Below are 58,712 nucleotides of genomic sequence, written 5' to 3' on the forward strand. Positions count from 1 at the left end.
CAAATCCATGTGAGTCCAGAATTATCCGTGTTTGAAAAATAAAGAGACACTGCTATATAAAGAAATTTTTTTGAAGGAATTATGTGAATTTCGTACTGAAGACAATTAAAATATAAGCAAGACTCAAATAAACCCCTATAATGGCACAACTGTCCCTTTAACCTGAAAGTATTCTTTTAAACATAGCTTTAAACTTGTGCAAGTGCCTTCTGTTGAATAGTGATTAGTTGTTTGTAAATAATAACTGGTTTCTTTTCAACAACCCTAATCAATAAGTATCTGTATACCACATTTGCAAAATCACTTGAACACTATCACATTATTTTTAAATGAACCATCTTTTTAATCATCCTGTGATGTTTATCAATTTGTGTACTAGACCACACAGTGTACTGTTGGAAACTGTTATAAAAATATATTCATTAAATCAACAAAACAAACTAAGATGTTTTTATAAAATCATGGTATTTGTAATGAATTAGGCCTATCACTAAATTGGCACTTTATAATTGAAAAATAAATTAGTGCATCAATATATCACATGTATATCTGAATTGGATTGTTTGTCTGCTAGACGATAAGATGCGATGCAAATACTCCACAAGGTAAGAAACATTCCTTGCCCAGCGATTCCAAGAGTGGACTAGTTGTCCACTGTAATATTCTCCCTTCCTCGTTGTATTACTGATATTACCTATCAACTGGAAAACATAAAAATAATAGTTAACTGGTTCTACATTATGACCAATTCAGAAGCCTTTCTAACATTCTGAGATAAGTATGAAAGGAAAACTATTTCCAGTCATATTTCTTATGGCACGCATAAAGTCTGTCAAACCTATGATTTTTAATAGTCCATTTAAAATTACGACACTTCATTCAATTCCAATTGTTTTGTAAAGATATCTTTATTAGAGCCCAATTTACCACAACTAGTATGTTCTGTATCTTTTAATAATCTTTTTATTTTAGTTACAAGTTGATATCTAACACTTGATGAAAAAAGATGGTCTTTTAATGCAGTGTATACAGCTTTAAATGCTGGTTGTTTTTCATTGAAGAATATCCTTCTGCTGCCATGTAACAACTTGACGCCATCTTCTTCTGACTTCTTACAAACACTCATATACATACAGTGATCAGCACGATAATTATATTCACATGACAAAATAAAAATTTGATGAGGAAAATAATGAAAATAAATATTAATGAGATCTTGGTCGCCCCATGTTAATTTTAGATGATACTCATCGTAATATCTTTTCACAGACGATAAAAATTGAGATTGTCTTAATCGTGTTAAATTCATCAACATGACACCAGAGTTAACCCCAACAACACCGTAATATGGATGACGTGCAAAACGATTATACCATCCAGTAGCTAAATCTTCACTTTCTAAAGTAAAACCTGCTAGTTGTGTTGAATTAAATAAGGTAAAATGATGATAAAGTTGGTCAATAGATGAAATAAATAAAACATCACTATCTACATATATCAGTGAATCAACATCAGTTAAAATTTGAGGAACAAACAGACGTTGAGAGGCACATGGTTTAAATAATTCTTTCCACTTCTGGCCATTACCATCATTTGGAAACTGTAAATCATATATAAAGTAATCGATTTGCGAGCGGAATTTATGCGGCCAAAACTCTAAATGATCTTTAAAATTCTGTTGCAATTCTTTTTCAGCAAAAATATGAAAAACTAAAGGAGTTGAGGTGAGTATTACAGCTGATTTTAAAAGGACCGATATCTCTGGAAATCGATCACCACATGCAACAACACATAAATGAATTGCATTCTTTTTATATTTATGTCCTGGAATTACTTTGAGTTTTGATGCTTCACCATCTTTAGAATTTTCATGTATTTCCTTGGACAGATCAGGACCATAATTCTTTGCACCTCTTTCTTCTTTGACTTTGTCCTTCAACTGTAGAATCACATCATCAACTTGTCCATTATCTTTATTTCCAACAAAATATATGACAATAGCTACCAACACTATTACTGTCACTCCAAACTTAAAGAGCATCTTACATTTCCGTGAAAACTTCATCAGAAAGATTTTTTTCCTCAGGAGATTTGAAAATATATGACCCCTGAAAAGAGAAAATTATCCACAAAATTACAAGGATTTCCTAATGCCATTACCAATTCTACAAAATTATAAACAATCAGAACCTATGTACCCTACTTCAATTCTAACTCACAAAGACTCATTTATTGCCTATTTCCATATTTGACTTTGAGAACAAATTGTGACATTGTCAACATTAGCTAGAGCCTAGTAATCAACTTAAAGCTGTAAAGTGGGAATCTTGAAGTGAGGAAGTTGCTAATAAGGTTATTTAGAATTATAAGAAATATAATTATATAAGTCAACCAAACTTTAGTTTAACAACAGGCCTATAACAATAATATATTAACTGGTCATAATTGGGGTACACAGTGAAACAATCAAAAAATTTATATTGTTATTTGGACATTTTTTTTTTGAGGAGGTGGCGAGTAAGCAAGTGGATAACAAATCAGTTGTACTAGTTTAACGAAGTGATTTCTTCTCAAGTCATTTCGACCAATGCCCAATTCGTCCACAATTCACAGCTTACTTGAACAAATTCGACTTTAGTCAGTTTAGGTATAACAGTGCGAATATTTTTCTAGTGTTTGTGCACGGTTTTGATTTTGTGTGCATAATTCGAGTAGTTACACACTTTTATTTGTCAAAAGAAAATATGCAATGCACATCATAATCCGAAACTCGGTTTTTCTGTCGGAGCTTCTTCTGGGACCATCGGCCAAGACATTGGGATAGTACGGAGTAATTCTTTGTTAACGATTATTTCATAAATGAAACATCGGCCAAGACATTGGGAAAGACAAATATTTCAGGCGTTTTTTTAATGACATTCAACGCATTGGAAACGTTTTTAAACCTGTTTCAATATGTCTAATCACCTTTCTTGTTAATCTACCAATTGATGAATGTAAAGAATTTTAGTATTTCATACCACAGGGTTATAGGCAGTGGGCGGTACACGGGGTTCCCCAGAAAAATAGTTTGTACACCCAAATTCATCGTGCTCATACCACACCCCCATTCGTCATACTGAGACCATGTCCAAACCCGTATTCGTGATACGATGACCCAAATTGTACCCCTAGTTTATTTTTAAGAATTTGAGGAATACGAATTGTATACGTTTTGCATCATTTTGGCAAGAATTCACCAGATCGTAACCCCTCTGCCCCCCACCTTTTAGCTCCGCCATTGTGCCAGAAGCCTACTACTGATTCCAGATGGCCTGAGATGAGGGCTTAGTTCTCACTTAATCTCCCCCCACCCCCTTCACTTAAAACGCTACAGGTGACGATATATTGAATAGAATCTTCAGGACATCGATAACATACATGCATATTACATGTACAGAACATTTACCACGAGATATAGGTGAGTGGCCATGTATGATTAGATTCATATGCGTACTGCTTTTTTTTTATCGGGAATGGATTAAGATAATGTGTTTAATCAGATAAGATAGTACGGAGTAATTCTTTGTTAACGATTATTTCATAAATGAACACCATGATCAAGTAGGTTAGTGTGGCATATAATATGGTGATTTTATTGGTGTCCTAATGAACTATTTTTTTTTTCTTAGCTTAAACTAAAATACTTTCATGTCATGCCATGTCTGAAAATATGGACACATTAAGCATCTTAAAGCTTAAACCACATTAGAAACCACAAGCCCAGATTAAGTTTTAACTTCAAAACTTAACCTGTGAACCGTAGCAGCTGCTAACATTAATATAGGCCTTTTCTAAATTTACATAGCCTGGGTCCTGAACACAATGCTTTGCTTTAGCCGTGAACACTATTTAGGTAACCGTAAACTAATATATAGACACAGCTTTATGGAACAACAATCACTGGTTAAAGTTTTATGCAACGTTTCGACGTGTTTCCCCCGTCGTCCTCAGGCACATGTAAACTAATAGCTGAAACAAGACACAAGGCACGGCATTATAAAGGCACGGTGATTACTGATGAAAATTGAACATACTGCCCATTTAAAAACTGTAAATAATATATTAGAAATAATATACCGGTAATAGATCTGCGATCTGCATACAACTGAATAATTTATCATATATTGGCTACGGTTCGTGGAATATAATGCGCCCAATTTAAGATATGTTTTAATCACTGTGCTTAAATGACATTATACCGAATATGATTGTGCCTATAAAAAGTGAATATGTGATTAATGGACGATGTGCCTATATCAGTAATCGCTGTGCCCAATGAACGTGTGCCTAAAAGAAGTGTGCCTAAAGTACCGTGTCTAACTTACTTGTGGTTATTGGGCTATCTGTGCCCATTTGACTGCTTACCATTGGCTGCTTAGCCTACCATTGGCTGCACATATCTCATTTAATCATATTCTGACCTCAGAAACTACCAAACCAACTGCCATGCAAAGTTACAAAAGCGGGGTGCAAAGTGATAATAGACAAGCATCTATGTCTGGTGTAGCCATTAAAATAATTGGTGTCTCACTATTACCGTGCCACAACCTTGGGTACGATGTTTTCGCAATGATTAAATATTGCATGTACATCAGCTGTAAATTCACCCAAAAAACAATTTCAACTTATTATTAAGGGTGGGGGTAATTTATTCGCTGCAATTATCAAATTTCTTTTCAGGTTTGAAGATGTTACAGAAATCTATTATTTTGGATTATCATTCACAGGTAGGCCTAAGCTTGTGGAAGGTTATTTTTTTTTTAAAAATAGATCAAAAAGATTAATTAATTATCTGTTCATCTGAAACTGACTGACGTACTGACGTGTGACGGAGAAACAATTGATACCGTAATATGAATGGTAAAGTTACACAAAGTAAAACTAAGCCTATCTGTTCAGACTTTGATGATGAATTGATAGATGAGTTCCATTATCAACAGTAACAGTGATTTGTTGAAGGGCCAAATTTTATGTTTCATGCTGTTGGTAATGTCATCTTATGGCCTCATAGCACGTTGTTGATCCGTGGGCCTATTCTGGTAATGCAGTTTGCAGATGGATGGTCTTGTTTGGTTTGTCCTCTTCGGGTCATATATGGTATCTATCGGTGTTATGGTTCTCGATCATGTCAGCCCATTCCTGATTGGTCCTAGATGATGCTACTACAGAATTCTTCGAAAGAGTATTCTACAGATACAATGTAGAACGTTAATATCAGTAAATATTACATTAATGACGTCGTCATTAGGCCTGTAATTTTGCTGTAATATTTGGGTAATATCACTAAAACTAATCAGCAATAATGACGTTATTTGTGGTGTTAAACGTGATAAATTAACGTCTGGCTAATTAAATGCTATAAACGTCGTACATCGTTGCTGACTAGCCTTGTGTGATAAACGCAATGATCTAGATAAATAACGTATAGATCAGTGGATAAACGTCGTAGGCCTACGCGTTGCTGACAAGATTGTAGGCCTAGAAGCCCTAAATAATAAACGCCGTACATAATGATCTCCGTGTCCAGAGGTCAATAAGTGCAGAATGTTAATATAGGCCTCGTTTCCGGTTTCTGTTCGTGTCACATTTTCTTAACTGTTCTACTTGTTTCAATGACTAAATTAAAGGCCTAACGTGTAGGCCTAATATTAGTAATAACCAAATAATAGGACTCAACGACATTTAAATGTAGGCAATTCCAACAAGATTTTGAAGGCTATTATTAGGCTATCTAGCTCTAGTCTAGGCCTAGGCTTAAAATGAAGTAGACCTAGCTAGGCTAATAATGGACCAAATAAATAGGAATCTTGAAAAATAGTTTGTTTACGTCTAAAGAATCTAGGTGAAGGTTGAAAGTAAACTTTTATTTTGAATGACACGGTGGCGTTATTGAAAACCCCTCCTATATAAATTGTACACAAAGTAACTAGACCTAACCAAGTCAAACCAGTTAGAACTGCTTCTCTCCAAATATCAACAGTGTACGAGATCTAGTTATAAACGCTATAATATTGAAAGCAGGCGGTCGATGAGGACGTATTCGTGTTACTGACTGAGATATATCTTGTTTACATATTCTGTCTAGTGGTTGGATAACTATACACCTCACATTTTGGATTTGAAGTCCAACTTTTTCGATATTTAACTTTTTTACTAGAATATCAAATTTAAATTTGTGACTATGGATGTCCACGGGCTCCCCGTGAGGCATTAAAATATTGCTCTCAACGGTCTTCACGGGGATTGATATTATATTTCCACTGATCTCATTTTGGAATTTTTATAACTGTTATATAATTTACCATGGAAAGCACTGTCTTGGTAAGTATCTATGACTTTGAATGGGTCATTATCGTTTAGCCTATTCAATATAAAAATAAGTCCCTGTGTTTGTTCTAGTTCAGGTCAAACTCAAAGTACTTGGATTGCATCAGACACTGGCATGGTTGATCTAGGCCTACTAAATAAAAATTCACAAAAACTTATATAATAGGACTTTTTAGGGTAATAATTATTTTACAGTGAGTTATAGTTGGCTAGTATGTTATAATCCCATTAAATCCATTGTGGTTAAACAGAGAATATAGATTATATCTGTAGTTGTGGATAGTGCCTTGTACTTGTGACCTCGTGGTAGCCATTTCCAATAACCCATCCCATTTTCTGTTCTCCTTCAATGTCAAATTTGATATTGTTTTTATTGTAGTCACCAATATTGAAGTCATTTTTAGCTGGAAGTTTTAGTGGAACATGTTCCACACTTTTATTTCAACCACTTGATCTGGTAAAAACAAGAATCCAGACATCAGTTACCCATGGGTAAGTTAAATAAGATAGTCCTGATAACTTTTGCTTCTGCTGACAAGGAACAATGAAAATACTTCAAGGAATTGCGACTAATTTTGTTTGAGGAATAGTTCAAGGGTTCCAGGTACTATGCTATTACATAATTTAATGCAGTGTGTCTATTGACTATACCAATACCAGATTTATTTTACACTCAATAGTTAAGATTGTCACAATCTTGCAATCCATATGATAATCTATTTTTTTTGACAGAAATCATGTAGGAATGGTTCAAGTATTTACTAATGTGGTTAAAGATGAGAAATTAACTGGTCTATGGCGAGGGGTTCTACCTGTAAGTAAAGTAATTTGACTTACATGAATAATACATTTAGTTTTTTCAGCATATACACTAAAAGTTTTTGTATTTTAATGTTCAATGGTACTGTATAGGGCACATTGTCTTAAAACAGTGAATCCACACATAATACATTTTTATATTGATATAGATATCTCAATATATGTCAGTAATTATTATAATATAAAATTATCTTCTTCTTTCAGTCCATTACAAGATGTGTACCTGGTGTTGGGATATATTTCTCTACTCTTCATTACATGAGGACAAAAGTTGGGTATGTAATCAGTAACTACATTGTATTTCTCTGTATTATTGGTATTATGACCCACCTGTTTCCAGTAACTCAATAAGGAGTATTGAGAAAAATTTGTTGCTGTTTATATAATAATGGTTTGATCTACTGATAGCAATTTTTAAAAGTGACATCAATGGAATCTAAGTAACTTTGAACAATAACATTTATTTAACCTCATTTTTTAGGAGTGCAGATCCTCATCCTTTGGAATCATTGGCACTAGGTGGTACAGCTAGATGTGTTGCTGGAGTTGCAGTTCTACCGTTTACTGTGGTTAAAACTCGCTTTGAAAGTGGTCTGTATGCATACAGAAGCATGTACCAAGCCTTAGTTGGTATTTATACTGTTGAAGGATTGAGAGGTTTGTTTTTACTTCAGCATTATTTTAATCATCGATTCTTTAATGTTAGTATCTCTGAATTGTGAAACTATAAACAAAAATTTGGTGTACTTAAAATTATGAAAATGTTCTGCATTGAAAGATTTTACAAGTCAGATAATGAGAATTTGAAGATTTTCAACTAAAAAAATACCTGTATGAGCAAAGGACATTTAAAGTTGATTTATGTCATCTTATTGATTTGATTCATGATGTGCATTATTTTCTCTCTTAGGTTTATATAGTGGTTTAGCACCGACATTATTGAGAGATGCCCCATTCTCTGGCCTATACTTGATGTTTTACACACAAATAAAGAAATATATACCAGAAGGTGAGGATTTTATATGTTTTTTCTGTAGTAGTTTCTATTTTGACTCACAATCTGCAATCAAATGGGTGACTTTAAATACTAAGCAAGCAAATATCATTTACATTAAAAAAAGCTGAAAGCAATTTATTTTAAACAAATAATCACATGAAATATAATTAATTAAATGGCATTCATATTACAATCTATCAATTGTCTTAAAGGAATATAAATTTCTAAATATTTACTTGGATAGCTAATAGAGCTTTAACTGTTATCTGTATTCTACGTTCTGTTTGTCTACAAGCTAACAAACATGGAGCAGTAGATATCTGAAATTGAGCAAGTATTTAGACATCTATGTTCCTTTAAGTTTCCAAAAAAGCTTACCTATCTTCTAATAATTTTAATATTATTATATAAATATATAATCAGCTATCTTAAAATTAAATAAGCTTATATTAATTTTGTCTTCAAATAGCAAATATTTTTTTCTGTTAAGCTCACAAACTGAAATTTTGAAGTTCGTTTTTTTTGGTTCTTAGCCTATTTCCCATGAAGTTTGAAGTATTGTTAATCTTATGTGGCTTCTCTCAAATGTTGGTACTAGACACCTAGGGCATATATCTGGAAGGTTTGTAAGAGGTAACAATTTATTGGTTTGCCCCATCTGTCTCATCTTTTTATCAATATTCAGTTAATTTGAACCAAGCACATTTTATCGAACAAATTGGCATAAGGATAATATTGTATCTTGTTAAAAGTATTGTATATGAAAAGTAATGTATAGGTAATATCTGTGTATCTTTAAGTCAATATTTTATAAACTGCAAATGTTCGTCTGAACAATTCCAACTTATCTCTTTATTAATGTTTATTAAAGGGATTCGGTACTTGGTATTTGTAAATTTAATTTATTGTAAATCAGGTTTTATTTTTAACTAATAGAAACTTGTATTTTTAAATGAAAATATTGTTTGGTCTTGTATGGTCAATTTTGACTTTGATTTCTATTCAATTAACAACATTTGAAAATGAGCTCTATCAGCTGCCTAAACCAAATATTTGAGAACCTTATCCCTTTAATCTAAGAGAAAAGTTGAAGTCTGAAAAAAAAATTTTGAACCATAAATGCTGTTTTCTAGTGGTAGATTTTTTCTTGCCTATACATGCAGCGAAAAAAATTACAAAATGATTATCAATTGGGAAGAAATATTTTTTGTTGTCAATGATGTAAGGAGAGCGAAAAACATCATCATTAATCTCAATTGACTATTGAAATAAAATTCACTGAGAGCTTTTATATTATTAACAGAACATATTGCTTCATATGCTGTAAATCTTTCCATAGAAAACAACGTTTACAGGTTACAAGTATTGTTGTCATGTTAATTCGATGAAATGTCTCATGTTAAGAGTCAACCATTTTCACCTCGGATGTTTAAATTGTCAAGAGCAATACTTTTACTATCAAAGAATATAATCAATAAAAAGATATAATATAGATAATTAAATGGTATAATATATCACATTGTACTAGTGATTACAGTGCAAATATCTGGTCACCAAATGAACTTTATAAGACAGCTTATCTTGATAGCTATAGTCAAATTGTTTACACAGTTATATTCATTTCTGACATTTGTTCGATAATGTGCTCTGGATTTATAATGATATATATTATGATATGATTATATTTGATATAACCTATGACTGAGCTGTTGATTGAATAAGATTTAAGCTTGCTGTTTCACCAGATAAATGTTATATATTGAAATACCATACAGAAATGTTAAAGTAGAAAGTTGTCCATTCTTGTATCAATAAAATTTATGAACTGTATTATAAGTATTTTGTAAAATAATTAAATAAAAGTTACTCAGTTTTTATTCTGGCATATTTTAAAACTGACATTAAGCATTCTTTTTGTTATTTGTCTTTTCAGGTCAGAATATGACTCCAATAATACACTTTCAATGTGGTTTACTAGCTGGTATGATGGCGTCTATGGTCACACAGCCTGCTGATGTTATTAAGACTCATATGCAACTTCAGCCCAATAAATATTCCAGCATTAAATCTGCTGTTAAATATGTCTTTCAGGTGAGTTTTCACTGAATGAGTAGAATCAGTCTTGTTTGGAGAGTAATGGGTTGTTTGTAGAACTTAATATGCCATTATAATACAGTTAGTACTATCTGTGCTCACTATAGACAATTAGAATTATTCTCAAGAAACAACTATTAATCAAAAGTAATTATAAAAATAATCCAAATTATAACATTTAGAGACTAATCCATCTTTTTGTCACTCTGCTTCCTCCATCTACTTTTAAGCCACTAAAATATTAATGGCTATAATTTTTGCTACATTTCTTATAGTGTGAAGGCATTGTTGGATTTTGGAGGGGTTTGATACCTAGAACACTTAGACGCACACTTATATGTGCTATGGCTTGGACAGTTTATGAACAAGTAAGTATTTGTTCAATAAAGATTTAGAAAGTGAATACAAAGGCTATATACTTTTTTTGACAATATTTTGAAGGTTAGGTTAAAAATCTTTTTGTCAGGGCAAAATTGTGCACAGTCAGGTGCAGAAAAGTAGGCTTGATATAACAAGCCTTGTTATATCAGTTTTGTTGAGGAAATGTCAAAATAGTGTACATTTGACATAATAATGTGAATGATTTCTCTGATAAGGAACACAAAGCTCAACATTTAACTAGATATGTCATGAAGGATGGATGTGTATATTAAGTTTTTTGTTTCAGATTATGAAGCCTGCTGGTTTAAGTAAATAAACAAGAATAAACTCTGCTTTTGACCATCTTATGTTATTGTTTAAGACAGAGTGTATTGAACATTTCCTCCGATTTCTTGTTTCAACATGTTGGGTAATGGGTAATAATAAGACCAATGTTGAACACATGTTTTGGACAACAGAACTATAGTAATTTTCTAGAACATTTTTCAAAAACATTATAAAATATGATTAGGACTGAATATTTAATTTCCTGAGAATTACAGCAAGACTTTATCTAGCAATTCTTCATTGAAAAGAAAATATGTATTGACCAAAAATTTGTGTTACATATGATTTCCATGGGTGTTAAAAATATTTGAAAATATTTTCATTTTTGTTCAAAGCTGCCATATTTTATATTTATGTTTAATTTAATTGTAAATTATGTATATATTGTGTAAATATTTTTCTGTTATTGTTACTTCTATTTACAACACAAACTTTTATTTTTTTATGAGAAATGCAATGTATTGTAAAATGATGAGTGCAAGAAGTAATGCTTTTTAATATAGGGAATCTCTGGTCATAATGTAGTATAATATATATATCAGTAGAGAGAAATCCATTTGTACATTGTTAATACAAGGTAGCGTGGAAGAAAAATTGTGCTCTGTTATAATTTGTTGAATTATGCAACTTAATAATTCCATTATATGGAAATAATTGTTTTCAATGATATTTTTCTTTTTATAATAAAAGTGTTAAATAAATAATTGATATGGGTTATTTCATTTAATATTACTAGGACAAGTTAACAGAAAATTGTAGGAGTGCAATTATTTAGAACGGAAATGTTCCTATTGTAAATTGAGTCTGTAGAGAATATCAACTGTTTCTGTAGAGCTGTATCTACCTCATTAATGAATGGACAGAACTCTAGTGTCCTCTTATTAACTTTGGTGTTACTAACACCTAAAAAGTTTTAGTTGTTATTTGGCTTTATTCACAAATGCTTATAGTCCCAAACTATCATCCTGACAACATGGCCAAACACTGTTATATGTTTGCAGATAGTAAGCTGAACTTTCAAGGTTGATTATTTGGAGAATGGAAAGATATGATTATACTATACTATATATAAAATGACATTTATTTACAATCAGACATGACATTGACATTAAACTGATGATTTCATAACAATACTTTCACCATTTATGGCATCATCTGAAAAATGGAACACAAACATTTTATCAGAAAGAACTGCAGTGAAGTGAACTAAGTTATAGGATATTTTATTAAATGTTTATATCATATTCATAATGAATATCACCATATGAAGTTCATAAAAAATTGATTACTCTCTCTGAACTAAACAAAAATCCATACATTGGCCATTAACAAAATATGATTTAATCATAATTCCTGTTTTTATAATGATTGCACACACTCCCCCCTTTCTGAAAATATACACTGTCTTATCACTTGCACAAAAAGTAGGTGACAGGGGTGACAAAAATAAAAAAATGAACTATAAAATACGAATGGGCTAAAGTCACATTTGGACTTTAAACAACTTTGCCTATATATCATAATACAGGGTTGGTCAAAACAGGAAATAGAGCAGAACAAAAGTTATTCTTACTATTATCTATGAGGTCAGTGAATACTCGCTGGGTAGATGATTTATTAATTGCTCTATTATCATTACTGTAGGTTGAAACCAAACTATACAATAGAGGTCTGAAATAATTAATAGAGCACAATGACGTTTATGAACAGAGGATAAACAGGAAATAAACAATGTCATTCTTATTTAGGATACAAGACTTAAAAACGTCACATCTTTTAAGCCACATTTGAAATATACATGAAGTACTTACACAGATTTAGAAGGGCCATCTTCACACACATTTAATTCGTTTTTCACAAAATCTCTATCTAAAGATGTAGGGTTCATCCCAGATTCTGCAAATCAATAAATGTCTACAGTGACTTCAAATTAGGGTTTTTTCGATGGTTTGTGCTATATTTTTCATAGAATTTTAGTAACAAATTTGTGGGATAAAGAAACAAAATCTGAAAATTAAAAATATTTAATCGATCTCATACTTCTAAATCTATACTGCAAGTCTTGTTTTTATATAAAAACAATTTTATTCCAGTAAAATCCTCTCTTTCCATAAAATTATCTAATATACAAATTTCCCAAACAACAGTTTTTCACTCAAAAATGCACTACAGCTAATCTTAACCACACTTCCATCACCATTAAAGTAGAAAGAGAAATGTGTAAAATATGATATCTTAAATCATACCTGATACAAGAACAGAAGCAGCATATTTGTAACCATTATATTCTAAATATTCTCTAATCAACTCATTAATCAATACGTTTTCATGACTTAATTTAGGTTTGGCTTCTGACTGATCATTTAATGCAGTAAAAACTTCTGCCCTTATTCTAGCTTTTATTTGTCCCAGCACACCTCTTGTTTCTAAACTCTCTTTTAAAACTGAAATAATGCAAATTTTAATTTAATCGTTAACTATGCTTTATCACATAAGGCCCTTTGCGATTAACGTCAGCAAACACAAACACAGACGTCTGATTGAAATTTAAAATTAAATTTGATCAGTAACCCCATTACACACCCTATAGAGAGATTCCCCAACAAGTCAGAAAGTTTAATGTTTTAATTGAAGATAAACCTTTTGCAAAAGTAGCAAAAGATAAGCCAACAGCATTGCTTTGGCAGTTTGGGATGATGAAAAAATTCACTTCTGATCTCACTGCGTTCCAAAGTTGCACAAGTAGTAGAAAAAGGTTACTTTTTCATCAGTAGTTTGTAAATGTAAGTATTCTGTTATGTACAGATACATTGCAGCGGTCATTGCATCTGCACTAGCCTACAGTACAGAACAATAATAACTAGGCCTACAGACTGCTCACAGCGAGTGAGGAGTAGGGCCTAGGCTTAGAAAGAACTACTAAGGCACATCTGAACAACCCTAGGTACTAGACTATATATTATACGTAAAATATCTAAAACAACAGAATAAATATTTACAAACCTTCTTTTAATTCCTCTGTTGATGCCATTTCAACTTGCCGCTGTTAACTATCATGTCAGAACTGGTATCGAGTCGACATTGTACTGTTGTAGAAAAACACAACTCGAACAGGAAAGTCCGAAAAGTTCTGAAATTGTGCTTTTTTTTTTTAGATCATTTAAGCGAGTAAAGGTTGTAAGTTTGGTGATATTTTGCCATGAAATTACCACATTTAATCCTGTATCAGTATATTCTAACACTTTGTAAATACCAAACCCAGACAGGCTAAATCAAGAGGTTGTTAATACAGTAAGGTAACATTTTCGGGCTATTTCATCTCGTACACGACTCTGCACCTATGTTTCTGTTCGAGTCACGGATCTATAAATAACCATTTGTTTTTATGTTGTCATATCCTATGGAAATCCCCTTTTAGTTACATGAAGTCAATATTTTCTCAATCGAGTTTTAAGACTGGCATTTAACTCTCCAGACAGCATTGAATAATAGTATATCTAAGAATAGCTTGCCGACATTTTTCTGAGATATTTCCCAAATAAGCCACTAACAATAATCATTCATAAAGTATCAAAGATATAGCCATAAATTTTCACCTTTGCGGCTTTGGTTTGGTGAAACGATGTCTTAAAGATTTATCTATAAATATGAGGTTAAATTATTATGGCCTTAGCTTTTAACTTATGAATGATCTTTAAATAAAAATTGTTATCAGCTTAAATTAAGTAATAAATTATCACAGCAACATATTAATTGACAGACCAAATCTAAAAAAAGTATTCGAGATGTGTCAATTTATATGAACATTTGACCATAGAAGATCATATTAAAAATATACTGAATCAAGGGAGGTAATTCAACAAAAATTAACTGGTCCACATTTAATTTCTCAAATTAAAATCAAATCACAGTTTCATAAAATAAAGCTATTTATAATATACATAATTGCACTTTTCCATGTTTCAGGGTTTTGTTTTTATTTTTCAAATTGCAAATCAGCATATCTTTATTTCTTTTGATATTCTTATCTTCAAGAGTGAACCATTTTGTATCTTCAAGTCAGCTTTTCTAATATCAGTTTAACTGACACAGCATCTTCTATAGCTAATCCTGAAAATTAGATAATATCAAATAATATACGTCTTGGCGGTTTATATCCACTAAGAATAAGTCTTACCTATGATTACACAATTATAAATAACATTTTTTTTAGCCTGATTGGTGTTCACAGACATAAGCCCTCTATTTTACATTTGTCTAGTGTAGAATTTTTTAACATATTTTTCATACAATCCAGTATCATTAAAACAGTTTGATTTTTGCTCTGCTAGCCTCTATCATCCTGTTTAACTTTGTCTGTGCACAGCTGTGATGTAACAGGTGGATGACAGGAGAGGTCTTGGTGTCAGAAACAAGAAAATAATAAGAAATTCTCACTTACCCAATGATTTAAATACAGTTGTTTCAGACGTCTTACTTTCTTTACTTCCAGCTATAACTTCTCCTATTTCAGCATATATCTCAGCCTATTAATCATACAAAAATAAGTTTTTTCAATCCTAACTTTAATGCATTACATTACATACTTTATTGCTTACATGGAGAATAATGAACAATTACCTTTCCCAGAATAACATCTCCACTCTCCTTCAAAGCTGCTTCTCTATTGTCAACATAAACAACAGCAGATTGCATTATTTCACTACTTATTTCTTGAGAATCTGGTAAACAAGCACCTACAGCTGGATAAAAAAAAAACATTAACAGAACATTTCTTAAAATGAATTACCTTAAGGACAGGTTAATATCACTGGATTTATATGTGGAACATTTAACATGCAAAGAAAAATGCATATAAGAGCTTAAAATAAACTGTCCTTTTTGGAAACATTACCATTAATATGTACACCAGGTTTGATCCAATCCTGTTGAAGTATGGGTTTAGTAGATGATGTTACCGTGGTGATGATATCAGCATCTTTTACTGCTTCCTTTACACTTGTACATAATACACCCTTAATTTCTTTACATAATCTTTCTGCTGTTTGAGTATTTCTACTATATACTCGAACCTTAAAATAGTAAGTCATCACAGGAAAAAGCTAAATTCTAGATTTCAGCAAGTCAAAATTATAATAGATAGGCTACCCTCACATAATTTTACAATAGCTGCTACATGGCTCACTTTAATTTATTCGCAAAATATGGTGAATAATACAAATTTTATAAAAAATAATTTGTTTTTTCATAACTTAATTATTATTGTGCACTTACCTCAGTGAACTGAAAGATCTCACTTAAGGCATAATAATGTGATTTTGCTTGAACTCCAGAACCAATTATGGCCATTATCTTTGAATCAGGTTTGGCTAAATACTTAAGAAAAATTACATTCAATGCATTAAAATATCTTTCACTTATAATTTCATTGAACTATCTATCTATTGCGGCATTCATGATAATGTTATAAAAGTATAAAATTCATAAATAAGTATGTGTAGGACTAAGTGCGACTATTATCTGTATTGACAATTCATTAAGTTGAACATGCATTTCATAATTGTCAATTAGAACTTAAATTGCAAACATATATATTATGCAAAATTAAACTAATTGCTTTGATTGCAAAAATTCAATTTACCTTGGATGCAACAGCAGATGCTGCAGCTGTTCTCATTTCTGTTAAAACATCTGCATCTAAAATCTAGTTAAAATGACTAAAATTATAACACATTTACATGTTGCAGAAATTGCAACTTGCAGGTGACTCAATCAAAATCTGATTTATAGAAATTGACAGTTTTTACTTCCAATTTTTATTAAGCTTCTTACAATTGATGGACAATTGGGAATTTTCATTAATGGGTCTATTTTTTCCAATGTGCATCAATCGAAAGTCTACTATGAATAAGATGTATAACATCGCACATGTGTAAAATCCCAATACAAACCAATCCCCTGATTGTCACTTTAAAATGTAACAGAAATCACTTACTGCAATTGGGACACCATTTTGGCTGTTGAATGCTATGATCAATGCATGATGTGATGGATGAATCTTATTATTTGGAAAGTATGAAATCAACTTTGTTACTAAAATTTCATCATCTTGGCAGTACACTGGCATAATCCCTAAGGCACTAAAAATTAAATCAAACATACACATACTTGTATAAGAAAAATATGCAACTATGCACTGCGCTTCTTTAAATGTTTAGATATTAATTCAAAAGAAATTGTCCAGCACTTATGCATATCAGGGACTCTTATATCCATCATAATAATGAATAATAATAATGTTGTTTCTGTAATTCCAGAAAAAAATAAATTATGACATCACTATTTAATGAAAATTATATTTTGGATCATCATTGATTTCACTGGCATTACAAGTCCCATAGAAGATGTGCAGGTAATTATCATGAAAGCTATGAAACCTCTTTTGCATCCTTTAAATCAAATTTAAATATTTGAAAAATTTATTTTATAATAATGGTATTCTTATCTTAGATATATAAGAATATTATTCATGGTCATGAATCTATTTACATCTCTAACAATTTAATATGAACCTCATGTGAACTTTATGTCCATACATAATACAAACTCATATTTCTAAAGTTACTAAAACATGAGTAAAATCACTCATGGTACCTTGAGGCATGCCTACAAATTTGTAAGACGCAAAAAAAAAAAATGAAAAATTCTGTCTGTGCCAATTATTTAGTATCTGAATTAAAACATCAGCTCCCAAATACTGCTAAGAGTCTTAGATTGTCCTTGGATTGAGGAAAATACCGAGCAATGAAAAAATTATTGTGTGTCCTAAATCAAGTAATTTTCATGGGACATTTTCAAAAGGAAAATGACATGTGTCAAACATTGGTGTTAAAGCCTGAAACCTTAAATATCTATGGTCTTACAGACAGATGGAATGCAATTAAAAAATTTGCGAAATATAACGATAAAAACAATTCTTAGTAGAAATCTTTTGTCAGCTGTATTTTGAACTTATCCGAGGATGCAAAACTTACGCTTCTTGAGGTTTGATTCTAACAACCGAACGAACTGGCTGATCTATACCATAATCTGATGCAGATGAAATTTTGCGAAGCGCACTTTCCATTTGTGGAATCAATTCACCATATTTGAGAACTTTGGATATTTCATCCGATGTGACTTGTTTCATGGAAGCTGCCATTTTGTTTAATCACGTGATTTCAATGTTGACTGTGTTAAATTACGGTGTATGCATTTTGCTGACGTCTCCGAATAAAACACCATACAAAGAACTCTTATTGGATAGTCAAAAATATAATTTTTGTAGTGATGAATGGTTACAAATATTATTGGTTTAATTTCCGTTGAAATTATAAAATCTTGAAAAAGAATAATGTTATGCATGGAACTCTGAAATTTCAAATGACAGTTGGAGAAGCGGCCGATTTCATTCACCAAATTATTTACAAAATGGCTGTGGAGCGGGAACGTGCGTCTGTGTCTCTGGTATTTAATCATTTTATTTTCAATTTCTGACCATATTTTGTTATATTGTTATTTGAAAAAACAGAACTATCCCTATCTTAATTGAATTCATGGATTTTTGTCTGGACATGGACCATAGGCTATTAAATACTCTTACAATTTTGTGTGGATACCAGTCAAATTCGTAGACGGTGTCGGTGTGTAGCCTACTGGCCTAAAGCTACTGGAACCATACTGGAACCCTAACGATATGTTTCCAGTTGTCTGACCTGTGGAGATAACAACATTAACACTCAACAGAAGAGTAGCATTTTAACAATCGTTTTTGTATGAATGACATATAGACACCTTAACAGTACTGAGATTTATAGATTGATTTTGAGTTGATGAAAATGCCTACATATGTCTATGACCAATTACCTATAATTTGTCTTAGGCCTATTTTGAAATATTATTTTACAAGAGAGAGGAGAATTTTCAGTGTGAATTTGGTGTGAAATCTATTTATTTCTGGCTGCTTAGGTGTATTATGTCTACAGTAAAATTGCTTGACTTTTGTAATTCATAACCGTGTGGCTGATAGTCTTTCTGAGAAAATTTCATTCCAATGGCTTCAATGTCAAGAAGGCTCGCTATAATTTTATCATTACACTTTATTTTGCAATGTCCTTAGCATTGTAGGATGAGAAGTATCTTGGCCTCTTTGATTTCATTCCAAATGCCCACTTATAGCCTACCATTTTTATCATTTATTGATTTATTGCTTACTTAATACATGATTTCTTTTCAGAACATAGAAGGCTGTTATGATGGAAAGTTACAAGCAATATGGGGTTTGGGTAATCAGTTATTTGCTTTTAAAGGAAGTACACCTTTAACAAGGCCTGGTACAGGTATGGCTGCTTATTATTAGTTAGTAACCGTTATATTAGTCCGACCATGGACTGACTCTTTTTTTTTACTACGTATAAGCTTACAGAACTACTGTTTATATTTTAGAGTAATGTCATATACATGTTTGTTTCTATAGAAACATTGCTACAATATATTAGGAAGTATGAATTTTGTACCAAGAATTCTTAGTTGAGATTTGGTCTTATGATATTCCAATTTTTGTTATAGGTGCAAGAGGTAGTCTTAAGGCAGCCAGTGATGTCTGTGACGTAAGGTGGAATACAGAGATGCATAATCCTGTTACAAGAAAACTTGTCAATGAAACTCACAGTAGGTTTTCTTATTACTTTATTATATGGATTTTCTAGAAATCTTCATTTCATTTTCTTTGTTTCAACAACAGTCTTGATTATGCTCATATTTTATTTAAAATTACATGATGTAGTATAAACATGGGAATAGTCTAATATAATTGCTATTTTTTTTTTTTCAGATATATTTTCAATGCTACAAGGACAAGTTGCAAGTTCCACTGGACAGCATCTACAATCTCAGTAAGTTGAAATTAATTGGACCATTGTCTTTTAAAGGTAAAGGGTTATAATTGTGACCCTGCCAATATATTAAACATTTTCTTATGGTTAATATTTGATATCAATTCCAATGTATATAGACATCTATGTTTCTTTTCCTGGAAAATCTTTTACTGCCATCTAATCTACATACTGGTGAACTATTACAGATATCACTATTTATAGTTAATCATGATCTGATGATTCATAATTTCTGTCTTGTAGATTGGTTCTAAGCAGTAAACAATATAGAGCTGTATTAAAAGCCTGTAGTATGGAGTTAATCCATCTTGCAGGTTAGTTGTGAATATTTAAATTTCAGACGCTCGGAAATTTAAAGTTTTTAGAAATCAGCAATCTTCTTATTATTGCAACAGTATAAATGAAGCACAGATCTCAAGATCTTTAAATGTGTATAGAGATAGAAGGTTAAAATATTAAAGGGACAAGGTTGATTTTGGTTTTGAAAATATGTAAATATTCTTCATAAATAATAGAAATGTTCCAAAATATCTCAAACTAGGAATTTCTATATTCCTGTTTCTGAGACTATGGTCAAACGGATGGCAAAACTGTCCCTTCTATTTATAATGACAGTGATGTGTAATGTGTATTTTTAATTCTAGAGACAACACGGAATGAACAACAAAAACAAAAATGTGAAGAACAACTAGAAATTTTTGAAATGATTCAGTTAATTTGGGGTTTCTGTCAAATTTTGTTTATTGAGATTACACCAGGTATGTTAAACAAACCCTCACTTCTTTTTAGGCACTGCAGAAACTGCTTATTTGCAAGAATATTTCAAACTTTATTCCATTTCGATGGACTGCATTCTTATCTGTCAACAGATTCTCTCTGCAGTCAGAAAGTGGAAATGGTTATGTAGGAAAGATCAGTTGTTCATATAGCACTTAAATAATGTACTATATGTTCAATTTCTTTGATTGTTGTAGATGGGTTATTACTTAATCAGCTACTAGATTGGATAAAGTGGCATTTTACTGAGGGTAAACAATTAGCTGTAGAAGTAATACATGATGATTTACCAGCTCAACATCCTGCTTATTGGGAAGCTGTAAGTCACTGTTCTCTTGTATGATTACTGGAATAACATAAATCTTGAAATGGAAACCGTATGGTCAATGACTGTTGAAAGAATTATTATATAACTTTCACTTGTTCTCAAAAATGGTTTTGCAGCATGTTTTTTGAGACACCTGGCACAAAGACAAAGTACATTCTTGAAATGTTGAACTGCTATCCCTTATAACTAATTAACTGTAGTTTGGAAGCCAGATTCGAAATAAAGAAATGTTTGAAGAAAATCAATTTTTGTATGCATTGTAAAATTAGTCTTGATTGTCAAATATATTCAGTTTTAACTCTGCTTTCAATGAACCATGTCACTTATGATTTCATCTAGTGTGAAAAGTGCTCATTTTATGGAAATCAGAATGCAGAAATTAAGATTAAAAATGATATGTTTGGGATGAATCATCAGTATCGCCTATTACCTATATTTTTTTTTATTTTTCAGACATTTCGTTTGTTATTACAAGGTGAAATAGACAGTGTTAGAAAACTTTTATCATTAAATGAATCCTTTCAAAATGAAGCTTTTCTTAGTGTAGATGAATTGTTAAGAAAAATGCCACAGTGGACAGTATGTATTTTGATTTTTATTATCAATCATTAGTTCTCTTTCATTTACACCAAGATACTATACAGTATATTAAACTAATAATAAACTTTATAAACTTAGGTTCGAATCAAAAATTGATATCATTCAGATTGAATAAAAACATAAACTGAAATATGATGTTACTCAGAGTCTGAAGCTGATATAGATCAGAAACAACATGTTTCAGGTTCTGTTTTAATGTAATTTCTTTATCACAATTAATGTATTTGAATATAATTTTCAGCATTATCATCATGCTCTATCTGCTGCTGAGTTTGATATGAAATGGAGACATTGGAGAGAAGAATGTCAGAGACGTTACGAAGAAGGTCATTATTCTGCATTTCCTGATTTAGAAACTCTTGTCATGGTTAGTGTTATTCTCTAATTATCGTTAACTAGTTATGTATTTTTAAGGAAAATATTTTTCAATCCCATGCTGGAAGTGTTTCTTACAGTGCATTTCCATTATCTTTGAATACTGTCATGCATGAATAATTGTCTTTCTGAAGTGATATCCTGAAATCCAAGTAGTTCATGGATGAACTTTTTTTTCAGGTTTTATGTGGTGATGAAAATGTGTTCTCTGATATTAAAGATATGTGTGGAACATGGTATCATTTATTAGTTTCCAAAATGTTGTTTCAAAATCCCACTGTTCGAGCAGCAGATCTTCACTTTTATGCTGAGGTAAGAATAACATAACAATAAAGTGATAAGCTTAAGTTTTTATAGTTCAAAGTTCACTGCTGTGAGTGCTACACATAAAATTTATTTTGTTCACTCTCATTCCAATTAAGATTTATTTGAAAATGCTGTATAATGCTGTGTAATGTATAAATAATGATGATAATTGTTATTATAGACGTGTATAGAAGAGTTTAATATGAGTGGTAGTAGGATGGGAGAATTAGATAATATATTGTTAGCAGCTATTCAGTTTGATATACACCAAGTTATTAAAGATAGCAGGTATTTTAATATTTTACTCTGTATCAGCCATGATATTCATTGACCAAAGTCGTTATTATTAGCAATATATAAGGCACATACAAACTTACACGTGCCATGGCTATATACAGTATATTATATAACATGCAGTGTATGTTTGTGTTTGTGTCTTTTCAACTAAAATCATACTAATGACTAACTAATTTTCACATAATCACTAGACTTATCTATTGCTCTGTGACCTAGGCCAGTGCTTTCATTGAGACTTGTCTCAATACACCCTAACACCAATCAATTCTAAGATTCTCATGAATATGTCTTTTCTTTTCAGTGTGTTTCTCAGTACTGGTAGCTGGTGGTTTGTAGCTCATATTACAGATTTATTACATCATTGTGGTCAGCTAGATACACAAAATTTACCGTATGTATATTCTTTCTCTGTCTATATTTTCTGAGTAGATTTGATATTACATATTGACAAGTTTCTCAAAAATCAGATTTAAGGATAAATCTTTAAAAACTTCCAATATCTATTTAGAGTAATTGAAAGTGCCAAGTTGACAATCCATGCCTCAGAATTATATCAGTTTTTTCTGGAATGAGAGAAAACACTTAATAATCCAGAGCATTCCATTTTATTTGTTTGAAAAATATTAAAATTTAAAAATCATGAAATATTTGTTTCAGGTATGGTTCGAATCTCAGAGAGTTTCTTATATTAGAATATGCTACTAGTTTGATGTCTCATAAAAGGTAAGAAGCAGCCATGTTTATGAGCTTGTGAGCTTTTTGTTCAACACTTTTAGCTCTTAATTCAAATTTTGTTTGATTCAGATAAAAGAAATTTTAAGTTGAGTGCTCAACATTATAAGTTTATTACCATTATTTGTATTTTCAGTTTGTGGCAAGTTGGTATAGATTATTTAGACTACTGTACTGTATTTGGAAGGTCAGTTTATAAATATTTCAATATTTCAAAAAATGATATAAGATGTATAACAAAAATATTTTCTAGATGTTCTTGTATATTCTCTTTTGATTAACTTTCTGTTTATTTGTTATTCATCAAAGAAACATACAAGTGGCTTGAATTTTTGTGTTATTTTTTTCTATTCAGGACATATGTCAAACAGTTTATTAATCATATGGTATTAGATAATGAGAAAAAGGCACAAAAATTACTTCATATTTGTCAAGAAAGAAATTTACAAGATGAAGGTAAACTTATGTTCAAAAAATGTATATCAAGATTTGAATATTAGCAAATTAATGTGAATTTTTATAAAATAGTGTAAGATTACAAGTTCAATTCACAATGTTAATTTTGTCTTATGCTATTTTTTCCTCATTATAGGAGGTATAGGTAAGGTCCTTATTCTAAAATTTTTGGAGAGGGGTCTGTAGAATTCAAATGGTAGCCACTTTTACTGAAGTTTTAACACAGATTTCCTTTTATTTATAGTACAAACTATATGTAAAGTAATGGGAATGAAGAGTTTAAGACTAGGAAGATTAGGTTCAGCTCTAGCTTGGTTTTTAAGATCTAAGGTATATTTTTATAATGTGTTTAATCTAAAGTGGCATGTTTCAAGGGATTAGTTTGCTGTAAAAAATTGTGATGGGTTTTAACAATAGTGGTAAAAATATTATAAATTTCAATTAAAATTTGACTACGAGGCATCACACTCATTTGTAAGTTTTGATGTATGTGTCTTTGTGGAAGAGATTACACAACCAGTCTGAAATGTCATTTAACAAACAAATTCCTTACAGTCTAAATCAGAGTTTACTGAAATGTTTGAACAGAGAAAATATTGATGTCATTCCTTGTAAATGAAATATATTTCCAATTACAGGATGTTACAGCCACCAGCAAGCTAACTGAAAGGTATGTAATTGAATTTATATGTACTTTTCTATCAATCTACACATTCTTCTTCATTTTATATTGTGAAGCAGCATATTGGTCATGATAGAATAAGTGTTGATTTGTAAGAGGAATATAAATAAGAATATATTGATATTGGTTAGACAAGATATAGTTCTGATAAGATTGATATCAACTTGTTTTTAATATATTATACTTTCCCTCTGTTTATTTCAGGTTAATAGAAGATTATAGTATATGTAGTAAATTTCAATATACAGATATATTAGACAATCTAGGACCAGCCATGTTTCTTAGTAACAGACTCACATTCCTAGGTAATATTATATGAAACTAATTTACATCTACATATTCGCTGGAATTTAAATTATTGATTATCTTTATACATTATAATGATAATATTTTAGCAGACGAATCTGACCCTATCCATTTTATATCCCATGTCACATTTTATGGGAGTTGCTCCAACTTGCTTGTTTATCAGAATTTTCACCCTGTTAAAATTTCACATAAACATAATTTTTATCATGGTAAAATTATCAAAAACTAGCAAACCAAAGGTAGGTCGGAGCAACTCCCCTTAACGTGTCGATATTTCATCTGACAAATTGCAAGGGCTAGATTTGTCAGGCTAGACAATATTGTACTGCTTGGGTAGTTTACTTAATGCCATTTGATAGAAAATAAAGATGCAGAATATTTTACTGCTATTTACTATGATATTGTAAATGTTTATTGTATATCTTTCAGTGAAGTATCGTGAATTTCATAAATTATATGAGAAACAAGAAACACCAGAAGCAGCCTCCTTATTATTATCATTATTAGAAGCTAGATTGGCACCGAGAACGTATGTATATATTTGATAAAAGTTTGTCAGTATTTGATGGGGTTTTTATTTACTTAAAGAACAGTCACAATGATTTTAACGATGCCTCTCCGCTCTACATCTAGACTTTTGGTTTATATTAAGAACTATACAAGCCAAACTTATATTGTGTTTTTAAATAATAACTTGACTACGTTTCATGATATATTTCAGATTTTGGATAACATTATTACAAGATGCTATGCCCTTATTAGAAATGGACAAGGTAATAATTGCTAATTGTCAAATTAATTAATGAAGCTGAGATAAGCTATAAAATAATCCTTTAGCGACATTTAGGGGTAGAGATCAGATTTAATAATGAAAACAATTTTATGGTATACTACTCCTTAGTTTTATTACACAGTACGTTTCAACAAGTGAAGATGACAATGTAGATTGTTTAAACGTCGTGTGTAATAAAACTAAGGAGTAGTATACCATAATATTGTGTCCGTTATTTAAAGCTATAAAATGTGTTGTATGGAAAGATAGTAGTTAATAGTTCCATTGTGGAATTTTAAATCCGAACTCCAAAAGAGTTGTCATTAATATAACAAAAATATGGTTTTTTTTTTAGTTGTTCAGTAATTGTTTTGTAAAGGAACCAGCTGTGATAGAGATATATTTATTATCGTTTTGAATTAAATAACTACAATGTATTCTAGGTTATATTTAGTAGTAGTCAGACATATGTTTTAATGCATTGTTTAGAAGAATTGAGACATGAATTAGATTCTAAAACAGATATATCAAAGGTAAATATAACAATGTATTATTTCAACTGTCATAGAAGTTACACAGAAAATCTTACTATCAATTTTATTGTTTGGTGTGAGGTATTTCTTAATGTAAATATTCTTTCATAAGATTTTTGTGAGCGGGTCCCTGACTCTAAACTATTCCTACAATAATTACATGATGTAACCCTCAGGAAATTTGTTTGCACAGGTCCTTAAAATTTTATAACTGGGTTATGTCTGTGACACATTGCAGGATGGTTTTCTGTTTTCTGTATCTTGTGTACACTAATTTACTGGTCTATTTGATGTGGGGAAAAAACCTGTCTTGAGCAAGGCCAATTATAATGAATTTGTATCTTTGCCCTTGAAACAAGGGACAATAATCAAAACAATATCTAAACGATTGTTTTATATAATAACATATTTAATAAATATTTAAAACATTTCAGAAATTAACAAACATGGAAAAAGATAAATTGGATTTATTACAACTATGTTTAACAAGAAATCTATCAAAAGCCATAAAAGAGGAAGGAACAATAAAATCGTCCTGATGAAAGCTTTGCCCTGTACAATTATCACAAGATATGCTATCCAACATTTGTATGTTGATAGCATTAAAGATATGTGAACTGAACAAAAATATGGTTAACACATAAATGACATCTATACAATGTGGGAAAATACTGTGAACACATAATAAATTACTGTTATATGCCTCAATAAAATATTTGTATATAATCAAGTTGTGTATAATTTGTGAGAAGACTAGCTTCTTAGCATATTCTCTGAATTATTTCAGGTGATCATTTTACTACTATGTTTGAAAAGTGAGCATTTCAGATGAGACTGACCACCATGAAAAACCATCATTTATGATGAATGTACAAATTTCATTACATTAAGATACAAAAAGTTTCTGTTTCGTCTGTCATTACCATATATAATATATTTGAGCAAACATCCTAAATACTGTGAACCTAAATGAAATGCTGTGTTCAATACCTGTCCTGATTACCGTGTTCACAGAGCTAATGTTCTTCTATGACCTTCATCATGAATGAGTGTAAAAAATGGCTGCAACTGATATAATGAGTTGGTGCAATTTTTTTTCTGGTCTCTTAACAATACTAATAAAAAGTTTGAAATTGGAAAATTATGCTTACATATCTTTGTAGTCTATTATAGATACAAAGTCGTGAATAATGCCTTTACAGTCTCCATTTTCGAGAAATAGTTTTGGACTTGCAAGAAAGCTGTAATCACTATTTTCACAGCATGTTAGAACTAGGCACAAAGTACATTACTGTCTAGTGATTATATGGTTTACAGTCACAAATCCAATACAAAGTACAGACCACAGTAATATTAAATATACCCATATCTTGTGGTAAAATGGTGAACTGTGCTTGTTTTCTATTGTTTTACATACATCCTGTTTTCTGGCATAATAAACTAAACATGCTGGAATGATGTATTGTATTCCAGTACCAGCATAAGATCCTGTTATACCTACTAAAATCTCGACTTCATTGGTACCAAACGCTACAGCTAGTGGTGGAATGACTGCTAACAATGGAAACACCAATCTGTTTATTGTCCAATGAAAATTACTGTCTTTTGTTGTAAACATTGTCTGTAGATTGTTCCTTAAAGTTATAGATATTATCGGAAAATTAGAACTTAATGTGAACACTGGAAATAGTGCCAAAAAGTACTGGAAAAACTTGATATCCGTAACAGCATCCTCTGCACAATTAACATTAAAGAAGTTCAATGTATATAAATCATTGATAGATTTAAAGGCAAATATACCCGTAAAAGATAATAAAGCATAAAATCCAAGAATAAGCATATAGTCAGCTCCTAGCACTTTGTATAGTTTTGATTTGTCTTTTATTGGTGTTATTAATGAAGGCAGAGAATGGTGACACATAAAAGAATAAACACAAACGCCAAATAAATTGGGTATCCCTGATAAATTTCCTACAGAAGGGCTGCCGTTATGTTTGGTATCTAGTCTTATTACTGCAAATACTATCATTGTACCAAATGCTAAAATACAAAATATAAATTAATGTTGTTTAATAAAATTGTTAAACACAGAAATTCTTGAACAAACTTTTTGTCTTTTGAAAACAAAAAAAATATTGATTTGTGTTTAAGTTTCCATTAGTGGCACATGATGGAGTTTTTTCTCAAGTGACCACAAGTTTCAATGCAATTTTATTCCACATGATAAGCAATAAATGTCGATTGGGTAAGGACACACACAACAGACTCAAAACATTTGTTCTGAGTTCGATTTTCAAAACATTTTTGACTCACTCAATGGAGGTTCATAAGAGTGCATTAAAAGAAACGATCTATGTAAAACCAAATATAAGTATTTATGTATAATACATATCGGTACTACTAATTCAGTAGTCAAGTTTAGTTTTATTTTTCTTTAATAATTTTAGATCAATCATAAGCATTCATAATAATAAGAAAAATCTTACCAAACCATCGTAAAATTGTAGTAAATATTTGAAGATATTTTGTCTTTTGTACATTAAAAAATGCAAATGGTCCCATGCAAACCATAAAACAGGCCTAAAAGTAGTAAGAAAAATGGATTCAGAATTGATCATAACATTGTTTAAATAAAATATAATTTCTTTAAAATATACTCTTATATATGTCATATGGTGTAATAATAACTTATTATGATAAAAAATACAAAAACATTTGGTGCTACCAAATCATTTTGTAAAATGAACACTAATTGGCCTAATTAGTAGGAAATTTACTTACTACAAATACTCTGTAAGCATTGATTCTGGTGATAGTACTATTTTCCCAACATATATCATCTTCTGCTAATGTTTTACTACAGTTAGTGTTGTTAGGTAATCTGTAGGTACTATATAAAATACATTGATTTGTTTATTACTAACTATTCACAATATAAAAACCAAAAAGATTATAAATTATTGTAATATTTAATGAGTATAATGTGTAAATTTAATGACTTTATCCCAAGAAATAATGCATCTAATTTTGATGATTGTGACCTCAGTTTAACATTTGAAACTTTTGATATTGACTAAATTTGATCTAGTTAGAACGACTGAAACAAAATCATTTTGGAGTAATAAACCAGATGGAAATCATATAATTTGTATGCATCCAAAAAGAAGGAAAACATTTCATACCAAATAACATCTCTTAATGATTTAGGTACAGCAGCTGCATATATAGACAGATCACCATATAAATATATCACAATACATATATAAAATAACTTTTCACCAACTACAAAATATTATTATAGGGTAATAGGGTCATATTCCGCCACCAGGGATTAAAACTGGGGACTGAGTGTATTTTATTATGCACATTACAAATCATGATGTATTGCAGTTTTCTCATACCTCAGAATGTCAAAAACCACTTGTCATGCAAAAAACGCAAATGAAAACCATTATGAAATATTTACAAAAATTTTTTTCTCATTTATTTGGCCAATGAGAGCAGATATTCATTATTGGGAGTAACCTGGTGTTTTAATTATACATCAGAATCCCTCTATAGTCTGATAAATAGATAAAACTAAGTAATTATTCATAAAACTATAAGTAATTATTTAAAAATAACTTAGTTTTTAGAAATTGGATTATACATGGATTCTGTTTAAGTCCACTGATGAATATAATATTCTCTTTAGAGAAGTTTAGAAATTCAAATTTTATGTTAATTATAACAGGTAATACTCTTTTAATAAAGTTTCATACTGCTTCAAAATCATTTATTTTCATTCCTACCACATATTGTGGTTTTTGATAATGATATTACAGTGGTCTACTCCTAGAATTCAGCAAAAACATGATGTGTCTGGTACATATTTTATATGTAAGTTAGTCTTACGATAAATATTAATGAAGTCTGGAAAATAGGTTCAAAATCTTCTGGAAATCAAGGTGGCGCTTGATTGGAGAGTTCTGCACCTCAAGCTTATTGAATCAACAGAACGTTCAATAAAACATGTTGGAACAGAGTTCCAGGTGCAGACAGAATACCAAATGGCGGATTTGTACCACTCAATAGGGGGCAGAATTGGAACAGAAGCGCCACCCAAATATCATGCTTCAGACTTGCAAACAAAATTTTCATGGGATTCCAACCTTTTAGACCACCAAATATTTGCACTTTACACTAAATATTTTGAAACCACATGCTGGATTAAATCATGCAAATACCTTTATTGAAAAACATTTCTGCCATTTTGCCCTGAAATGAAAATAATAGATACTTAACAATATACATTGTCCTGACAATAGATGTTACATCCAAAACATGTAACAGGAGATGAGATGATTTATTAGTTATTAAGTTCAACAAACTGCCTACCGTGAAAGTTGCGCTAACCACTTTAAAACATATCACGGTAATGTATGGCGGCCATTATTTACTGGAACAATGTCAATATTGTCATGTGATCTGGTAATTTAAATATCAGGGGCTGATCGTTCAGGACTATGAGTATTTGTAAACAAAGACAATGAAAACAAAAACTTTGTAAGATATGGATTCAAAAATGTATAATTGATGAACCAATAGCATCAAATGCATAAAAAAGTGACAGGTTTATCTCTCAGACTCTAAATCTATGAACTATATTTATATCACAATATTACTATCACTTGAAAAATTACCATTAAATACTGGAAGTAAAGAGTCTCTCCCAAGAAGACAACATAATTCTCCATTCATTACCATGTCAAATTCAGCTTTAAGGAAACTGTTGAAGATTGCCGAATGTAAGCTCAACATACAGTAAAGGTAATGCACATTTCATTTGGCCTATATGTATTATTTAAGCAAGTTATAATTTTCTTACCATTTCTACCTTTTTCGTTATTTCAAATATCTCACCATCATCTGAAATAATCATAACAAAATGACAAAGGTGTTCAAAAGAGGGTATTATTTTCATGCTTTTGATTTGGACCTTATAATCTCATGGTGATATCTTAACATAGGCAGTTCTGCTGCAAGCTTTCTTGCTAAAATTGTTTTTTTTTTTGGTAGGACTATATTGCAATGCAATGTATAAGCATGAAATTGCACCATTCTGATTTTCAGTCAGACATTTGTGGGTCTTGCCCATCCACTAAAACTAAGTATTTAATGACAAAGCTATCTCAAAGACCCTTAAATATCATCAGCAGCTTTAGCAAAAGTGGCATCAAATTTGGTTATTAAGCATATCTATATTTACAGGAACCACATTTGACACAAATTTGGAATGATACAAATTGAAGCCATAAACAAAGGTGTTTATGGATATATTAGTTTAGAGAGCTGAGTAGGGGCCACAAAATTTTCCAGGGGTCTACTCGCTATATTTTCACAGTGTAAATTGATAAAAATACTGAAAGCCAGCCTCTTTTCTGCGCTAGAAACATCACTGATACACATAAACATGTTAGAAAGCCTCTTTCCAACCTCTTTAAGCTATTCCTTTTATATTTCCATATGTTGCAAAGTCTTTATTCTGTTATAATATATGGCTACATAATAGTAGTATTAGCACTCCAAAGAAAAAACTATTACAGAATCTACAAAATTTATTACCTCTAAAACTATCAGAACGTGATCCTAACAAGGGAGACTGCTCATCATCTGGTAAATTGGTAATACCATACTAGAATTTCAATTAGTACCGTGTTATTTTGGATGTTAGTTCCACAAATAATGCCATTACAATATCTTTTACATTTTAAATAAAATTCACATTAGAAAAATTTAAGAAATAAAAGATATAAATAAATGTCTATAACAATGTGATAACAAGAACTTACTCTCATATCATTATATCTTTCTTTAGCATTAGCAACAGACATAGCCTCTGCTACAAATGTTACAGTTATATAGCTGAAATAATGAAATATGTCTTTTAGTACCCAATAATTTACTGAAGATAATTTGTAGGTTATAACATTGTGGACATAGGCATAATCAACAGTGAGAGTATGTTGCCTGTGCAGGTAGTGATTGTTCAGAGGTTTTCTAAATGTTTAATGTGTATCGCAGACACTGATAGGATCAATTTGCATCATTCCAATTTTCAATCTGTGGACTCAGTAAAGCTAAGTGTAAGATGACGTCACTAATTTCGAAGGGCCTTGTGATACAAGCATATTTTGCGATTAGTGATGTCATCAGACACTTATTTTTTTGTGGAAATAGAGGAACCACAGACGTGTAGAGTTTAAGAACCTCTTGACAATCACTTTAAGTAGCTGAATTTGAATAAAAAAAAAAACATTCATTCTCACATGAACATTAATTTCAATGGAAATTATGATTTAAAAATTATTTATTCTAATAACATAATAGATCATAAATTAATAAAATTATTATTGTTGAAATAATAATGACGAGGCAAATAAAAAGGAATAAGGAAATGCTCTAAATTTAAGGAAGAAGAAATAATAATATTAAGATTTTTATTTCAATTTCTCAAAGGGGCTTACCTTGTAAAAGCTAAAAATATGACAAGAATCAAGCTGACTAACCAACCAGCTGATTGGAATGCTGCAGGCATTGTAAGAGCACCAGTTCCCACAATAAGGTTGAACACATAAATCAGCCCTATCTGAAATTAAATAAATAAATGACCTTATCTCAAAGCTTTTAATCTTTATTCAATAAAATCAATGGTATTTTGAAAATTGAAAAGAGTTCGATATAAACAGCCAACTTATTAAAGTCTATTCAAGTACTGGACCAGTGCAGAATGAGTGGGCCTAGATCTAATTAAACAAAATGTAAGGCTATGGATTGAACTTTTCTGAAAAATATTTGAATTTTGTTATGGTTATGGTTTTCATCGACCTAAGGCTAAGGACAATTATTTTATATATGCTAGGTGCTAGTCCTATATAGTTGTTGTCTATTAATGTAGAGTCCATACTCACTGATGTAGAATACTGTGCATCACGGTCTAAGCTACCTTCAGCCATGATGACTATCGTGAAATTTCTTTTAAATCATGGACATCCACACTGAAAAATATTGATATAAATTTAAGCATAGATTTTGACAGTCAAAAAATAGCTTCAATCACTTCTTTAGTCACATGATCACAAGATCACGTGACAATGTTTCAATAACAGTAAAACAAGTTAAACAATCCAAAATCCAAGCTCTTTAAAATATCGGAAAGATTAATTCGAGGTTTTGTGCAATTAGAACATTGGAAGCTTATCAGGAGATGAGACATAGGGCCTATATGATTCTGTGTTTAGCCTAGCTTGACTTTTTTTATATTTTCTATGGAATGCAGAGTTTATGAGTTAAGCAATCGAGTAGACCAAGCTTATGAAGATTGAAGTGTTTTATGAAAATGCAGTAGTCATACAGATAAGACAAGCTATTTTTTCAAAGCAGATTAAAATAGAACGGAATAGATATAAGCTTATTTAGGAAAAAAAGGTTAAAATTTTGAATTAAGAATTTGATGGATCATTTGATGTACAAGACTGTCTACATTCTGTAAGATCTCAAAACGGAAAAGGCTTGAGATTGAGTTGCGAGGCAGGGTTAGTTTCCTCCAAAAATAATAGAAGGTAACTAGCCGACTGGGAACCTACACATGCTTTATGAAATTCTATATTGTCTTGCACAGACTGTAATTGTAAACTTGCATTGGTAGTTGCAAGACTATGTCTGCCCACAATCCTTAGCCTACCGAGATCTTTCTATTTCCTAATTATTTTTATATGAATTGAAATGTCAACTTCAAAATAGTTGAGGCCTAAATTGTCTTATGGGTTGACAAATGCCAACCAATGAAAACAATTTATAGGCATATTAGAATTAGTAAATTTTATTTTACAAAGGGGAATTTTCCTTCTAGATCTAATTATAGTTATAGTAATAGTCTATGTGGAAATCACAGTTTTCTTGGGAAATGTAATTATTTCAGAAGTAAACAAGTCAAATGAGAACGAATTGTTTGCTTCAGTTAACGTTAATGTCTGTTAAATTGTGTACTTTTAGTTAAGCTTACATAATATTCTGAGTTATCAGTTTTATCTTGTTTTTGTAAAGAACCTTCTAGTACTATTAATAGATCCTAAAAAAGTCCCCCCAAAAAATGTAAAGTGTATGGTACTAGTTAGTATAACATGTACATGTATAATAAAGTGTGTAACTCTATGTATTACACTCTTTTATAGTTTTAGCATTAGGTTCGAAAACAAGGTAGAAGATATCTGAATTTATACAGTGGATGTAATGGAATGATAAGGCAAAAGTTACCGTTAAAATGCGTATTAATGAATATACAGTGATATATGGAGAGAAAGTTTTACTGGTTCCATATGAACGACATCATGTTCCCAAGTAAGTATTAATTTAGATAACCAGATTTTAGACTTGACTGTTAAAAACAGTTTTGTCATGAATGATCAGTTCCAAGTTATATTAAAGGTTGGAAAGAACAGCTTTGTAAACTTGCATAAATTATTATTTGCTTTTCAATAAAAGCATACTTCACTAAATCATATTATGCAATGATATTTGAACATAACATATTATATCAGAATTCATCTGCTCATGTGTTTCATTAAACTATTATTTTTGTTAATATGTGTGTAAACAGTAACTTAAATCAGCCTATTATCATTCTAGATATCATGCATGGATGCAAGCACGTGAATTACAACGTTTGACAGCATCTGAACCCCTCACATTAGATGAAGAATATGAAATGCAAAAACATTGGAGAGAAGATAATGACAGTAAGATTTTATCTTTGTTAAATTTTACCTTTACAATGATGACATGTTAAGAGATTGAGCAAAGAATAAGAAATTAAGAAACTGATGACTGTCAAATCAATCAATTTATTATCCATTTTCAGAATGTACATTTATTATTTTGGATTTGAAGAATTACCAGAGACATCAAGGTGGATTGAAGGATAAGGAAATAGGTAAGGATTGAAATCTTAAAAAACCTTTCTGTTACGTTAAACATAATGTTTCATACAGTTACTGGCGGGCATTTTTGTTAATTTTCAATTTCTAAAAAAAAAAATCAAAAATCAATTTGCTAAACACTTTCTTGAATTTCTTTCTCAGATACAATGATTGGAGATGTTAATTTATTTTTTAATGATGGTGAAAGTAGAGATATAGCTGAAGTAGAAATTATGATAGCAGGTACATTTTCACAAGTCTTTGTTCAAGTTATAATCAATAAACTAAGATTATTTATAAAGTTTTTTAATTTGATAGCTCAAGATTCGTAACGTTATCACATATTGTCAATGCCAATACAAAAATATGTCAATCAAACATTGTTATTTGTTAATGTAACTTTCAGAAAGGGATGGCAAGAGACTTGGGCCGGGTATCGATTACCAAATTGAGATCAATAATCAAAATGTGTTCATATTTTTGTTTTCTAATTTTGCAGATGCTGCCAGTCGTGGGAAAGGATTTGGTAAGGAGGCTTTAAATTCTATGATGAGATATGGTGAGTTAGTATAGCTACAGTATTCAATTTGTTTGCTATGATATAAAATTCAATTGTAAGAATGCTAAAATAAAAGTATATTACCATCCCAACTTTAAGATAATCAGCTGACAAGGGTGATATTGAATAACATGTATTTCTTAAACCCCAAATACCTCTGATGCAATGGGTTAATCACACAATATTTCATTACAGGTATGGAAACCTTACATGTCAACAAGTTTGTTGCTAAAATTGGTTATGGAAACCAACCTAGTCAAGGAATGTTTAAAAAACTAGGCTTTGAGGAGGTAACTATCGCAAAGACACCAATATTTTCTTCACCACAGATCTGCTTGTTTTATATTAAACCGTATGAATTACTTCTTATTAGCAATGAGAAATTAATAACCATAATCCCTCAAGATCCAAGTCATTAAGCCTGCGCAGATGAGCGGAACTAGCTGAGCTGCCTCAAGAGATTATGAGCTCAACTGTTTCCCCTGTCTGCGCTGGATTTTTAGTGAGATTTCTGCCTTGAGAGGGTGTAAGGAAAATATCTATCCTGTCTGACATTTTCTGACTCGAGAGGCCAGAAACTCAGCGTTTGCGGAAGTCTAAGCTGCCTACTGAGCTAGGAAAAGTAACTTAACCAATAGAAATGTGTTGATGTTGATGTGCTGCTATCAACATGGCAACCATCAACGACCTTGTGCATTGCATGGTGCAGGGGATCAACTTGTTAAACAATGGCAAGTGTCTATGTATACCTGTGTCTGTGGAATTCAAAAACAAAATCATGAGACCATTGTGATCGGTCACATGACACTGAAGCAGCCTTCAGTTGTTTCTGTTGATGGAAAGAAGTAGTGGGAATTTTGCTCTGCTGACAGCCTCTCAAGACAGACAGTTCAGCTATATTCCCTTTGGCTTTATGCACAAGCATTCCAATAATATCAAAGTCTTACCCAAATTATTTTTGTTTATATTCTTTACAGGTATCAAGAAGTGATGTGTTCGAAGAAGTAACAATGGAGTTGTATTTAACAGATGAGGATAAAATGATGATTTTAGAAAATACCCCAGTTTATAGACTAGATGTTCAGGGGCAATGATACAGAACATTATTATATGCACATTCTTGATATTTCTAATTTGTTACCAGACTTAAAAAATACCAACAATTCAAGATGGTGATCAGGAATATGGGAATCGTCTATCTGTTTGGGAGAAAGCCTAAGCCCTAGTGGTATTGACAAATTTTCTTCAAAATTATGCTTATAATGTTCAACATTTTGTGCAGTACTGGTATACATCTTTATGTCGCATTGATTACCGTTTATTAACACATTTATGATTTTCTAGTTCATCTGAAATTCATCCACCTGTTGATGTTAATTGGAATAGCAGTTATATCACTTATGCCTAGTGAATATGTATCAGATCTTTGTTTTTTGCATTAGTTTCATTGTCAAAGTTTTGTATTGAGAATCTCAGTCTAAGATGATATTTAAAAGTGATTAAGTTGTGTAAGTATACTCCTTACCTGATAAGATTATAATTTCAGCTATCAGGAGCATAGAAACCATATTTTATGTAATAAACATGTTGTTAAATCAATTGTGTATTCAAAAATGTTTTTTTAAGCAAGGAAAACCTTTGAACTGTACCTCTTTAATCATTACCAATCATAAAATATAAATAGAAATATAAAGTCTATATAGTATGATATATAGACACAGCTTTATGGAGCACCAATCACTGGTTAAAGTTTTATGCAATGTTTCCATGTGTTCCTCCTTAAATGATAAAACGACAAAATAAAGATTGGCGAAACAATTCAGAACATTTAATAAAACTGTAGCCAGTAATTTCTGTTCCATGAAGCTGTGTCTATTTTATCATAGATATATGGTAAACTTGAATATAAAAAGCCATTCTTCTCACAAATTTATTTTTTACATTTGCTATAGTAATATAATGTAAACCACATTTTTGTCTGAATTAACTGATGAATAAAAAAAGTCATACAAATCTTATAAAAAAAATGTTAAATTCTCTAGATTATTTACTGAGTAAAGGATTTGACGGGACACCAACTGTCTCCTATTCAAACCTTTTCCCAAATAACAAAACAAAGGCTGAGGTTTAGTATGCATTGTTAATTTAGTTTACAAATGTGAAGCATATAAAATATATGTTGCAAGCCCAAGTACAAAATAAACACATATTCAAATTTTACAAAAATTCAAGACATTTGAACACTAATTGTTGAAGAAATTGTAAAAATATATTTTGGTTGATAGCTAATGAGACAAATACAATAAGTAGAACACTAGAACTTTTGAGCAAGCTTATAACTCATTCCAGACTGACACTTGTAATATTTGTGAGTTAATTATATTAGAAACTCAGATATTGAAAGTGCAGAAAATGAACCTGGAAAAGTCAATACCATAAGTTATACATATTAAAATATAGTGTATAGGCCTATATAAATGATGCACAAGGATAAGGCAATATATGTTTATATATATTACTATTTGCTACAAGTATCTTTGTAAATATATAACCAATACACAAATTATAGAACTATTTCTTTTGCTTACACACGAATTGAAACCTATTGAAAATATTGATAGAAAGCGTCATTTTGCCATTACTTAAAAATACAAGCAGTTAAATATAATTGTACATTCTAAAGGATTACTGCCACTGATACATATTAGGAATATTTTAAAGAGTAGAAATTGGATATCATGACTTAGATTTGTTGAGTAAAATTAAAAAAACTATGAAAAAAAAATGTTTCCTAGAAACATACTCACCATTTTGGCAGAAAAAAATTAACACACTTGAAAGACCTATTGATATATATGAATACAGCAACATATTTTACCTTATACTATAACTATAATATCATTTAATAAACAAGATCTCGATGATATTTAGTACCAGTAACGATAAGATCATTTTGACTAACAAATTGTGAATAGGGTCCCAGATGTGTATATATTGATGAATTGATTAAAGTTCCATGTGTATATGTTAATACTTTGGAAGGAAATGAAAAATTGAACAATATAAACCTTTCTAATAATTAATTGCAAACACAGAAAATGATATAGACTGTACTTCAGGACTGGGCAAAAAGATTTTTTATTTTTTTTATTTATTTAAGTATCTTTTCATTTAAAAAATATGTACATTGCAAGATGCAGCACATTATTATCAAACAAAGGCAATATCTGCTTTTATAAAAAAATATTCAAATCATGCATCATATATATAGGCAATATCAGTATATAATTGCTTCATGGTCCTAAATACACAAAGATCTATATTTATAATATCTGACTATAAAAAGGTGTATCAGTATTCCTCGATTCGTTCAACACAGGTGATAATGGTTGATGTTGATCAATGTTATGATTATTGATTTGTACATTAGCATTTTGTTGCCCTCCTGCTGGCTCATTCCTTTGAATATTGTCTTCTTGATCATTGCACAAGTTGCCAGCATTAGCCATGTGAGTATTATTACTTAAGTCTTGTACCTCATTGACCCCGCTATTATCACAGTTATTGTTTGACATATGTAATGATGGCAGAACAATATTTTTCCACAAAGAATCAGCATTGTTTGATGATGAGCCTTCAGTTGAATCTTGCTGTTCTATGTCACAACCTTGGTTACTGTCAATATTCTGCATCCTTTGAGAGGCTCTACGTTTAACAGGTGTAAAGGCAGATTGCGGTGAACCGATTGATATAGGTGACGTAAAGGCACGACTGCTTTTCAAGTTCTTATTTACTTCAAAAGCAGGCATTTCACTTTTGGGATCTACCTCAGAAAACTGAGAAGAAGATTTATTTTGAGCTGGTAACAAACTTTTAGAAGTTGATGGTTGAGGATCATTCATAGCAATGTTTCTCTGTGAAGATATATCCATTTCCACTCCTTCATTGTGTAAATTTTGATCCAGTTCATTTTGTTCACCTTTCGGAGAGTGCTCGTAGACAGCACCCATGTCTGAATGTCTATACATCACCTGGCTATCATCATTTACTATTTGATTCCAAGGTTTACAATATTTTTGAGGTGGTGGACATTTTAAGGCATCATCATATGAAGGTAATTCATCTTCATTAAAGGCTGTAGGTAGTAATGTTTGTCCTACCTCACTTTGTGCCCCTGGAGGGTGATGGTGTTTTGATCTACTGGGCAATGACCTGTATTTTTGGTTTGGTGTCCTGCTGCATTCTTTCTTGTTATTTTGAAGCGAGATATTCAGATCAACCGTTGTTTTTCCACTTGTTCTTCCAAGATCAGACTTTCTTCTCTTATGTTTCGGTATTGAAGAACTATCTCCCCTCTTTTCCAAAGTCTGTTGAGATTTGCGTACTATTGGAGGTCCATTCCCTGCATAGTGAATAGTTTGTTCTAAGATTATACATGTGTTTGTATCCGGATCATGGCTGCGGAGAGTAGATCTACTATGGGTGCTGGCTCGTAAATAATTTCCTTGTTTACTTCTCCCAAAAGATGATCTTGATGAATGTTTCCTACTCTTCTGATGATAAAAACTGTTATGTTGAACACAGAAAAATAATGATGCTAGGTTTCCAATCAAAGCTAATAATGAAAATGTTAAGGCAGCAACATAACAAAAAAATGTAGATTTTTTGTTATACTGTTTGAAATAATCAGCATCTTTATAAAAGTTACTGTTGAAGTCTAATCCGGCAGCAGACATTACTATCATCACAAGTGACATGACAGTAGCTAAAGCTGAACAGATAAAGTAGCACTGAACGCTCCTGAAACCTTTATAATATGATGATAGTATACCACTGACTCCAGCTGTAAATATTATAACACCACACCATACTCCAGTAGCAAAATAATCTCCCCAGATATGAAGTGTTAATCCAATAATGGCCTCTAGCATACACCCTAAACCAATAATAGATATCACTATACTAAGCAACAAAGTTTTGTGGTATGGGAATTTCACTCTTTTAGACATCCTGGCAGTCTAGTGCTGGTGATATAATCCATTAACCTGGTAATTTCATAATAGTACAGTGTAGTAAGTTACCAAGTTGAGATGGTAGGTATACTCCTGAAATATTGAAGTAAGCTTATTTTATTTATTGAATTACTAGACCTACTACAATTGTTTACTCGGTTAGGGTCCCTTAGAATTCCTTAGCCATGGCTACAGAGTTATATTTCCTACTATATTGCTGGATTAGCACATAACCTTTAGCAAGGTATGATTTTATGGACAATCTTGAGTAGATTTGTTCCTGTCATTTCCAAAGGTATATAGGTTCACATCATAAGGGCTTCGGTCCGACTGGATACACTTGACTTACTACTTATTTGCTTGCTGTCTGTAACACTGACCAAACTTTAAACAGCCCACACCCCAAACCATCGGATTTATAATTTGAAATGATCTGTATACAAATTCGATTTGATATAACTAACCTGCTCATGGATCAAGAAAATATTCGTCGTAAAAAGAAAGGGAATATCGATACTTTGTTCTGTTATTGTTGTCGAGCACTCTTTCACCTTCCATATTTCGCGATTGTCACGACGTAAATAATTCCAAATACTGGTAGCTGCTATTTACTACATTATAAGAATTGTCTACAAATTCACTCTTAAAAAAGACTTTATATTATTTTGTTGCCCTACATTTGTCACCCTTTGTTATCTTTTTATGGTTTTACATTTAATTCTTAGATATTTTTTTTTCAAAGTTAATTCTTGGGTATCATATCTCAAAACTCACTGGTGGACTACCGAAAGAGGTGTTATTTATCGTGGTATTGCATGATATTGTCAAAACGAAAGTGAAAGAATGGAAGAAGACGATGTGTGCAAACTTGCACTGGAAGGCAAATGTGGATTGCTTAAAATGAAAATTGCACAAAACTCAGCATTGTCATCAAAATGTGATCAAGTATGTATCTTTAATTCAAAATCATTTGTCAATTACTAGAATCAAACCCTCTCTACAGTAGGATGTTTTAGCGCTTACTTAGTTAGGCTACTATTTAAATAGTCCGAAATAGTCTTATCAATTAGCTGATCAGGTCCTTTCAGTTATCAGTTAGTATAACTAATTATATCAGAATACTTTGTTTGTTAATAGAATATTTTCGAGACTTATGAACAACTCTAAATAATATTGTTTCTAGTTTTTATGGGAAGACACAAAGGAGTAAGTAATTAATTAAAAAAAAAGTGAGATCCCACACTGATAGGTTTATAATTCTAATGCACTTGAAATAATTGAACTATTTACAAAACAAAAAAAGGTTGTAGTAGAACTAATTCTTGAAGCTGAAAAGACCTTTTCATCAGAAATTGAAATGAAAAAATAAAAGTTAAAGCCTAATTTTGTATCTTACAGAGCATGAGAACACCACTGCATTGGGCAGTTTCTGGTGGACATTCAGATATTGTAGATTATTTACTGTCTTTAAATGTTGATATTGATGTTCGAGATGAGGTTAAGTACAGAAATTTTTAAATACATAGGCTAACAGCATAAAGGTGGCTTTAGTCATCATTTTCTTCATGAGCTTTCATTGTACATGATTATAGATACATTAATGATCACGGAACTGTTCTATTTAATGTGTACAAACAAAATAAATCCAATGGATGCCAGAAAGTTTCAAGTTGTTATGAAGATGATTTGTAAAGAGGTCATTAAGTAAGTTTGTGCATGAAATTTAACATTATTTTTTCAGTCTAATTGGACACCACTGATGATAGCTGTCTCAGCTGGTAGAATACAGATTGTACTGGATCTCATATCACGTGGTGCACAAGTTAATGCTATAAATAGAACAGGACAGTGTTCATTACATTATGCTGCATCTAAAGATAGATATGAGGTAACAATTAGTTTTGTAGATTCTACTACTTTAGGCGTTTTTGTGGGCCAATTCGATTTGATAGATTAGCTATTTTGTGCATTTGTGAGAAAGTTTACCTAAACTGATTAGGCTAATCATACTAATTGTCCAAGAAGGTGGTTAGGCGATTAGATTAGACTTTTTTTTTCTAAAGATGGCGGCTTGTTGAAGTTCAACAATAATAATAATAAAAATCAAAATAGATGACTTTCTTTTGTTGTCGTCAGAGGCGTTTGTAGATCACTGCTTATCTAATCCAAATAGTACTAGCAAATCGTAACCAAATCAAATTGACCGACAAAAATGCCTTTTGATATTAGATTTGCTCTATACATGTGGGAGTGGTCACATATTAATAGTAATTAAGTACTGCTTTGCACACATGCTATATGAACCTGGTCTGGAATCCCATAATTGTGATTGATGGTATGTCTCCATGGATTTGAAAACTACACTCCAACCTGAACCATATAAAACTATGTGGTTCTTACATTGAAATAACACTCACAAATGTAGTTCACAACCATTTTGAATCAATTAAATGTTTCAACGAAGCCTTCAAATCACAATTAAAGCATTTCTAAAGGTAAGTAGAAGAAGTGTTTCAAAATGGTTGTGAACAACATTTGTATGTGTTATATATATGTAAGGACCATGCATAATTTCATATGTACGCTGAACCTTGCAGTGTTTTGATGTTTTTATAAATACTGTTGCAATTCAGATGGTTTCGGTATTGTACTGTATAAGTTAATGAAACAAAAATAAATAGGTCTGAGTTAGACCATGAAAAATGTATCCATGAAGTAACTTTAATGTGAATGAAATTGTAGATTTGTGAAGTGTTATTGAAGAATGGGGCAGATTGTAATGTTAGAGACAATAATGGTCATACACCATTACATCGTGCTGCCAGTAAAGGTCATCTCCAAATCACCAAATTGTTACTACAACATAATGCTGATATTGATACCTTAGATACTGAAAATAACTCTCCATTGTAAGTAATTTCATGAGACACATTCCAGAGTGTTAGAGCTGCAATATCTAAATTTTTTTCTATTTCCTTCTCTCATCTTATCACAAATTAATTTGATAAGCCATTTGGAAAATTTTCAGACATTTGGCATGTGAAGAGGGTAGAAATGATGTGGTAAAGTTATTAATAGAACATGGTGCACGAACTGACATACAAAACAAGGTAAGTTAGTATCCAGAAATCATGTTTTCAATAGTTAGGATAAAAAAAAACAATCCCAAAGGGGTAATTTTGGAGGACCAATGAAGCGCTTTTTAGTCCAGCATAAAAATTCTGGGCAATTTAAGTTCTATCAGTCAAACTACTACACTATGAACAAGATTGGAGAGAAAATCATAAAAATTGTAACGATTTTCATGGGAAACGGAGGTAATGCAGTCGATTAAGGATCCTGAAAGGAGTAATAGAAAGGAATAGTTTAAAACCCCTGACTTAGGCTTATGAAGTTCATAATATAGAGCCAAATCAACAGCCATGTTATGAACACCATAAATATTTACTGAAGCTATAAGCTTCTGATTACAGATTTTCACTTGAAGAAGATAAATCATCCTATGGGTTATGGTTTACACTTTGCAAAGGAAAAGTTTATCCTTATCAGAATTTCACACATGAAATGTATTTTTCAGGAGGAGAAAACACCTTTAGATTTCCTTCCAACAAGTGTACAAAGATCTTTGAGAAATGTCATTGAAAGATGAGATTAAGAACTTTGTCACATCATATTTTTACTGTCTTATCTCATTTTGCTTAATGCCCATTATTGATTGTTAAAATAAATGTTGTTGTATTGTAAACGTGTTTTTGAAATATTAAGTTCATATAAACCACCTCAATCTAAGTTCCAATGTAAACCCAATTGCAGAAAAGTATGACGTAAAACTCCATTCATTTAATTTCATTTCCAAATGAAATGAAATAAATGGGAATTTTACGTCCTATTTCATTTCCAAAGTAGTCCACTTTGTGACTCAGTAAACGGTAAAGAGAGCTACAGTTGGTTAGAGCATTGGTTCCTTACAATCATTTGCTTGATTTTCTCGATTGGCATGTGAAAGTCTGATGACCTTGAATAAGTCATACTTAATAATATTTCCAGTTGACCCAGCTGTAAATTACAAGTTATACCCTTATCACGACTGGTTCCAAGTGGGTTAAATTAGGGTTATCTAGGGTTACATTTATCTATATTTCACAGACCCCTTTTGTATACTGATACTGTAAATGATAAAAAAGAATGTTAGACTTTGCAAAAAAGAATTTTTTGGGGTTGGGCTCATTTATTTTTCACATACCACTTTGTATACTTAAAATGATAGAAAAGACAATGTTTGACTTAGCAAAAAGAGAATTTTAGAAAATTCTCCAACTTGGACTCGACCCCAGTTGCCGATCAAGTACAAAAACCTCTAGGCCATCGAGACCTAGGGTTACGAGGGAGTTGGGGTTAACTAGGGTTAACTTTTTTTTTTGAAAAGTCAATTAGGGTTAGCTCAGGAGAGGATTAAAGCTTGTAGTCTTCTGGCCCCATCAGCTGATCAAATTTTATATAGGTTTATTAAGCGCCCAGTAAAATGGATAAGAATTATCTGTTTATTGACCGGGACTTATTAAGTATGTCATGTTATCTGCTACATTGTTTTAAACACATTTGAGTCATTCAGTTTTTTTTTTTAAAAAAAGCAGATTGAAATATTTAACATTTTTGATTCAAAGATAAAAAAAAATCTCTACAAATACAAGTCAACAAGTGTCGAAATGACTATGTTAATTAGTAGGCCTAAGGGAGATCTTTGCTTAATTTTGCCCCACTGCAACCATTACAAGATGCAACCGTTACTAGATGGTACTATCAGAGGCAAATTAAACCTACATAGGCATAAATATGTGAAGTTGGTTCCAATGCAATTTAAAAATGGCCAAATGGATAGGATGTTATTGACCTGGGACATTTTAAATAGACATTTATTTTATTTAGACCCTGAACTCATGCTTTCTTCACCATTCGTTAAGCAGATTGCCTAATAAAACGTCTGGTATACATAGATAATAACAGATATTAGGCCCTGATAAGAATGTAAGATGTAGGTCAGTGTGTTAGTAGTGAAGTGTTTACGAACTTGTCCTGGGTCAGATTGACATATTTATAACATTATACATATTAAAACACACCTTGAATACATCAGATTAGTATAAATGAAGTTCAAGTTAACCGCATTGGATATTGATTACTTGAAATATGTATGCTATGAATTGATCATTGTGACATCTAGAAATAGGAATAGGATCATATTACCGAGATATAGGCATAATATATTATTAGCACATGGGCAGTAGGTTCTCACATTAAAAATCCTGCGCAGAGATACATAGTCTGTGCGCTTTAGAAATTCAGATGTATTATAACATCATTGAAATGTTGCATGCTGAATGCCCAACCACAAACCTTTTTATTTGGTACATGTTTCCAAACCTGCTTTGGAAGTTTTATGCAAATCATATGTTGACAGCGAATAAATTAAAACAACCCACACCCATTCAGCACAGACAATTAAAGTGCCATAAGATATGTATTCGAACTAGATAGTATATCTTTGCCAGATGGAGATAAATAAAAGAAACCACATGTAATATCTGACAATGTATTTAATACAGTAAAAACTGTCTGACTTGTATTGTACCAGACATAGATCAATATAGTGTTCTACTCTATAAACTTGTGTATTTATCAAACCTATCGGGTAGCACCTAAAAGAATGAATCATAGATTTCAATATAATTTTCTTATAAAAATACTCTTAATTCATTATTAACAATGCCATTTCTTACAAAAAATCTTAAAGCATGCTGATAACTCAACTGGAGTTGCCCTACGTTTTATTTGATTTAATTATTTTATAAATAAGCAAGCTAAGGAACCTTTATGTAATTAATTTGAAAGCTAATTTACATTCACAAAATGCTTCCAAAATTTAATTCAATAAAACCATCTTTGATGACTGAGATAGGTAGTCAAAAAGGTTAATTTTGGACAGAATTTTATTGAATATGATAATCCTATCTAATATATATTTATTTCCATATCTAAAGTATAAAAGAGTCTTTCTCTGTATAAATTACATGATATATTAGCTGTCTTTATGAATGACCAATGTACTGTTGGACTCACAACACAATATTTCAACAGAATTAACATTTTCATAAAATAAGATTAACAAATGATAACAATAGCTAACAAATTCTGTAACATTTCATAAGAATAATATTGGAACATTAAAATAACAGTTTTTATTCGATCAAAGATCAGTCAACATAATATTTGTATATCTAAACTTTGTTTATTTCAGTTGTGAATACTTTGGCTTAACAATACTCTTAGACTCTAATATATGTTCAAGAGATCTGAAATATGTCAACTTTGCATTTATCAACATATTGATATTGAAGCATTTTTTTCAAATATATCAAACTAACCTGGTAAGCTTATCTCAGTGAAGTCTATATATGGACCAACCAAATTTGTTAAAACTATATATTAATGTAAGTAGCTATATTTGACAATAAACCTATGATTATCAACCATAAAGTAATGGAATGTCTCTATATCTACCCTTGTACATCAACTCTGAATAATAAAAATCAACTACAAAATATCTACCATATTTATGAAAATTTGACAAATTTTGCCCTTGCCCTTGTTCTGACCCACATTTGGCTGACCAATGTCCAGAATAAAACTCAATGGAAATTATAATAATTAAATTACCATTTCCTGCCAGTTCAAAAAAAGGAAACATTATTAACAGTTTTTCATAGTGTTAATTCAATAAGATGCAGAGAAGCAGGATATTGGAAATGAGATTATTTCCTTTGTTAACCTTAATTGGAACCAAAAGTTGAATTCTAATTTCAATTAATTAAATTTGCCTGAATCTCTGTATTTGCTGCCAGTTCAAAAAAAGGAAATGTTTAAACACAATTAACAGTTTGTCATTGCAGAAAAGTAGGCTATAGGAAGTAAAATTGTTTCAACTGTTAATTATATTAGCAAGTCTTCATTGACCTAATTAGGAACCAAAAGTTGGATTTTATTCAAATCTGCCTGTAGAAGTAGCAGTGTTAATAAATGTCTAAAGACTAGATTTTATAACAAACTCTGGGGATATCATAAGTTGCTAAGATTACATGTGTATGTAAGCCTAACTCAAACTCAAAACGTGATTCAATGTGTCTATGTTTAATCTGCAATTTTTCATTTGAGCTTAAATATGCAAATATTGAACTCTCACAAATTTGAATTTCAAAAATTTTTACCTTAACGTGAACAGAAGAACATGTACATTATATACAATCTTATATTATACAATATACAAAATTTAAAAAATAAACTACAGTAGTAGTTCAATAATGAGACAGATCATATAACAAAAATAAATCTTTATTTATGACTTATATAGAGCTCAAATAAATAGGTCAAAAATAGCTTTCATTCAAAATTATCTGCTGCTAAACTTTATGCTGAGTCAAATGAGCAAATTGAATCGTAGAAAGAATTCTCTGGGTCTGTTCGTTAGGATTAAAAAAGAGGATTACAAAATTACAAAATTCTGCTAAGTATTTGACAGCTTTCCTGTATGTTTTTGGCATGATATTACTGTTTGAGTGGATAATAAATCCTGTATTTTTCTATATTCCTGCAGATCGAGAATTTTTTTCTTATAGAAAAACTGGAAACAGAATATAAGAACCATTATAGAACTATACTTGAAGCATTATCTTGAAATATACTTTACTTGGTTCATGTCATGTGTAACCTTAAATTTAGTTAAAATACAGCACTAGATATTTCAATATTTCCTATAAGATTTATGAGAAAGGTGTAGACTTTTGAGGGAAAAAATGATAATGACTTTCGTGTTTAAGCTCTAATAATTTGAATGAATGATAAACAATGTATTAATAAAATCAATGAACATGATTTTTTTATTTATTTAATAGAGATCTATATTGAAAACAAGAAGATATCAATCAAGTTTATGAACTCTTATCATTATACTGCTTAATGGTAATCATGTTTTATCAGACCCCTTTTTAATTAATATTTTGATATCATCTTTAAAATTTCTAACCCCTTACTTATTGGGAATTGTTATCAACTTAAAGGGACAGATCTGGTATTTTTAGGGGTTTATCTGGATCTTGAATGTATGTAAATAGTCCAAACAAGTACTAGCATTGTAGGAAAATCGCATAATTCCTTTAAATATACCTCAAACTATGAATTTCACCTTTTTTTTCTATATATGTCGTCATTTTAACTTTCGAATGCAGAATATTCAGGATACTCATTGATTTGAAGTTCAAATTTCGACGGTGAGCTGAGCTGAGGACATTATTACTGATTGGCTTAGCCAGAAAATTCCTGTTTCTATGACTAGGGTATGATTGGTCAAATTTATGGCAAACCTGTCCCTTTAAGACTCATGCTCTGAAATACTTTGAATTAACTGTGATCTTTAAAAGTAGATTCTATCTTGAATAAATCAAATAGTAATTCTTAATAAAACATATTAGCATTTTATAATGAACTCTGGCACGGTATGAGTGAAGAAAATCAAGATTCAAGACAGACAGACAGAATAATTCCAATATCTTTCACAATATACCTCTAGTTGTGAGTTAATATCTAAAAGTCTAAATAACACAATAACAACAATAACTATGTAGCACACAGACGGTTTGAACTCGGTGAATAATGAGAGAAATAATAAAATAACATGTTGAAAGCACTAATCTTACTAAACCTGAGTTACTTCACATCCCTCCCACTCATTTTCTGATTCCGTATCTGATAAGTCATCCTCAATATCACTAGTAACACATGGAGACATCTTCTCACTACTACTAATAGTCGAGTCACTACCACAAGCTGGATTACTTTTAGTAATAGGTATTAACGCTGTAACCTCTGTTTTACTATGATAATGATTATGTTTTGGTAAGGTATCAGGAGTCAATGATTGATATTTACCAGCTAATGAATTGTCACTAATACTAATTTTTTGGGAGGATTTTGGTAACCACAGTTTATCTGCTGTTTGTGACCGCGACGTAGATTGATAATCGTCTTTTTTACTTTTTGAATTAGCACAAATCATATCATCAGCACTCCGACTTCGTTCTAAACAATTTTCAGATTCTTTCATTTGTGTAAAATAAAGTTTCACCTAAAAATATAACACAGAATTTTAAATCAAATTCAATTACACAAAAATACCAAATTGTGGGCTACATTGTCGTCTGCTTAGTAAAGCCTTAGTGATTAGCCCAGCAGATGCACTCTGAGAAGAAACAACAAGTACTCATATACATATATCAATTAATTTTAACCACAATGCACGGCTATGACTTAAGTAAATCCTAAATATTTCTTGAAAAGTTGATACTTACTTTAAAGTTTGGACTAAATAATTTGTGAGATTTGTCTTTATTTGCTCGATCAAGATCCATTTTTGGTAAAGTAACAGTGAGGTAATGTTTATGTGCACTATCATCATGTGATGACCCGTTCATTGGTATCTCTTCCAAATCATACACAAAATATGTATTGAACCAAAAATGAAACATTTTTTCCTGAAAAAAAGAAAATGACTGAATGAAAAAGAAATTCTTGAATACAATGCTCATAAGTTGTTTATTTGATGCATTTAGACAGGATATTTTCTTTAAAGAAAAACAAATATCATTAAAACCAAAATGCCTGATATCAAGTCAAAACATCTGCTAAATTACTTCTCAGTAAACCAATATAGTCAACAATTAATGTAATATGAAATGTAATCTGAAATGCCATGTATTTGCCTCGCATGTCAGAAAATAGACAATTCCATTGTGATTTGGTCTTTTGAAAATTGTTTGGGTTTTTTTAAATTATTATTTTTGACAAAATTAGAAAGGAAACAATTCAAAATTCAAAAAGCATTAAGAGAAGAAAATATTAAAGTAAAGGCCAAGCAAAACTTCCTTCCTGCTTTGATCAAATACACAGCCATGGTTATCGTGACATATTGTGACCCCCTCTATAGTTATATAAAGGTCAATAAATATTCTATCGCTCACTAAACAATATATATATATATATATATATAGTTTGTCGTGCCAGTAAACTGTCAGACAATACATGAATAGATAAGGAAGTGAAACATAATTAAAATCTGTTAAAGATCAAGTCATAGAATACGTTTTCAAAATTTGTACTCAACAGATTTGGAATATCAAAGCTAAATTTGATATATATTTTGTCATTTTCATCATCAAAATAAGGACCACATATTTTCAAATTTATTGGTTTCAAATGCATGTCATAAGTAGTCAGTAATTATTTTTCCTGTGAATATACCAACCTTCACTTTATTTGCAATTTACCATTATCAAATTATTACAAAAATCATCATCACTCACCTTTTTCATCATTTTGGTTTTATTAAAAAATTCTATCATGATATCACTACATAATGGTACTGGCTGCATTAGTACTAAATCACGGGAGGTTTCTCCTTTTCTAATACCTTCATAGACTGGTGATGAAAACACTTTGACAGCTGATTGATAGATATCAAAACAAGGTGCTGAAATAATAATACAAACATTTATCATATATTATTTTACTATACTGTCAATATCCTGTTCAAAATGTTAGGAATTTGCCAACAATTCAATAAGAATTACATGTTAAGTCAGCAGTAATTTCATCGGGGCAAATAATTGCATATATATGTTTCCTTATAGCAGATATCAATATAAATTCAAACACCATTTTCCATAAATTAACAAGCAAGAAGCAATCTTTTTTCCCAGAATTCTGATAAAAGTGCAGATATTGTGGAGATTTTTTTCTCTTAAGGCCTTGGCATAATATTAAAATCAGTTTTTCATCAATTTTAGAAGGTCTGTTGTCAGAAAGTTTATAACCCTGTTTACGTTTATCTTAAAGCTACAATGTTTCTGATGGCCCATATTTTCAATTGAAGCAATTGGATGCTTTGATTGTAAAAAAATAGTGTTTCTTAGTCCACAAAAGCAACAATAAACATCTATAACAACCTTCAGATTAAAGTTATTTATTTATAAAAATAGTAGTGTATGTTACTACTTTTAAAATAATAAAATAGTATGCAATACTTACTACAAGTAGCACCATTAAACATTGGTATAGTTTCAAATCGTATTCTTTGTAATAATAAACTACAAGGTTTATATTCCAACTGTCGTGTCACTAGGTGTTCATAATACTTTACATAACGTCTTTGACTTGGTATTGTAACTCCCTATTAACAAAATACAAGTTCATGACATGTTTGAAAGAAGACTTTAATCTAAAGGAACAAAAGAGATTGTGCTGATATTGTTAGTTTCTTTGATCTTTCTGCTATCATTTTTGATGTTATTTGAATTGAGTAAATAGCACTTTCATTTAAGATAATAAACACAAACCTTATGGTCTCTGGTTCTGGTTTTAGCATAATATTCAAGAGCTTGTTCTGATGTTTTAAATTTATGTCGATGTAACATGTAAGCACATATCATAACACCAGTTCTACCCTGTAATATCACAAAATATTTCTAATACCGGTACAGTTTTTTCTGTTAGTAACAGCAAATAAATTTATATACAGGTGCTAAAAAGTTTAAAAATTGTATGTGTTGCTATTAGCAGCATTTTGAAAAATTCTTAGTATGTGTCAAAACATTGCATCATCAAATGAATTTTCAGAAAATATGTGAATTCATCTGAAAATCAAATCACCTTCACTGACAGGGCCTTTTTCACAAAAATATCCTATTGCCAATGAAACTATACAATTTACTAAAAATTTACCAAAAATATTGAGCTATGGGCCAATTTCAGTAAATGATACAACAAAGTAGCAATTACCTTGCCAGCTTTACAATGAATAGCAGCTACATTTTGTTCATCTTCTAACAACCAATTATCTAAATCTTCACAAAATGGTTTAATTAATTCTAGTCTGGGTGGATGGTGATCATCAAAAGGATAATTAGCCACTCTGGACCAAAATTTACTGGCATCATATTTTCTTTCTGAGCACCTGTAGATATATAAAACAATTCTGAAAATAAATCTAATTAAAGATAAATAGTTGTGAATAGATCGAAAATTCTTATCATCTGACCAATTTTAATAAACACGTCATGAAGACCAAACCCTCATCAGGACATTGAAACTGAAACCTGACATGCCTATTAAATTAACAGCTTGATATTTCATTTTATACAATTACCGTTACCAGATATGAGCGGCAAAGGTTTGCATGAAATTAATTAACGATAAACAATGAATGCATTTTATTCTAGCATATGATTCAGTTTTCACAAATTCTACCTCAAACAAAGAGGTGGTTGTATCTGAATAATTTATATGAAAATTCTTTGAATTTTGGTACGTTTCAACTTTAAGAAGATATATTTTAACAGTAACTTACAAATTGTAAACTTTATAGTGATCTCTATGCCTTTCTTCTAAAAACCTGAATAAAAAGAAAACCAATCACTTGAATTTGTTAGAATACAAAACATTCAACTGTAACACAAATGTTTAATTTTAGAAATCTTCCTTGATATAAAATGACTGTTTTGTCAGTATTTCTTAAGCTGAAGGAAAATGTTTTTTTTTTACGAAGATCAGCATAATTTTTACCCTGCAATCTTCCTATTGTTAGTAAAACAGGAAAATATTTATATTTTCTGAACTAATTTTCACAGTAAAAATACAGATTTTAATGTTTGAAGGTTTAAATATTGTGAACTCCGGGTACTTGAAACAAAAGCCAAAGATATATCGTGTCATATATATATTATTACTAAAATTTATATAGGCTGTCTTGTATGCAAATTTGATTGGAATAAGTCTAATTGTCAATGTTTATCACTTGTTGCAGTTTCAAGATTGTTTAAGTAGTGTAGAAATAAGGGTTAACTTTATTACGATTTGATGATCAGAGCAGATCAGCAAAATTTTCAAACTTGCTAAACAGGAATGAGAAATAAGCAATGAGAATATTCTACAATATTGAGGCTCTTGACTTAAAGGGGCATTATGCAAAATTTTCATCATCTAAAACGTCGTAAATTATCCAATAAATATTCTTAAAATATGATATTTACATGTCTTGGTCAAACTGAATTAGTTTTAAAAGGGTTAATTAAGAAAAGTGTGTACTAATTGTTAATTAAACAGCTTTAATAGTTTTGGTGTTAAGCTTCATAATGATTCAATATTTTAGTAGAAACCTTTACTATATGAAGGGGACATATTTATCTAAATAAAGCGTTTAATTTGCTTAAATCCACACAGTATTTTTCTTACAGTTCCCGTAAAGCATAACACTTTAACACAGTTTTTGCATTAAAAAAATTAACGACCAAATTTTTTTAAGCTAAATCTTTCAATTAAGTTCAGGGACACATTTTTCTAGATTTTGGTATCAGGTTTCATAAATTTGAGCAATATTTCGACCTACGAAAAAATCTTCAGAATCTGTGTAACGTCAAACTTTTCTTAATGAAAGAAAAACGTAACTAGGTTACTGGTGAAAACGATATATCTGTGAATGAAGAATAAAAAAGATGATAATGATGGAATAGAAAAGAGGAAGTAAGATATAACCTTTCCTTTCATATAGCTCTACTTTAAATTGACCTCAATAACTCAAAATGTCAGAGTAAATATATTTTATGATGCAGTAAGCAACTGCCTATAGAACTACTGTAATTTTCATGGAAAATAAAGTACATCTCTGAACAACTGAGAGAGGACTTGACAAAAAGGTCTCATAAGCTTATACAATAAAGGCGAAGAAAGCACAAGCACAGAAAATTGCATTGTTTCTATAGATTTTTTTTTCAGACAAATCCCTAACTACCAGTAATAATTAAGGATAAGACAATCTAAGGTTCTATTCTAGGATTTCTGGAACACTTTCAGAGTTATGTAAGCTGAAGTCTGAATTAATAGCACAAATCATGTTTTATGACAAATAAGCTTAAGCTTAAATGGTAATCAATTTCAAAATTATCTTTTTTCTAAGCATTCAGATCATGTTGGAAACACACAATCTCAACCTTATAGGACAATGCTAATTGTGATTTAGAATTAAGCAAATGTCAAAGAGCACAGTTCAAATGCTTAGAATAAGACTAAACTTTTTCCTATGAGGGCTGTCATTAGACTCTTATTGAAGTAGTTATATGAAAAACAAAAGCTCATAAAAAAGCATAAGGAAAGTTTGGTATAATTTTAAATAGAGTGTTTGCAATAACCTGACATATTATTATCTAGACCTATCCAGTTCCTGCTATAACAGTGTAAGGAAAAATTCTTTAAATGAAAAGCGATCAGCATTTCCTTAGATTGTCCTAATGGCTAATGGATGACTTTTCAATTTTCACTTTATTCTAAAATGATTGTGAAAATTGAATTCATTTACAAAATAAATGATCCTTACTCTTAAGATAGAAAAAAGTCTAATTGCCATGGTTATAAATATGAAAAGTTCTAAAACTTATAATAAAGGCAATTAGTAGCAGAAATAAATCTCTTGACAGTGCCACAGTTACCTACTGACTTCAACGAAGAGAGTACATTATAGAAATCTTGTCTCGCCTGCTTCTGTTAAGATCATAATATGAAATGTCAGCAATAAGCGTGATATATGATCAGATTTATAGCATAAAAGATCTAGCAGAAAAAAAAATATAATATACGTGTCTGAGCAGACATGTAGGGGTGCAGTGCGGTAGGGAAAATTTTGATATTGCAGTTGCATGAATAGAAAAATAATAAAAGTATGCCCTAAAAAGTCATTCCCAAAACCACATATAGCAACTCTCAAAATTTAAAAAGATCACAATTTAGGTTAATTTTATAAGGATATTAACTTATATTTACTCTTACAATCCAAATAAAACATATAAATATGAAGCATTTTAAGTTTAATTTTCAAATAGATGACTTTTTGAAATTGATAAGTGTTTGTTTTATGCATCAACTAGGATATTAAATACGTAAATATTGAATTACATGAATATGTGGTTAGTCTATACATTATACTGTCAATATCATCTGATATCTTTTCTTTCTCTTAAAGGAATAATCTCAGTGTTCCAGATATATCAGAATGATTGATGCATCAGGAGATATTCTTAACTATTAATTTCAAATATCAAGTTATAACAAACTTAATAACTCTTCCAAGAAAGATTCAATAGAGAAAATATTGTATGAAATGCTTCTACTTGATCAGTTGATACTGGCGCAGACGTTTCAACACTCCCTTCAATGTACATTAAGTTCACTGTGCACATTGTGATGCACAGATTAGCAAAGTTAGTATTTATACCATAATTCATTAAACTTTTTAACTTTTAAGAAGTCTTTTCAATTTTCCAAAAATAAAAGAACACATAACTGGTCCATTAGACCAATAGTGCTGGGTACTACTACTAATAAATAATGTATCCCAAGGCCTATGATACAATGCATAAGCTTATATCTCAATTCCCCAAATTTAACGAGCAATGCATAAAAATTAACGAAGTTTCAATGATTTTTTACTACTGTAAAGTGTAAGCTTTTATACTTGCTTTGTTCATTTAAGTTACTTTATTTGTTATCAATGATCTGATGATATGAATTGAACTCATTAAGAAGTCGGTGTCTAAAAATGAATATCCAATTCTCAATTTTCTCTCAGATAGCATTTGGATGATGTTTAGTCATACCAGTATGTGGTTATATGTTTGTCTGAATACCTGATATCTTCAAGCATTGATACACAATCACCTAATATAATACACTGTGCAATACACATGCATAGCCATTGCAATACTGTTAAAGGAATACTATCTCATAATATGAACATAAAATTTAAGTTCAGTCTTGAACTTGGTCATTACATGAGTATATTTCATCTACAGTGGACTAACCTAATATTTAATTCCATTAAAAATTTAAAGCCTTTTTCAATATTTTCTTTTAGTTTTATGGTTAATTACTGGTGCTTAGTTTAATGGTTTTATTGGATTGGGCAAAGATTTAAATGGAAAATAAAAGACAAGGAAAAAAACTGAATTATGTTAAGAACTTACCCAACTACATCATCAATATTATTACGGTAAACACCTTCTAATCTCATAGCTGGAAACCCCATAGCTATTATATTTGGATAAATATCTTTCAATAGGTTAAGGTTATACTATCAAATTGAAATCTTAATACAATTCAAAGCCTATAAAACATAAGCCAATATTAAAAAAACAAACTTTGAAAGCCCACTTACAAGTTATAAGTTTAATGGTATAAGCATAGAGTACATTAAGTGAAAGGTTTTGGAAAAAATATCTTATTGTAGAATACTTAGCCTTCCACCTAAAATGATTTACAGAGCACTAAAAATTGTTTCGAAAGATAACAGTATGGTAATGTTTACATGACTTGATTGACAAATCCTATCTGGATGGGGTCTTGAAAAGGCAATCTGGAACCATTACAAAAATACATTGTTTAAAAGGATACATGTCAAATCCAAATCATAACCATAGTCTTGGAAACGTCTTTTATTTTTGCTAACCAATCCTTTGATTTTATTCGCCATATTTTCAATCTAAGCTGGCCTTCAGCCCTTTTTTCAATTTCAAACACTTACTTACGTAAGTGTAGGTAGGACCTCTAATGGCCTCCAACACTTTTTGTAGTTGGTGATTCAAAGTTATCAGTATAAAAATGATAAAATCCTTGTCAAAAATGGTCCATAAAATCTGTCTTTCTTGGTATTCAGAACCTGAAGCAACCCAAAGAAGTATGGTGTTACTATCAAATCTTTAGTAGACTAGATCAGATTTTTACCACTTTTAAATGTGTTTCATACAAGTCCACTCCACGCATAAATTAATATATAAACTTAAAACTATCTTTAATCTTTTCCAACAAATTTTTAATTGATTTAGCTTAGAGCTAGGCTAGATGCTTTTCAAAGAAAGTGGTTGCACTCAATGAAGCCTCTATATCTATAGTCTGTGAGTGTTGTAAAATTTGTCCACTTGTTCACAATCCAAATCATTGAAATGAATGGAATTTAAAGTCGTGTCAACATAGAAAACATCTACATTTTCTGTTAATCCTTTAGATTGCAGGAAACAGACACTTCTAATGTTTCAAAAATTACATCGTTCAAAAACATTGATTCCAATCATAATATGTAAACAGAACTACAAATTATAACACTAAATTCCTTTACGGAAATCAAGACTCCATGATGGCTGCTTCCTGATCATAACATTATTAATGAGCCCCAAAAAATAGTTCCTAATGTCAAAGTCGAATCGAATGATAACACCTAGATCGGTCAGAAAACAATTCAGATTTCTCAAATTTCATACTTTTTTAGATAAAATAACAAAACAAATATCAATTTGAACACACAGACAAGTAAGATAATCAATTAACTTCCCATTGCGGCGAATTAGGACATGTCAAAGTTGAAGTAGAAGCTAGGTCGTAAGTTAGTGAAATAAGCCAAATTGTCACACTTAATGCAGGTAATATAGTCAAATAAAATAATGATTCGAAGATTACTTTATTTGAAAATATTCATATACACATATCTAAATATCTATTCTGAACATCATTTCAATGGTAACATATTTAATAGTAATTTACAATAAGACAAATTGCACGAATGTTTGGCAAATCATTCCAACCGTAATCTATGCTCTATTTCCATGACCCTGAGTTAATGATAAAAAGTAGGTCATTGCAGTACGTCACACATTGTTTGACCTACTGACCGTTTGCATGACCTATACACTGAATAAACATTATCGACTGAAAGAGCTGTTGTAATTTAGAGTGCTGATGATAACCAATATCATTTTAGAGTAATTACGCGTGTACGTGGAGGAGTTTCTTTTTATTGCATACAGTTTTATATTTAGCAAGGCATATGATTACAAATCTTATTAATAGACTGGGTAAATGTAGCCTATCCCATAGGAAAAATAGACTAGTTTTGAACAAGCCCACAAAAAATCTTTGCAATTGCGGCCTACACTAAGTTTTAATGGGTTAATTT

General features: G+C 30.8%; 8 protein-coding genes across 8 annotated transcripts; 3 read left to right on the top strand and 5 right to left on the bottom strand.

The window, feature by feature from the left end:
* Positions 1–865: 865 nt before the first annotated feature.
* Positions 866–2,041, bottom strand: LOTGIDRAFT_130505 (hypothetical protein; the record flags this gene model as incomplete). Its single annotated transcript, XM_009065268.1, has 1 exon — positions 866–2,041. One exon carries the CDS (start codon positions 2,039–2,041, stop codon positions 866–868), a length of 1,176 nt encoding a protein of 391 aa, XP_009063516.1.
* Positions 2,042–5,999: 3,958 nt separating this feature from the next.
* Positions 6,000–11,703, top strand: LOTGIDRAFT_235746 (hypothetical protein). Its single transcript, XM_009065269.1, has 9 exons — positions 6,000–6,363; positions 6,749–6,861; positions 7,102–7,183; positions 7,393–7,463; positions 7,670–7,845; positions 8,099–8,197; positions 10,119–10,276; positions 10,555–10,647; positions 10,947–11,703. Exons 1-9 carry the CDS (start codon positions 6,346–6,348, stop codon positions 10,974–10,976), a joined length of 840 nt encoding a protein of 279 aa, XP_009063517.1. The 5' UTR covers positions 6,000–6,345; the 3' UTR covers positions 10,977–11,703.
* Positions 11,704–12,794: 1,091 nt separating this feature from the next.
* On the bottom strand, positions 12,795–13,435 carry LOTGIDRAFT_130281 (hypothetical protein; the record flags this gene model as incomplete). The annotated part of the gene is made up of 2 exons (XM_009065270.1): positions 12,795–12,883; positions 13,234–13,435. Coding segments are annotated over 2 exons (291 nt in total), but the record flags the coding sequence as incomplete, so codon positions are not given.
* A 1,420-nt stretch (positions 13,436–14,855) lies between these two features.
* Positions 14,856–18,181, bottom strand: LOTGIDRAFT_235748 (hypothetical protein). Its single transcript, XM_009065271.1, has 8 exons — positions 18,022–18,181; positions 16,983–17,127; positions 16,629–16,691; positions 16,262–16,363; positions 15,882–16,059; positions 15,608–15,729; positions 15,429–15,513; positions 14,856–15,097 (listed from the first exon to the last, which is right to left on the bottom strand). Exons 1-8 carry the CDS (start codon positions 18,174–18,176, stop codon positions 15,042–15,044), a joined length of 906 nt encoding a protein of 301 aa, XP_009063519.1. The 5' UTR covers positions 18,177–18,181; the 3' UTR covers positions 14,856–15,041.
* Positions 18,182–18,468: 287 nt separating this feature from the next.
* Positions 18,469–28,188, top strand: LOTGIDRAFT_221230 (hypothetical protein). The gene is made up of 22 exons (XM_009065272.1): positions 18,469–18,493; positions 19,263–19,365; positions 19,595–19,696; positions 19,860–19,920; positions 20,164–20,234; positions 20,565–20,678; positions 20,895–21,016; positions 21,479–21,604; positions 21,867–21,992; positions 22,181–22,312; positions 22,488–22,594; positions 22,905–22,994; positions 23,261–23,326; positions 23,472–23,522; positions 23,691–23,791; positions 24,036–24,121; positions 24,430–24,461; positions 24,678–24,778; positions 25,212–25,311; positions 25,504–25,555; positions 25,998–26,087; positions 26,522–28,188. Exons 3-22 carry the CDS (start codon positions 19,654–19,656, stop codon positions 26,624–26,626), a joined length of 1,776 nt encoding a protein of 591 aa, XP_009063520.1. The 5' UTR covers positions 18,469–18,493; positions 19,263–19,365; positions 19,595–19,653; the 3' UTR covers positions 26,627–28,188.
* Positions 28,189–33,481: 5,293 nt separating this feature from the next.
* On the top strand, positions 33,482–37,881 carry LOTGIDRAFT_195719 (hypothetical protein). Its single transcript, XM_009065273.1, has 8 exons — positions 33,482–33,688; positions 34,301–34,466; positions 34,755–34,864; positions 34,987–35,058; positions 35,207–35,287; positions 35,544–35,603; positions 35,799–35,893; positions 36,581–37,881. The coding sequence occupies exons 2-8, from the start codon at positions 34,390–34,392 to the stop codon at positions 36,695–36,697; spliced, it is 612 nt and encodes a 203-aa protein (XP_009063521.1). The 5' UTR covers positions 33,482–33,688; positions 34,301–34,389; the 3' UTR covers positions 36,698–37,881.
* Positions 37,882–38,926: 1,045 nt separating this feature from the next.
* On the bottom strand, positions 38,927–40,612 carry LOTGIDRAFT_167765 (hypothetical protein; the record flags this gene model as incomplete). The annotated part of the gene is made up of 1 exon (XM_009065274.1): positions 38,927–40,612. One exon carries the CDS (start codon positions 40,610–40,612, stop codon positions 38,927–38,929), a length of 1,686 nt encoding a protein of 561 aa, XP_009063522.1.
* Positions 40,613–49,986: 9,374 nt separating this feature from the next.
* LOTGIDRAFT_195725 (hypothetical protein) lies at positions 49,987–57,888 on the bottom strand (the record flags this gene model as incomplete). The annotated part of the gene is made up of 8 exons (XM_009065275.1): positions 57,158–57,888; positions 56,731–56,815; positions 53,067–53,111; positions 52,499–52,673; positions 52,057–52,164; positions 51,749–51,890; positions 51,025–51,191; positions 49,987–50,196 (listed from the first exon to the last, which is right to left on the bottom strand). Coding segments are annotated over exons 1-8 (1,011 nt in total), but the record flags the coding sequence as incomplete, so codon positions are not given.
* Positions 57,889–58,712: the final 824 nt, after the last annotated feature.

The sequence above is a fragment of the Lottia gigantea genome, assembly GCF_000327385.1.
Source record: "Lottia gigantea unplaced genomic scaffold LOTGIsca_69, whole genome shotgun sequence".
NCBI lineage: Eukaryota > Metazoa > Mollusca > Gastropoda > Lottiidae > Lottia > Lottia gigantea.

Bases quoted from the DNA above. Each gene is read 5' to 3' on its own strand.
- LOTGIDRAFT_235746 (XM_009065269.1), top strand. The intron at 6,862-7,101 runs GTAAGTTAAATA...TTTTTTTGACAG, and splicing joins CAGACATCAGTTACCCATGG to AAATCATGTAGGAATGGTTC. The intron at 7,464-7,669 runs GTATGTAATCAG...CTCATTTTTTAG, and splicing joins TACATGAGGACAAAAGTTGG to GAGTGCAGATCCTCATCCTT.
- LOTGIDRAFT_235748 (XM_009065271.1), bottom strand. From the start codon at position 18,176: ATGAAACAAGTCACATCGGATGAAATATCCAAAGTTCTCAAATATGGT. The intron at 17,128-18,021 runs GTAAGTTTTGCA...TTTAATTTTTAG, and splicing joins AGAATCAAACCTCAAGAAGC to TGCCTTAGGGATTATGCCAG. The intron at 15,730-15,881 runs GTAATGTTTCCA...TTTTTTATCCAG, and splicing joins ACCTGGTGTACATATTAATG to CTGTAGGTGCTTGTTTACCA.
- LOTGIDRAFT_221230 (XM_009065272.1), top strand. From the start codon at position 19,654: ATGCATAATCCTGTTACAAGAAAACTTGTCAATGAAACTCACA. The intron at 23,523-23,690 runs GTCAGTTTATAA...TTTTCTATTCAG, and splicing joins TACTGTACTGTATTTGGAAG to GACATATGTCAAACAGTTTA. The intron at 23,792-24,035 runs GTAAACTTATGT...TTTTATTTATAG, and splicing joins AAGAAATTTACAAGATGAAG to TACAAACTATATGTAAAGTA.
- LOTGIDRAFT_195719 (XM_009065273.1), top strand. From the start codon at position 34,390: ATGCGTATTAATGAATATACAGTGATATATGGAGAGAAAGTTTTACTG. The intron at 35,059-35,206 runs GTAAGGATTGAA...TTTCTTTCTCAG, and splicing joins ATTGAAGGATAAGGAAATAG to ATACAATGATTGGAGATGTT. The intron at 35,288-35,543 runs GTACATTTTCAC...CTAATTTTGCAG, and splicing joins AGTAGAAATTATGATAGCAG to ATGCTGCCAGTCGTGGGAAA.